This window comes from Melospiza melodia, chromosome 3 (assembly GCF_035770615.1).
Source record: "Melospiza melodia melodia isolate bMelMel2 chromosome 3, bMelMel2.pri, whole genome shotgun sequence".
NCBI lineage: Eukaryota > Metazoa > Chordata > Aves > Passeriformes > Passerellidae > Melospiza > Melospiza melodia.
The window spans coordinates 1073698-1145786 of NC_086196.1; the positions used below are offsets into that span (position 1 = coordinate 1073698).

The 72089-nt window shown below is 41.1% G+C and overlaps 1 long non-coding RNA gene across 1 annotated transcript; it reads right to left on the reverse strand.

Annotated features, from left to right (window-relative positions):
• Positions 1–2755: 2755 nt before the first annotated feature.
• LOC134416647 (uncharacterized) lies at positions 2756–48130 on the reverse strand. The gene is made up of 3 exons (XR_010027307.1): positions 47916–48130; positions 11179–11889; positions 2756–4071 (listed from the first exon to the last, which is right to left on the reverse strand). It is a non-coding gene; the product is annotated as an uncharacterized LOC134416647 (long non-coding RNA).
• Between the last annotated feature and the right edge of the window lie 23959 nt (positions 48131–72089).

The window sequence follows — 72089 nt, forward strand, 5'->3', positions numbered from 1 at the left end:
GTGTGGCTGTCTTTGCAGGACCACCTTGTGCTCTTCTGGCCCTTGATAAATGGGTGTGGAGAATGGAGAAGATCGGATGTTGCAGAAAAAAGTGGGAGAGAAAATGGCACTCTAGTTGTTCACAAAAATCTCGGATCCCAGTGCAGAATGGCGATTCTCCCTGCAACATGAGAAAAAATTGAGGAGGAAAAATTGCTGCCATTCCACTAGCACAAACCCAGCCCAGTTAAATTATCAATAATTCAAATGCTTAAAATACACTGAGTCAATTTTATGGTGCTTTCTCATCCATAAATAAATTCCACGTCTCAGGAACGGCCACAATATATTTTTGGTGTTGTGGTGGTTTTCCCCCTCTTGCTTTTTTCAAACAAATTTCTTATGGGAACATAATATGAGATCCTTCTGTCATCTCTGTAAAAGCAAAATTTCCACTAAGCACACCTGGACATCAGCCATAGCTTTATCCATATCCTGACAGCTGTCTGCTGCTTGCTGCCTTTTTCAGGAGTGTTGGCTGAGGGGAGCACTGACCTTCCTGCTGGTCATCCCCTCGGAGGCAAGCTACCTCAGCAGCAGGTGCTGTCCAGGCTGCTGTGGACAGCGAGGGGCTGGAGTGCAGCCCTGCCTTGCCTGGCTCTGTCAGAAGCTGGGATCTCTTGGAAGAGACAGGGAGCATGCATTGAGTGCTGGGGGATCCTTGGGCACCCCCACATGCTCATGTCTGACTTCTGGGGAGGACAGACCTGTTGTTGATATCTTATTGTATTTCATGTTTCTCGAGTCCCATACTATTGTTATGATATTCTTAAAGTCCAGACCTTGTAGCTGGTTTTCTACCATGCAGCTCCTCTCTGCTGTGCAGTTCCTCATGGCTTCACAGGGGCTCCTCCTGGGCTCTCAACCCACCCCCTTTTATCCCAGTTATCTTTGCAAGCCACAGCTGCTGCCCAACTAAGGGCTTCACAGCTGCGGCTCATTTAGAGCAACTAGGACCCACTTATCCAATACATAGGACTCTCACTACACAGACCTGCTGCTCCTGATGCTCAGGAAAGCCAGGCAGGCTAGCTAAATGGAATGTAGATGTACAAATAGCAATCACCACTTATTTTCTCATGGCAGGAGACAAGCATTTGCCAGAAGTGCCTCTGCAGCTACTGAGCATTCCCCCTTACTCCCCCTGCAGGGTTGCAAACGACTGGAGGAGGGTGGTGGAGCAGAGAGGAAGTCCCATAATTGCACACTCTTCTCTCATGACTCTTATCTTCTTCCCTGGACTATTCTTTTGGGGAGTGTAGGAGGCAGACTGCTGGCTCAGATGGACCTTTGGTTCAGCTGGCTGATGTTCTCAAGGGAAGAGCACAGATAATATCCCCCCGTGGTGAACGCTGCTCCTGATAGATGTCAGTACATTTTTATGCTGCTTCTGGGCATAAGCTCTCCGTCTAGAACAGCAACAGATCTAAAAATGGGTTTACTTTGAACTGACATTTGTAGGTCCTCTCCTGCTGCAGAGATAGGGCATTGGGAATAAAAAAGTTACAAGACATTTTGAGTATTCATTCTTGATAGATAGATCTTTTTTCCTAAACTATGATTTAGTTTTCATATCTAAACTTGGTCAGTTGCTGTTTGTCATGAGAATGGTAAATATTTTGAGTCTAAATTAACAACTTTAGCTTTAATTAGTGAGAAAAGCTGCTCATTACTCCCAAGTAATTTACTAACAATATTATTATGTGACCAAAAAAAATTAATGTAATCTGGCATTTATGACTTCCACGTAACATCAGTTGCTAGGGTAAGAAAACAACAAAAATACCCCTTTTATTCAGAAAAATTCTTAAACTAATAAGCATGTTCCTAATATTAAAATCAAGTCAGCGATCCTATTGACTTTCATTACATAAAATTTATGACACTTGGATGTAGTTTAATAAGGTCATAAAAATGCCAGTTGTGGTATCTCATAATACTTTTTATAAACTGGTTTTACAGTCTACCCTTTGTTCCAAAGTTCAAAGTGACAATTGAAATGCACAGGTTGCCCAGGGGTTCAGACTTTTTGCTTGAAGTACTGACTGGCGAATACCTTAATTTCTAATATATCTATATTTTTTTTTCAAAATCTCAGTAATTGTGGAGAACATTCCTTTCCTCCAGATGTGCTAAAGTTGATATTTTTCATTTTAAAGAAAAATATCAATAATTCAGTACAACGAACACATTTTATTGCCATACACTTTTTTCTTTTTCCTTTTTCCATTTTTATATGAAATGAAAACTGTGCAACATTTATTCCTAAGCAGGTCAAATTCAAACAATACTTCTAAGTGCTGTTACAATAGTGGCATTATATTGTCCCTTGTCAGCTTTCAATTACTTCATCCACCTAGCTGATCACTGACTTATTTCCTGGCTTAGGTAAATAGGACTTTTGGTGCACTTCCCTTAAGTCATTTCAGAGAAGATAAATTAAATAATGATTGCAATTTAATATTGTGATAGTGCTAAAATATTTCCTTCAAGCTTCAAGTTTGACCACAAGTTTCCAATAATATACTTTTTTTCACTTGCTAGCTCAAACCTGAGGTTTTATTAAATTCTACAGCTGCAGTCAGTATTTATGTTTTCATCTAGCAAATTGGACATTTTAAATAATAAAGAGCATGAAGTTATATATATAAACAGATAACACTTGCAATTCATTTAAGGTGGAAACTTTATTTAAAATTAATAAAATTCCACACAATATGGCACAGAGGTCCAAATTCTTAGCTCATTATGCTGAAGTAAATCTGGGGAAAATCCATCGACTTCGTTGAGGTTATTCCAGGATCATAGCCAAATACTCAAAACCTCGTCTGGGTATACATTCCTCAGGGATGCAGAGCCCGGTGTGCACAGGGCCCTCAGCGTGCAGAGGCTGATCCATCCAAGGAAGGATGTCCCCTTGCTTCCAAAGAGAGGGACAAACTTCCTCAACACTTTGGGGAATCGAGACATTGGAGGAGACTTTGCAGTGAAGATCTTGGCCCTGCAAATTCCATGGCTTATCTTCTTCAGGGAAAACTGAAACTGGAGAAGGGGTAAAAGCCTGAAGTACAGCTTTAGAGCTTGGCCCTGTGGACAGGCACAGTCCTTGTTTCACTTTGCCCTTGCCCTTTGATGGTTCACCCGGTGTTCTCTCTTTAGGAGAAAAAAACTAATAAGCAATAAAGTGTATATTCTGTGCCATTTACAGATAAATTAAGTGTGGAGTTCTCATTTTTCAGTTTGCAGTCACTTTTAATACCCTCTGCTACTGATAGCTGTTTCTGCCCATGTCTACACTGAAGAACATCGGCTTCATAGGAGACAAATTCTGCATGTGGTATCTCCAAGTAGAGGAGCTGCTCAAGGGACAAGGATGCACCCGTGTTGAGAAATTCCTCCTGCTCTGCATCAAAGCCTCCACAGTGTCTTGTCTTGGATGTGATGATAGCTGTGTGTACTTGTTCTGCCCTCGTGTGTGACAGCTTGTGTGCCAGGTTCATCTCAGATGTTAAACTGCAATTTTCCAAGAGGGCAATTCCCAAATAGATATTTCAAGCCAGTGCCCAAAGAAACACTTTAGTATAAGTATGTTGGGTTAACTAGCTTAGATAGAAAAAATTTTTTTTGCAGGTAAAGTTCCTAGGGAGACAAATTGCTCTTGCTCCTGTTTCATATAGGAACTTAGAGGTTGATGCTTGAGGACAAAACTTCATCCAACTGTGCTGACCCAATGCCAGCCCAGCTGCAGGCTCTCCCCGCTCTCAGGAGTCTGCAATACTCATGAACCAGTCAGAGGTGAGTAAGGACAGGGTTATCCCAGTGACAGGACAGCAGCAGCTGCTCACTGGCACGTTGGGCAAGAAAAGAACAGCTTAGGTCTTCCATTTCCAGATGTTTTTTTTTTCCTATGGAAGGATCCATGCTGTAAGAACATCACTAAGCACAGGGAGATTCACCCTAGAGATGGTTTTTTGGCAATTTGTACTCCGCTATATCTGAAACCCAGAAAATCTTCCAGTTTTGTCCAAGAGCCTGCAGGTGATTTTAAAAAGAGTGAATAAATAAATAAATAAAAAGGAAAACAAGGAAAAAAACAACTGAAAAAGAAGCATATCCTGGGAAAATAGCACCAACATCTTACAGCTGATCTGATCTCTCCCCTTCCCACTGTCCTGCAGGAAATCCTGACTTTATGTTTATTTTCCTTTCTTTAAGATACTAACTTTAAAAACAAAAAGTAAAGGAAACCCAGTTACAGCCAAGCTCAAGTCTCACAGAAACAGTTCAATGATACATAATGCAAAGGATTCCAGCAGATTTGCAAGTAGGAGGCTAAAATAAGACAGAAAGTAGCAGGGAGAATGCTGGTATTTACATGGGTATGGGCCTTCTACTAATGCTACTGTAGAAGTAGGAACATAAACTAATATTTAGGTGTGTTGGGCCAAGCTCACCCCTGCATAAATTACATCCTGTCAAATAGGGGAGCAAATCTTGGAGATATTTGACACACGAGTAAGGAAGCGCCATGAACGAAGGATGTCTTCACCAGGCTGACAAAGTTGGAGGTAGGTCAGGCAGCAGCAAAGGAGGGGACTTGGACTTCAGCTCTGTGAACGCGGTCACACCTTGTGTGTGGAAAGTTCAGGGCGCCCTCCCTCCCCTCCCCTCCCGAGTTTGAGAATCCTGCCTCATCCCCCTGCTCTGCATGGAGGTCAGGGACACCTGCAGACAAGTGGTAGAGGCAGAGAAGAAGCAAAGACAGTAGATTTCCTCTTCATAAGAAAATAAAATTATTTTTGTGGGTAAAGGAGTCGAAACTTTCCCGTTGACATTGATGAGCTGGGTTTTCTGTCTTGATGGCCAAAGCACATATCCTAACCCCTCCTCCAGGTCACAGGCACCCTTTCAGTTTGTTGTTCATAAAAGTTCATAAAAGCCTGTGAAAAAAAGACTGTGAGAGAAACAAGAAAGACAGTTGAACTTCTAGAGAGCTTTCCCTTCACTGAACAAACTCCAGGAGGAGTCATGCATGCATAAAATACCTCTCCACTATCATTTCCACTGGCTCCTTTGGGAAGATTCAGCATTTTGCAGCCAAAGACCCATGATCAGCAAAGCATCTGGCCTCCTGACTCCCCATTTGAAGTCTAAATTCCAGCTGAAGTCAGTGGGGAGTTTGAACAGGAGTTGGGAGATTCAATATTTTGCTGAGCATTGGCTGTCAATATCAGTGCACTGCTTAACTCATAAACTATATTTACAATTATTGCTCATGTTCATCCACTGACACATTTCAGGTGCTTATAGAAGTTTCTAATAGTATGCCATAAATCACCCTAAAGAGCTGGGATACAATTTTTAGAGTTCAAATGGGAATACTTACTAGATGTGAGTGTTTGGAGGATAAGGACCTATTTTCCAGAACAGGTGCTTAAATGAAATGATGAAGTCATTATAGTTGAGCAACTTAATACAGAGAAAAAGCTCACATTATTCTAGTACCTATAGGGCTCTAGCAAAAATGTCTAAATTAAAAATTTGAGAACTTATTAGGCAGGAGGATTAGATTTGCCATTTCACTTGGAGAACATTTTGTGCATGTGGGAAAATAAAATAACTTATTTTTGTGCCTATATAGGATTTTTTTTTGCCACCTGGAGAAGTTGCATGGTTTTGACATCACTTCCACTTTTTTTTTTCTGCTTTTGAGTTTGCTTCTTTCCTATGCTGCAGACCTCTTCAGTGCTATGAAAATCAAGGTTTGCTCTTGAAACAGGCATGTGTTCAGGAAGGTACAAAACGTCTCTCGCAAAGGGAGTATAGTGCACTCTTTGTGGTCGAGAGTGTGGGAAACTCCATTCGGTTCATTTTCATGACAGAAGCACTGAACCACATTAACACAGAAGGAAGATGTAGAAAACGTTTAATGGTGCTGCAACGCATTGTTTATTCTCAGCTAAGCCCACAGGCTTCCAAATGAGCCCACTATGCAACGCGACTGCATAAGGTTAACTGCTGGGTACATTAAGCAAAATACTCTCTCTTAGATGCTTGTTTAAGTCATCATTTCTGATCATTTATCAGACTTAATGTGCTACAGCAGACTGCAGGTCGCAATGTGTCATTTCCAAAAGAACTTTGACTTTTCCCGTTCCAGGGTCAGGAGCTGGTAACGTTTAGCTGAAATGGCTGCATTGCACTTCATAGCTTCCAGTATATCCACCGAGGCTTTGGAGAGGCATTCTTGATAGACCCGGCTCCAGGTATTTGGGCATTAAAATCTAAGGGAATTGCTTAAGTACAGGGACTGAACCAAGAGTGAAGCTGGCTGCAAAAACAAACAAAAAAACCCTCCACTTCATTTGTTGGGAAAAGAAGAGATGTACAAGAAGGACAATTGTTTTTCCAAACTGATAGTAGGAGTTCTCTCTGGGGAAAAAACCCCTAACCAAGCACACAGACACCCCTACCGTATGAAGGTTATTCACATGGAATTTAAGAACAAATTGAAATAGCTTGGAGTATAATGTTGGACATGCCTTGGGAGCATTTCCCCAGTTCAAGGTAAAACAATAAGGCTATTTATCTGGTGAATTCTACAGCTAAGTGACTTATTTACAGCAAAAAAAGTTTCCTTGATGACTTTTGGTTGTTTTTTGTTTTATTTTTTTTATTTAGAAACTATGTGCTTTTTCAAGAGGTTTGATTTTTTTAACAGGCTGGGGTCACACTGATGGGGATTGGCCAAGGATAAGATGGGAATCAACAAACATCTTCTGTTTTCTCCCATTTCCTTTTTAAATGCTGGGCTAAAGCCTGTTTTCAGCTGCATTTGTGGCTCCATAATAGATAGAGTAAGAGGAGTGTCTGTATTAAAAACATAAATCACAGATCTAACATTATATGCTCCAAGTATCATGAGACACATTTTTCCTCTGTACTTATCCTGTATTCACATCCTACATGGATGCACAAATGTTTTAGGTAAAGATGGAACTACTGCATCTCTTCTCAAACCCTCCTCATTATAATGAGTTATTTAGTTTAAAAAATAAACTAAAAATATTACTTTAGTTTCTAATAATTTTACCAGATTTCAACCATTCAGAAATGACCATTTTTCTTTCCAGGGATATCTTTTTTGTATCCATTATTCTTTGGAAAATTTTCAGCAAAGATGTTCTGGTGTTTCTAAGAGATTTGGGGAGATTACATTACTTTTTGAAGGCTAAAAGAAGTTCTTCTCACAATTAATTGACAAGAACCGCACGGCAGTGCCTTGGGGAATTAAAAAGCAGCCATCATGTAATTCTGAAGGTCTAAGAGAATTTTTAAATTTATAAGGAATCTAATTTGTGAGCAATCTAAATCAGAATCTTTTTGAGAACTATGAAAGAAGCAAACAAAAGACCTCATTGATGTTATTAGAATAATTTGATTCTATTTTAAAGTGCTTATTACCCTTAAATTGGTAGATTTCAAAAGAACATGAGGAGATCCTCTGTAAAGATTTTCTAGATCAGTACTGTTAGAAAAAGTTGCCTCCCTCTCAGGATGTTCAGAAATATAAATTGTAATTTGCAAAGTTAAATCTTGAGAACATAACTGCATTTTAAAAGCAAGTTGCTTCTAAATGCCTCATTAGTAAAGATGAGTTTTCTGTCTGTGAATGAAAAACTTGGTGAAGAAGGCCATAAGTGAATAAAAAATTTATCTAATACACAAAGGGGAAAAAAGTCAGAATAACTAAAAAATCCTAGAAATCTCCCACCCACAGTCTTTCTTGTCTCCCCACAAGAGTAATAAACAGTACAAGAGAGGGTTGAGTTTTTCTTTTAAATTAAATATTTACTATAAGCACAGAAGACCTATTCTTTCTTCAAAGAGGATTCACTCATTGGTAAATTTATCATCTTATTGTTTGAACAGTGTGTGCACACCATACAGCAAGAACTTGTGAGATTGCTGGTTTACAAGAGTCTAAATTCAGTATCCAGAGAGCGAGAAGGAAGAGGGAGGATCAAGGACAAGGAGAGAAAGAAATTAAGTGAGTTAGTTAGGCACAAACTCTTTCTACCTTAAAAAAACCCCTCAACATTATTTTTAATACGGGTGCTTTTCATCAGGTAGAAAGGGGCACATGAGACACAGGCTTACAGAGGCTTGAAAGAGTCCTTCAGGTTCAAAACACTCTGAGACGTCTGCAAATGCCAAGAATATTCACACATTCCTAGTTGCACCAGTGAACACTTGTGTGCCACACGGTGTTATCCCAACAGGCTGAGAAAGGGTCGTGACATGCCTGCGTGTTCAGTATTGTTTGTTCATTCCCAATTTCCACCCTGAGAAACACAAGAGGAGCTTTATTACAGCTGCATTTACAGAGTGGAGGGCTGAGCTCTCTCTGTGGCTGAGAGGAAACTGAGGGGATAATAATTTTTCAGCTGGTAATTACACTGACTCTAAAATTCTGTACCTGGACATTTCAAGGTGAAGAGAAAAAGTGTGTTGCATTATTCCTGTTTCTTTATTAAAATGTTATCCCATACTTACCAGCTGCTGGAACATATTTTAAGAGTTAAAAATGCCATATGAAAATTAAATGAAATAGAAAATCTAGCATAAATCAGTTCCAATCCGCATGTTTATATGAGGGAATTTTGTAAAAATTTCTCTCTTCTCTCATTAAAAAAAAAAAAATGGACATACTACTTTTTCCTCAAACTTTCAACAAAAGCAAAAAACAAAAAACAAAAAAAAAAAAAAGAAAAAAAGCCACAGTTTGGCAGAAAGCAGGACCAGGACTGTAAAAGTTCAGCCTTATAGGTGAAAGTTTTGGAAAGTTATGAGCAAATGAAAACAGGGGGCTTAGCATGGAAATGCATAGGCATCCTTAATTACAGCTGTTGGTGGCTCTCCAGCTCTATTGCAAACGACGTATGTTTTTCCTACTTAGAGCCCCGATCCTGTTAGTGGATGTGCCAGCGCGGAGCCCTGCAGTCCCCACGGTGCTTCTGCCTCCCCCCCAGACCTCAGCTGTGCATGGCTGCAAACACTGGGAAGTGGTAAGAACAGGAATCTGTGAATGGTGCTAACGTCTAATGTGATTCGTGAAATTCCAGTGGTGTTAAAGCAGTCAAAACTGAACGTGGAAGCAGCTAATTAATTCCACGGGTTTAGGAACGCAGCGCTGGTGAGGATTTGGGATCATGTATTACATGTACAGTGCATTAATAAAAGATGAAGATTGAATGATACGCCACCCAAGCTGTGCAGTAATCCCACAAGAAAGTATTATCTGGAGCATCTTACTGAAATTAGTTTTGCTGAGAAAATTGGATTAAGTCTGAACTATATGTTTACTGGCTATTGTTAAAGTCAGTATGAAATCACTGACAGTTAGGAACTTCCAGTTATGTTTATGGCCGTGTTATTTCCAGAACACATGCAAGAGTCATGCTTTTAAATTATTGCAACATCATTATTGTGGGTCCAGAAGCCCAGTAAAGTCAGGGACCCTTGCGGGAAGCGTTGCAGAGGGGGCTGCTGGGCAGCCACGTTGGATATGGCTGAATAAGGTAATCTTTTGGTCCTGATTTACAGGAAACCCCATCTGTCATAAAGATTACTCAATCAACTTTTTAATATATTGAAACCAAATGTATGCTAGAAAGCATCTCTCATGCAAAGCTAAGGTCCAAGTCCCGATGAGTCAGTGGAGGAGAAGGCTTGAGCCTGGCTGTGAGAAAGGGAAGAAAGGAAAGGTGGGAGGAGAACAGCACACAAGGACACCACACTCTGTGGGCCTCGTGCCCCTTGCCATGACAAAATGACCCAGAGGGTACTTGGAAAAAATTGCTTCCTGTGCTGCTGAAAAGTTGTGTGTACTCAAAAATGGAAAGATGGAAGGCTTTTTCCCATTGTCAGCACATGCTGTTGGGTACCAAAGCAGGCAAACAAGCACTTCCTCATTTTCTCCTTTGATACAACTGAAAAGTAATCTACAAGTTTGAGATTGCCAATAATTTGGCCAAAATCAATAGCAGGTGGGTTATTTCAAACTGTGCCTCATTTTTGAGTTTGTGCAACATCAACACCTTTAATCTTGTTAGTAGTGACAGAGAAAATGTTCCTTTCATTCACTGCAGCCTCTTTATATGGCCAATCTGGGTTGAACAAACATTAATTAGTTAATAGTTGGGTAACACTTTGGAAACCTAAAGTCCTATGTAAGTGCTAAAAATTATTATTGTTTTTGTGAGCTAAACAAGAATTTATTGGGCTACACTGAAAAGAGTTGCTATAATAAAAATGCTGGAAATACGGTTTAAACAAAGTAACATAAAGCGTAAATTAAATAGGCTTTAAAAAAATTCAAGCTCTTTCTTTGTGTACAAACTACCACAAGAGTGACTCAAGTAACATTTTGAAAAAATTTGCAGAGTATGAACTGCATTCCAGTACTCATTCTGCATTTTAAGAATGATCGCTAACAGTCTCAGCAACAACATAGGAAGTGTGTATTTGAAAGATGACTACTGTATAATTGCCAATAAGTTCTGTATCCAAGCATATGCTGAGGATTTTTTTTTTTTTTTTAGAAAGAATATTCTGAGAGCCCCATGAACTTTTATATAGCATAGTAATGAAACAGAAACACTTTTTCTGGTGCCAAGTTTCTATTAAATCAGTCTTTTGGAAAAAGAAAAAAAAATTCATCCCACTACAGTAAGAAGGATTTTAATAGAAAGCTTTACAATGGTTCTGGCAGGGGACATTCTGAAATAATGAAAATGAATAGAAAAAGTTCCAACCTTAAACAACAGTGGCAGTTGATTAGCAAAGCTGAATAAAGATTTTAAAGAGATTTCTATCTCTGTTTAATAGTCTTCTAGGAAATGTGTTGTATTATAGCTGCTTGTTAAAAGGCCACAGCTTTCAGGGATTATTATTGACTATTGCTATGGAAAGGGGACAGTCAGTGTTCCTCACATCTTCCCTGTAATCTGTAACATCAACAGTTAGCCTGGATCTTTCACATGACTTAATAAGGATTACATTTAAGGAAAAAAATTCTATTGAAACAAAGATAAAATAAAACTGATGGAAATCCAGAACTTGACATAAGATATTTACTGTCTGAATATCTTCACAGCTGAAAGTTGTACAATACTGTTTTTCTTCCTCCCACACTAGGAATTTACTGTATCCTCTGAGTTGTTTGGATTCAGTTTCTCTAGTTTATCTCATTCCTGTTCAAGGCTCTGGATCCTACTCATGTCCCCAGACTTGTCTCTGTATTTTATCCATGGACTGTTTCATGCTGAGCACAGAAACCTCCCAAGAGCATTCCAACACACACACTAAGAAATTCCCTTTGTGAAAGCTCCACATTGTGGCTTGCCTTGCCCTTCCTGTGATGCTCACTCGGTATTGCCTCCACAAGACACAGTCTGAGCCAGAGGGGGGCAGATGCTGAATCTTTTGAGCAATGCTGGGCTCAGTTCTGCGACCCTGTGTGCTTGGTCAGACTCTGAAATGAGAAGGTGACAGCAAACATGGGCACTGTGACCAGCACCTCCTTCTCCTCCTGTCATCTCCCTCCTTCATGGCCACAGCACTGCGCTCTCAGACCATCCAGGCATGGACATTTTAGGCTGACACAGTGATGATGCTGGAGATGACACTGAGAAAAGCCTTCAGATGGCAGCCAGAGGCCTCCAGATTCACAGGGCATGTGATGTCCTTCTGAGGATCTGGTCCCTGCCGCCTTGTAACCTGTCTCTTCCAGCTGGAAACTGCAATCACATGCTTTTACACATGACTGCAATAAGTTGTTACTGTCACCTGGGGAAAGTAAGAAGAAGGGAAGAAGGGAAAAATGTAAGAGATGCAAAGCCATCACATCACATATGACCTCATTAGTTATTTTTGCAAGTTACTGGTCTGAAGATGAAAAGGAAGTGACTTGCATCAGGTTTCTAAAAGACTAAATAGAAGGCAGATTTTATCATATGATCTATAGCAGAGTGTACTGAGAGTGGCCAAGCTGTACCAGAGTCTCAAGATCCCTACACCAGCCACTGGTGGGAAGAAATCATCTGCCCCACTGCAGCCCTTAACACAGGTTCTCTTTGAAATGGTACTCAGAAAAGTTGCTTACAATGTTTGAAAATGTGCTCAGGAGGTGTGCAGCCATGCAAAGGTGCTACATCCAGAAATGCCAAGTACCCAAGGCCCTTTGTGACACTGGTGGAGCAGCAGGCTCTTTACCACTCTAAAATCAGATCATTTCTTTGGGTACTTTGGCTAAGGATGGAGGCAACAGAGGTGATCACCTGTGTCTGAAAATGATTAAGTGCTTAAAAGCAAATATAGAATCTGCTTTGACTAGAGATTATTCCAGACCTGTATTTCTGACTTCTTGATATGTACATGAAAAAAGTAGATATGCTTATGGAAGTCTATGGGGGAAAGTAAACAATGGCTCCATGTGTTCATATTGAAATGCAACTAAAATTACTGTTTTCTAGCAGTTAAGGCCAACCCTGAACTCTCACACCTAAGAAATGCTTAGTTCACATTTTAAAATGGGGATTTTAATACTCTGTGGTATTATTCTTACATTTTTACTAATGTATAATTCTTTCTCTGCTGTTGAGCATTTTATCAGAGACATTACACTGTGCAACAGCTTAAGCACCTCTGCAGTTATCAAGGTTTCTGTTTTAATATGCCTTGTTTTAAGAACACAAAGCACTCAGCTCCTCCCTTCTCTGTCCTTTTTGTGAGCTACCAGCCCCCAAAAATCTTAGAAAAGTTTTTATGCAGTGTGGTTTGGGAAAAACTAATGTGAAGGAGGTTGGAGGCCACCGGGAAACATTAATAGTTCTCTTCAGTTGTGTTTTCTTTCAACTGTTAGAGCCTAATGAGAGTACTGCTGTGAAATTTTGGATACAGTTTTGACAAGGCTGAGCTGATCCATCAACGAGGCCTCCTTGCTGAAATGAACACCTCCAGTAAGCTTTTAATGGCCTTTGTAAACAAACAGAATAATTCCCACTCACTGCAGAAATGAGTTCCATATTTATTTGTTTTACTTCACAGCTCCTATTAAGTTGATTTAATAAAATTCAGCACATAATGTTTTTTTAAAACAAGCCTTAAGTAAACTGAAACTGGGTACTGAACTCTGCGTGGTGCTGCCAGTATTAATGGGTTCAAAAGAGGCCATAATGCTCCAGCAGTGACGGTGACACTGAGGCTGACACTCCATGAGAAAGTAAAGATGGTTTTAGGGTGTCTGACACCAGCTGAAGTGCAGCAATCATACAGCGGCCAGTGGAGGAGCTGAGTAGCTGATGTCTCAAGGCCTTTGGCTCAGCTAGGCGTCCTGCATCTCCCCAGATCTACGTGTACCTTCATCAGTTGGCCCCCAGCTTCTTGTCCCTTCTTGCTCTCTGCTTTAGCACCACAATGCCACATTTATGGACACACAGGCCCTTCATCAGCCCCAGCCTTGTGTTGGCTTACAGCCGAAGGTGTGACAAACAGGCTGCATCTAAAATTAGGATATGAGCATAATTTCTGAGAATAGTCGATATTCTCAAGGGGAGGCCAGGACCTTCCTCATTCCTTAAGATGTCTTCCAAGGGAAAGAAGAAATGTGAAGATTGTAATGCAACTATTCACAGTGAAAAATGAAGACAATGGGAAAAACCCTATGAATTTCATGTACTCTGAGAAGTCTTTCAGGATACAGAAACAGAGCTGGGGCCAGCTTTGCCAGCAAAATCCAGGCTTATTGCTGCACTGGATTTTATAGTTTTTTATTTGTTTACTTCTTATTCCTTTGCCAAGTCTGAACTCTTCTTTATGGGAACTTAACCAAATTATCTGGCTTTAGAAGAAGTTATGGAACAAATTGCCAAAACACTCAACCAGAAATCATCAAGACTGGGCCATATTTAAATGAAGTCAGAGGTAAAATAGCTGAATTACTAAGGGTTCTCTGTAACCTCTTGCTTAAAATGTTACTGGTCCTTGAAGATTGAAATGAAGCATAAGTGATGCTGACTTGAAGAAATACAGGCCTGGAAGCATCATGGCCATGCCAAGCAACCTGAGACAAAGTTTAACAAAAGGCAAAGCTAGAGGACACCTTGCAACATATGAGTTTCTGAGGAAGAGTTAATAACAATTTTACACGAAGAAGTCCTGCCTGAAAAACCAGTTAGTGACTTCTGAAGGTGTCAGCAAGCATATGATGATTTGCCTGATGAAATTGATGTATTTTCAAAAGGTTTTCAGCAAAAATATTCCCCACTTTGGAGCTTTAGGGCAAATAAGTGCCGTTGTGTAAAAGTAAGGTTGATTAATGGCTGAATAACTGGTTACAAGGCAGGAAAAGAAAGTTAAGAGCAAATGTCCAATTCTTTTTTGTGAGATTCTCTCGGTTTGTCTTATGTCCTTGCTCTGTTTGGATACATGAGTTATATTAGTTTGTTCCTCTTCTTCTTATCCCTTCACATGTTTCAAAGAGCAGCTAATATGTGATACTGCAGCATGAGGAGCAGTGATGATGGACCATTCATAAAACTACTCCCCACATGGTGCCTGAATGGCTTGGACTGTTTTCAGTGGGGCTGGCCATGGATCCAGTTGAGATTTTGACACTCATTGTTCAGTTATTTTGTCCCTCTTTCTCTCATAAATACCATGCAAGGCACAGAAAATAAATGGCATCCAGATTTAAAAAGTAACAGCCAAACCTTGTCTTGGCCTCCTAGATGCCCACTCCCTTTGCAGAGGGGGTCACCTGCTCAATGGTCCTCCTGTCTCATAGGAAAGGTGTTGGCTACAGAGCAAAGAAAGTCATCACGAGCAGCTTTCAAATGATTACAGCAACTGACTTTCCACCATGTAATGGCTGCTGGCCTCCCTTCACCAACCATTGCCTAGATTTTTGTGAAATTTTTTCTTTTCTCTGTCTGTTCATTGTCCCACACTGTAGAGCACAAGCTTCTGTACGTAAAACTTGTTTCTCTGTGACCTTTGGAAGGGATAATGTCTAGCAAATAATTCAGTCCTATTTATTTTATTTCTTTATTTAAAGACATACAGAAAGCCTATTGGACTGCACTTGATGTGTATTGACATGGAAACAATGCTGCCTGCACACTGAAGCCACTTGCAGGGCCAGTACCATGCCATGGTACTCTATTAGTCTAGACACTTCAAGGAAAGTGAGTGTCACAGTGTGAGCCAAATATTTTCCTCAGGAAGAGCTTAGGACAACGAAGATTTTAAGGTTAAGGCAAAATGAGAAGGTGAGGACAAATGTTTACTAAGAGCTTCCACACATGATCTGTACAGTATGAGAAGAGGTTTTAAAGGTATGATCATACTGATCTGGTACATTTAGATTGCTACAGCACAAAGTCATCAAATATTCATGTTGACAATGGGAGAAGAGTGGGAAGCAGGTCTCCCAGAAGGGGCAGCTCCAGCCACTGTGCCCAAATGCTGACCTACCCAACTGGTCACACGGCATTGTGTGGCTGTGTGACCAGGCCAGTGACAGCTAAACTGTGGAAATATGTTGTGTTTCTTTCAGGGAGCTCTGCAAATTATGGCAAAAGTGGCTTTGTGGTGGCGGCAAGGCCTAGGTTGTAACTCCTGTGTTACCCACACAGAGGGACACAGATGAGCTCTTCTGGGCGAAGACCCGAGGCAGAGGGATAGTATGTTTTTTCTCACTTCTTCCCCTGGCTTTTTCAGTTATATTTAAGCAAGCTTCTTCATTATTCCCTCTGTAAAATAGGAGTAATAATGCCAGGCTGCCTCACAGAGAAAAAAACCCAGGTATTTTTTAACTGCTGAAAACCCCCTTATAACAAATGCTGAAAGGCAAGCCGTGAATATCAGCTGACTCTGGTTCAACACTTACAGATGTCCCTTAATTTTTGCATGATGGGGACCATCCATGAGGATCACTGCCACATTGCAGGGCCAGTGCTGGCACCAGGGAGAAGGACCATAGTGTCACCGAGGGTGCTGTGGCCACCTAGGAGCTCAGGACACCCAGGAAGCTTTCCCAATTGAATTTTAAGAGGCAATTCTCATTCTGCTTACTTTAGGTTTATGCACGGTTTATTTATATACCCCTGTCCTTCCACAGACTGCCCTGTGATTCTGATTTTCTGACCCATGCCAGAAACCCCCTCCTCCTCCTCCTCCTCCTCAGAAAGGCATTGAAGCCTTTCCTCAAAGCCGAGGAGGGTTCAAAGCGCTTTCCTGAGCAGGGATGATCTTCTAGCAAAGCAGATTCATGCACTGGGGCCAGGATGCCACGTTTCTCAAGGGTGACAGTCACAAAGAGGCGTTTCAGGGCTTGAAGGGAAGATTTACGAGCACGGTCCTGAAAAGGGAGCACAGGCAGTTCACTGCAGGCTCCACAAGAAAAGCCAGCCCCACTTGTGTTTAAACTGGACCGCTCAAAATGAAGGCATTGTGCGCGCCGCCAGTAAACAAAGAAAGAGATATCTGGAAGTGATAAAGCTTGGATTGATAAAAACTTCCCTTCTTCTAGATGGAGGCCACACATACTCTAAATAAAATGTGCCACTTAGGAGATGATTTGTGTTGATAAACCTCGAGTGCATTGTTTTTCCAAATGTTCTCTCCCAGTTGGGAATTTCACACTTGGGCAGGCTCCAGCCGTGGCCTCATGAAGTGCCAGCCTCCTTCCCTGACCTGACCTGCTGTTGTTTACACTGCTGTTTACACATTTCCAAACAACCCTTGCAAATGGTCCCTAATTACTTTCGCTCATGGCAGCAGCGGCGGCCGTGCGGAGGTTTGGGCAGGCTCTGAAGCATTGCCAATGTTGTGCAGTTTGTTGACACAGAGCTTTCCCTGCTGCAGCAGCAGGTCAGAGGGAGGGTTAAACAATGGCTAAAGGTAGCTGGGGACGCAGCCCCACAAGGCTGGAATCACCCTGTAAACAGCCAAGAGAATAAATAACCCGGGTAAGAATCGGCTTTCTAGGTGTTCCAACCATGAGACAAACCCTGGAGGCATGGCTGATCTGTCATGGTGCTTGGGTTTGGAGCCATGCATGTGCATCTCCATGGAGTCAGAGCTGTTTTGAGGAGCTTAACTTGGATGCAATCTGGATGCAATGCCACATATCCCTCCCCTTTGTGACCAGAGCTCAAAAGAGTTAAATGGCAGTACGCTTTAGATTGTGATACCACTCTACATATACACCCTTCCTAAACACATGATTGAGGAGAATCCAGATGGTCTTTGTGCTCCAGACATATTTGACTTTAACAGACAACTCATACAGTTGTTCTGAAGATGGGGCACAAAGCCTCTGGAATGAGTATTATTTCTGGTTTATTGAAAAAGAAATTTTGTTTGAGACCAAGTGGTTTAATTAGTACCTTGGAAAGCTATGTAAACTTGATATAAATTATGAGGGTGTTGCCCTCTCTGATTTACTCTGTTTGAAAACATTGAGGGCCTCCAGCCTGCCCAGACTTAAAAATACTAGCATTTGTTTCCATTAAAGTCATATTTTTAAAGCTTGGACAGGGTGTGGGAGTGCTGATTTCCCTTGATTAGCCACAGATATTCCACAAGAAAAGTAAAGTTCCTCAAACTTTTTTTTCCCACGGATTTCATTGAAAAAAGCTCACCCCATTGCTTCCTTTTTGATCCACCCCCTGATGTCCTCAATAACAATGCCGCAATACAGTATTATGGATCTGAAAGTTTGTGAAGGGCTGTGTACCTCAAAGAGTGTCCAAAGCACCAAGGGCTTGCTTAGCATGTTGCTAATTTTCAGACCACTGAGGCCCATCAGTTAGGTCTCCAACCCTCCTCATGAAAGCCAATATATCACACATTGGTTGATGAAACTGACTGCACCAGATGTTTGGTTTGCATTTATTTACTAATGCTTTTGAGACTGCAAAAGCAAACAATGGATGGTTCATGATGGTGTTTCCAGAATGCAAAACTATATCACTTAATATCAACAAACAAAAACTATAGCCAGAAAATTGGCCGCTTCAGCAAAGCTGAAGCATTTTCATGCTATTTTCATAATCTTTGAGAGAAACACCACACATAGCCTGCTCTCTGTGCCAGACACTATACAGGAATCGGAGAAATAACAAGTCTATTAGTCTGGGATAGCCAGCAGCATAGCCCTTGCTTGGGGAGGAGGTCAGGAGATCAACTCAGGCTACTTAATATCCCAGACCCTGAGCCAAGCTGTCTATTCCTGGACATGTTCATCTTGGCATTAGATAATGCATGCAATGTGTTTTAAAGAAAGTGCGATATATGGGCTGTTTATTAAGCAAACTGCACTCAGAGCAAAGCAAACCTGCTCACTGCTGCTGAGGTGCAGACATGCACAGATGCTGCAAGTGTGGCAGCATGCTTGCAGGTGTGTCAGTGCAAATGAAGAAGAGCTTAACTCTGGTGATGACAGCTCAGGTGCTCCATTAGTGATGGCAAGGACACTTGGAGAAAGGAGAATGGGCTTGGTCTTCACAGGTCGCACAGGACAAGCATGGCAGACAGCTAGAAAAGTGGGTTTTGCAGTCTGGATTTGTCACTCTACTTCTGAGCTGAGATATTCTCTGAAGAGGAGCTGGGACATGGGCATGAGAACCCCGCAGTGACGTATTTGGTTCCCTTCTGAAGGGCTCCCAGCCTGCCAGGGAGAAGGTTCCTGCTGTGCCACGAGGATGCCCCTGCCCTCCCTGCTGGAGGAGCTCCTGCTGGAGCACCTCCACCTGCCAGACAGCTGCTGCTGGCGAGCTCGAATCCATCACAGGCAGCTCCTCTCTCTGCTCGGGATCCCCCTTCCCTCCTGGGCACAGAGGCTCCCTGCAGCAGCCAGCTGGCCTCTCCCACCAAGGGAAGGTGTTATCAGCCCCGTGGGGAGCGGGCTTCCTGGGATATGGGGCTCATCCCACTGATTCAAGCAGGCAGATTTATCTTAACGCTTATCTCCCTCTTAAAGCCTCCTCCCTCTCTGACAGTTGTTTCTAGGCCTGTACTTTATACTCATCACCAGCACCAGGAGTGAACCTTTCCACAGGCAGATAAGTGGCACCAAATTAAAGAGCATTAAATGGATGTCTTTCCATATATAAAGAGCCAGTAGCAATTTGTACATCCCCGGCATGCCAGACATGGTAAAATCTAATCACTTTCCATGCTTTAAATGCTGTGTAAACATGAGGTAATTGTTCTTATATGTGAAAAATGATGTGTCTCGTGTCAAGAATGTATCAAGACTGAATTTTTAGCTTTGTGAAATATTATCGAGCCCAGCCCCTGCTCAGCAAATCTTTCCAGACTCAAATAAGTCACTAAAGCAAATAAGTATGTTCTTATTTATGAGACTGAGAGTTTATCTTGATTAGATATAAAGGATGTAAATAATGGCTCTCTTGTAGACAACTTCTAACATAAAAGAAATAAACTATATATCTATGTGTTTTCAGTATATCTAAAATACACTCATCATTCACTGCAAAACACTTAACGATCTTGATAAATGAAATGCACATAATTAATCTCATCAATTTGGCCCCTAAAAACTAAAAATCCATCTTTTCTGCCTTTTTTTAGAAAGGAAATAACAGCAAAATTTACCATTAGTTGCAGAGTATAATCTGTTAACATCAAAGCTAATGGCTTACTGAATGGTTTTTCAAACCACTGTTTCAATGTCTGCAAGCATTTCTTCAGCAATTATTAAGATAAAGTAATAGGGAAACAGAGTTTTAGTATTTCATCAGTGCTAAGGGAATAACTAATAAGACCAGAGCCAGACCCCAGGCATGATGTGGGCATGGCTGTTGGGTTTCCCTACCTCAGCACTCAACCTTCAGGGACCAGATGTCTAGAAAAAGGCCTCAAATGAAACAATAGTAAGGGTGAAGAGCTTTTGAGTTCTTTCACTGGAGGACATTTATCTCCAGCTTGTTTCATCATGCATCTTTCTTGATGAAAATTTCCAGCCTTGGATACTGAGATAGCATCTACTCTGGGTCACATGGATAAAAATTTGCCCTAAAGATAAACCGTCTTCTAATCAGAAACAGGATAAAAGAAACCAATGCATTCACAGTCTTATCATTGGCTGTGTGGCCTTTACACCATTTCAGCAGTGAGGTGAAGGCTCATGTGCAGGCCAGGTGAATGCAACAAGGCTCTCTTTCCTCTGAACTGTAATCTTGTTTGTTCCTTCTAAGTATTTTTCTCTCCCCATGACATCAGTGCGAGGTTCTGTGACAGTTTTACTGTCAGGGATCATCATCTCTGAAACATTTCAGTGTCCTCAGTAAAAGGGACAGATCTAAAAAAAACCCACCAAAACAACCAAACCATTGCTGGAAGTATTATTGGAAAGGCTACCGTCCTCCACCTGCAATGCAAGAGACCCTTACCTTCAGTACCAGACTATTTGGTATGTAATAATCCATTACCTGCAATATTCCATATTTACCTTACACAAAGCTTTGAATTTGGCCCTTCCCTCAGCAAGGTTTTCTTCAGCAAGTCCATAACTGACAGGCTGACAAAAATCTTTCAGGCAACATCCATTGTTTACATCAGGGATACTAGGAGAACCCCAAATAAATAATTTCAGTGCAAACCTCCAAATCAATAATTTCAGTGGTTAATGAACATCACTGTGAAATATCACAGGATGTCTTCTGGGGCCTGCCAGTTACTAGAACCTGGTAAGCTTTTACAGACTTAAAAAAAAAAAAATCCTGCCATCATAGACTTCCCATGCAGAAGAAGAATTGAACCTCTTCATACTTTTCTTTGTTAAAATAAGGTTCACAAATTTATCTAGATGCTCTCACAAAACTCTTTTTCCAGATTCTTTCTCTTCTCTTCATTGAGCCCTACGAATTTTGTCAAAATCCTCTTATAAGACTGAAAATTTTGATCTGAGGTCATATGCACAGCTTTTTTAACAGCCCACTTTAAAAACCTGGTTGCAGGAGAGCCCAGAATTGCCTGTTTTGTATAAGCTTGGAAGATGTGAAAAAAAAAAAAACCCAGAAATTCAGCCTTGCAGCAGAGCCAGGTGTTAGTCAGTAAACATAAAAAATTAATTTCCTCTGGTGGCATTTCCAAGCTCTTATGTGGCCAGAAGGAATTTTCTTCCTCTTATTTCCTTCCTCCTCTTCTCTCCTTTTCTGCCTCTGTGCTGAAAGGCTTCAAGCCCTCCGGTTTCCTGGATCTTCTGCAAACTGAGGGAAAACACGTTGGATCTCAAAACATGATCTCAGAGGTACAGGCTCCTGCAGGCACCTCACAGAGGCGTCTCATCCTCTCTGTGGGACTGCTCAAGAGCTTCAGCCACTCACAACGCTGCCTTCCATCCAAAACCGTCCTGTAATGTGTCCTTCTGACCTGTCCTACAATGGGAGCAAGGGGGAACATGCCACTGGAACTTCTGAGGAGCTAGGTCCTTCTGGTTGTTTCCCATTTATGAATACAGAATATCCTCAGATACAGGTTTTTGTCAACATTTTGAGCATTAGTAGTCTCAAATCCAATATATATTTACTTTTTTCCTAAGATTAGATATAGAACCGACTGTTTATGCTCTCTGAGTTGTACTCAGCATGTAAGAAACATATTACCTTTGGCCTGAACCATTTTTAAGTGTGGAGAGTGAGTAGAGGAGCCACAGGAATTACATTTGTGTGTAGTGTTTAAGATATATAAATGGGGTGGAGCTTAAATCCCTGAGCTCTTGGAGATTATGCTCAGGAAACCATACTTTATGTGGTCATAAATAAAGCAAGAAAAATATCAACTTAACTGCGACATATACCTTTATGTGGGTATATTATGGAATTTTAATTATAATGAATGCAGTAATAAACCAATCCACCCTTAACAGCAAAGCAAAGCAACCCCCCCACCCCCTTTTCTGCTACTTTTATGGCATTCTGAATCCCACAAATAAAACTGGTGAGAATACACATCCTGTTCTTACACTGTTAAAAACTCTAGTTGTGGATTATTGCAGTTTCTTATTGTTTCAGGACTCTTTCCAAGCCACAGTTTATCACACTGAATACCAGGTAGTTCAGAACTTTTGGGATACCAAAAGATGTTGCAGCCAATGATCAGCATAGGTGAAGAAGAGCCATCAACCAGCACTCCACAGCAACACCAGGTCTGTGCTGGCTCTTCCCTGCGCTCCCGCATTGCAGGATCAGGCACAGAGACACTTCTGTCGTGAGACCTTGCTTCATAGCTCTGCTCACACAGGGGAAGTCACAGCTGCACACAAGTGCTCCATGCCCAAATGCAGAATAGATGCTCTGTGCCAGTAGCCACACAGAAAATGATGATGTTTGCTGTCTAGTACAGGTGGTAGGACACACGGCTGAAGCCTGCTGAGACCTCCCTTTCCAAAAGTGGAAAAAATAACCAAGCAGGTATCAGCAGGATCAAAATACATCACAATTAGAATAGAAACACCACTGGGATTGCCTGTCTGGCAGGTGCTAATGTGGATCACTTCTGACAGGTATACCAGCGTTGACTCTGAAAGTCTAAAAGCTCAGAACTCTTTATATAAGTGTCTTACTACAATCTATTTTCTTCAAACTCCTGACCTCTGGGAATGTTTCAATGTCACTATTTATTTTGACATTCGGCTTTTTGGGAGGAGCAATAAGAACACAGGAGTTACCACCAACAAAAGAATGGTGTCTTCCAACTTTGGCCCTTTTCCCAGCAGTGTGTTTCAGTAGATTCAGCAGTGGATTTCTATCGATTCAGTTCAATGATCGCTTATATTTAAAGCAAAACTTTTGATTCCATTTCCTAAATATTTTAGAAGTGTAAATCTTCCTAAATACAATACTATTGAGTGGTAATTTATTTTCCAGCTGGATGCAAACTTTCTAAAACTTGCAAGATTAATTAAGTTCAAAGGAGAATCATAAGCTATGGAAAGGGAGGCTCAGTAATACTGATATATACTTCTGACAGATCTTGATCTAATGTGTTCTTAAAGGCTACTAGGCACAGAGAATACAACCTCCCCAGGCAATCTCTTCTGTACTTCTTGGCATTACTGTTGGAAAGGTTTTCTCGATGTCTGATCTGATTCTTTCTTCCTGCAATACAAGCCCACTGCTTCTTGCTTTGTAAAGCATGGGCATGGAGAACAGATTGTACTCTTCCTCTTTGTAGCAGCCCTTTCTATACTTGACATATAATTTGGTGTGATTTTATGGGGCTGTATGTTCACCAGGGACTTAGAGTTAAAATGATGCTCATTTGAAGTCACTGGGTAAAAAACAAACGGAGAACAAATGCACGTTTGTTTGCAAACAAAGATAGTGAAGATAAAACTGAGAATCTGCCATATGTTTTCACCAGCTGGAATTCATTCAACATTTTGTTAGTTCTGCACTTAAATGTCTTGTGAAGCTTACTTTTGAGGTCCTTCTCATGGGTTATGTCACTGGCAAGAAGTCCTCAATCTGTGGATGGCAAAATGCAAGACAGTCTCCTGCAGTTGTCTTAGAGGAGAATATCGCTGATGTGTTTCCCATTCCCTGTGCTGAAACTTCCAACACAGTGTTTTTCTTCCTCCCTTGTAAGTATTCTCCTGTGATGGACTGAGAGAATCCCAGCGAGAGAACTGGATGCTTGCAGCAGGTTTTGGAAGTGCTTCTTTCCAAGCATCAGGCTTCTTCAAGAATTGCAGAAAGCCCAAAGTCGGTAGGGGACTAATTAAGACTAGTCAAACAGGATGTGGAGAATAGCATGAAAGGGCTCACAGGGCTCTGGTCTAAGGCTGTGTCTGCACTGTGTTACTTGGTGTGGTGCAGATTTATTCCTGTAATTCTTTTCATCACTGGGTAAAAAACAGGACAAGGAAAGAAACAGTCGAAATGGAGCCAGAACTGTTCTTTGAGCAAATTGAGAAAAAACTGTCTTTGTATACATGCAATTAATATCAAACCCAAACTGTTTACATAAAATTTATGGAACTGGGGTTCCATGAAAGAGTGAATTCCTGCTGTGAATCAAACTGAATTCACTTTTGGGGATTTTGGCTCAGGACTGCAAAAGTTAAATTATAGCATATAACACTACATCTGCGAGGTTACTGCTGTTTAGAAATGAGAGCATAACATGTACAGACACTGTATGTGTGAGAGAAAGATAATCCCTGCCTTGCTTGGGCCAGACTTAAATATTCAGCAATGTTACAGCAAAGTAACTCAGTACTTTGTATAAGATGGTGGTGCTCTGAGTTTGCTGATTGAGAAGTTTGTACAGAGGGACAGCTTTCGTTGCTTGTGCACTTCTCTGAATTAGAAGATGTGTCATATAACACTTATCTTAGATAGTGTGGGGGCAGTCAGTGAATGGTAACTGTGTTCTCCTGAAACAACAAGGATGTCATGTAGCACTTCTGGAGAGATAAGTGAACGTTTGGACTGGGAAGGGTATGCAAGGGATACCAAAGTTCAGCAGCTAATTAGAGTGTTATCACTTGAAAAGTAACATAACTGAATGAATGAAGTCATGGCATCTAGGGAAAAAGCTTGTCATTTGTTAAATCATATTGTGCTGTACATAAACCATACAATGGTGACATTCTCAGGAATGCAATATAGCAGAATTGGGACAAGCAGAGGTTTGGTTTAACTCCTGAATTTAGGGCATCTGTAAATGTCTTTTTAACTGGTAACATGTACATCATCATGTTATCAGTAGGAAATCAAAGCTCCAAAATCTTCCAGGAGATTAAGCTTGTAATTTGGGAACATGAAGTCATCCTGGTACACTATTTGCCCAACAATTATTTGAACACATACTATTAATTTTACTGAGTGAAACTATAATTTTTCTTTAGAAAGAAACAAAAAGTGAATATGCAGTGTGACACACAGTTTTCCATTCAGAGCTAGGTCACATCTTACCCCATCCCAGCTGGGCCTCACTCTGGTAGCCCACAGGTTATGCAGGTGAGCTAAGTGGGTAAAAGATTTCCTTTTCAGTCTGAGTTAGCTTGACAGAAATGAAAGGCTCTGCACAGAGGAAGGCAAGCTCATCTGAAGCCAGGCTGTGTGTGGGAGTGAGGCCCACTGCAGCAGGATCTGCCAGCTCTCTGTGAAAGGCTAGGAGAGCAGAGACACTTAATTTCTCAAAAAAATAAGTAGGATTACCCAGTAAATCACATAACCTTGAGCTGTCCAGAACTGTAACATGAACGTGGTGATAGGATAATCACGGCCGCCCTTTGACGCAAACAGGACGACGCACAGGGACGCACCAATGCGGGACGCGGAAAATCGGCTCCGCGCGAGGGGAAAACGAATGCCTGGAGTCTTATCTGGTGCGATAAGAACCATTTACTTCTGAAGAAACCATTAAAGGGCCAATTCTCTAGCATGCACTTAGTTAGGGAGTACTAATTTGGCAATTATTTGTGGTCAAGAATGCAGCCACTAATGGGCCAGTCTTGGTGCCCCTGGAGAAATCTAATAATGGCTGGAAAGGAGATGCAAAGGAAGACGTGGAGAGATGCAGAGAGTCATGTGAGCTTGCAGGACAACTTTGCAAATCACACAGGAAACGTACAAAACAATCAAGTCATCTCCCTGCTGCTGTTATGAAAGAGGCATTTTTCAAATATGTCTTAGGAACCTAAAGCAAGCTTCCCTCAGCCCTAAGTATTTTCCTTACCCTCCATGTGTAAGAACACTTATTCTTTAGGGAAGCTTTCTCTTCAAGTGCAGAGGCTTTCTGTGGGATGTTTGCCCAGTGCAATGGTCATTCCCTATCCTGCTCTTTTATTTTTTCAGTCTCCAGGCAGAAAAATGCTGCATCCAAACGCGGATGCATCCCCAGGCAGTTGTGAAGCAGATATTGCACCAATTCCCCAAAGGCACAAACAAGAGGTGTGCTTCAAGCTAACAGGCAAAAATGCCCTCACTTGCTGACTGTGTCCACGACCACTGAAGTGAAAGGAAGATGTCTGCTGCTATTGATGTTGTCTGCCTCACATGATGAAAAATTGCAAATAAGTTTGTGCAAAATACTGATCAGACAGAATACAGGACAGCCAATAGATTGTTCATGACAATTAGAAAGAAAAGGCTAGGCCACCTTTAAGTCATGCCATGGTGTAGTGGATATTTGCTGGGAGCAATAGAGAAATGAAAGTAAAGATGAATGTTGAAAAATAGAAATTAAAGGAATAAGAAAAAAATAAAAACCAAGGGGGTGTAATTTATACACACTTTTCTAGGCTTCATTTAGTTATCTATTCCTGCTTACTTATACAAAGAAATAGGAAGTCATTGACTTAAGATGTGCAGAATTCTTCAGGCAGCCTTTTAACATAATATGTGACTGTTGGGTCTGAATTGTAGTCCAAAAAATTCTTGGATAATAAAAACATGGAATGCAAACTAAGGCAATAAACACGTAAAGATACAGTGTGTGGCTTAAATCTTTCCACATTATTAAAAATCCAACTCATCCAACAGTACATTTTCAAACTCTTTTCCTCTGTGATTTATTAGAGAGGCTATCATAATCAATTACTTTTAATTAATAGAAGATGGAAACATTAATCGGTCCTATTTAAAATTTGATTGTATTAAATGATTCTACCCATGATCAAAAATGTATTTTGAAAGGGAGTTTAGGCTAATATATCAGCAAATGAGGCGCTATAAACATGATTAATATGCACATTAGACTTTCCTTATCACTTTTTGTTGGCAGTTTTTATCCGGTCACAGCTGAAATTCCATTGAGTTCTTTCTCCTTTTGTATAAAATACAGATTATGTGGAGACAGCCGTCTGAGTAACTGGAGTTTCATCTCATATGGCCATTAATTATTATTGCTCCTTTAGTATTTCTTATCTATCACAGAGACGTAGGACTGTATTTTTATAGACATTTGCTGTTTGGAAAAAAATAAGCTTTCGTGTGATGGCGCCTCAGCATTCTTTTATTGCAGAAAGGATTGACAACACATTTTGCACATCTAGGAAAGGGTGGAGTAAGATGTTTATAGCTGTCATCATTGTAGAGGTGTGTATATTTGGTAATACCAGGGAAGTTTTTGGACAGTGTAGCCAGCCTTTGTTGCGATATTTTGACTTGTGTCTTTTAAAAATGCATCCACGATCATGTTGTATTTATTTCAAGGGAATCACACGCACTGTGAAATTTTTCACTGAATTATCCCTGCAGTTGGGGAAACTTAAGAGTACATTGCTTTCCTGGTAGTTTGTTAATGTTCAAGTGTTATTTTGCACTATACTCAGAATTATTTTCTTGTCTTGATTACTTCTCATTGCTCACAGGGGAAAAACTTGCACTGACTCATGGTTCAAAAACAGAAGTGATGTGCCAAATACCTGCTGCTACCAGAGCCCTTTCAAACAGCCTTTACCACTGCTGCCATGAGAGAATCAGATGCAGAACGCAGGGGATTTCAGACACCGAAGTTTGGCTGCAGTGCTCCCAGGAGGATCCCTCCCAGACATCACTGCTCCAACAGACTCAAACCTTCTCGCTTCCCACCCAAAACTGCCTGTCACCACTGTAATGCCCTCCTCGTCCTGGGACCAACATTTAGCCACTCAGGGGATATCCTTCTCAGTGTCTTTTACCAAAGGGTGTTCAGTGCAGTGTAGGCTTCTCTAACCCAGCCTGGGCTGCAAGCAGCAGCACATGCAGCACACAAAGGTAGACCTGGACTCCTGTACACACTGCTTCTGTCTGAGCTCACAGCTGACATATGCTAGTAGCTGTTTGAACTTAATTCAGAGTTTTGGCACAACCATCTCATACTCATCTGGTGTCCTTCTAATAGTCAGGCATCCCTCTTCCTCAATTGCTCCCTGCTGAGGAACACCCTGCTTATATTAGAAATTATTATTAGTCTGAACATGATTTCCTTACTGTTTAATTTCTTTCTGCTCTAAAGGCCACCCTGTTTGCCTTATGTGATATTCTTACAGAATCACAGAATGAGCTAGTTTGGAAAAGACCTTTGAGATCATTGAGTCCAACCTACAATCTAGTACCTCCTCATCAACTAAGTGCCACAGCCAGATTTTTTTTAAAAAATCCAGGGACAGTGACTCCGCCACCTCCCTGGGCAGACAGTTCTAATGACCAATCACTCTTTCAGTGAAGAATTTTTTCCTGGTGTCTAACCTAAACTTCCCCTGGCACAGCTTAAGGCTGTCCTCTCGTTCCGTCGGTCGCTCCTCTGTGTGTTCCACTCATCTCATTGGCATGCGCTGCATTTTCTTGCCCAGTTTCACTGTTGAACACAATTGAGCAAGAACATCTCAAAACTGACAGAAGCTTATCGGCAGCTTCCTCCAGCTTGCTGCACCTTCCTCCTTAGTTCCTCACACATCCCATAGTTTTTACTGAGCTCTTCCTTAGGGTTAACTGCGTGTTTCTGTTGTTCTGTGGAAAAAAAATGTAGTGAAGTCTGGATAGTTATGGAGGGATTGCTCCAGTTTTAAATCAGCTTAGATGATTTCCTTACCTTCCAGGTGTATTTCCTCTGAATAGACGATCATTTTCTGTAATGTTCATTCATCTTTGTTAACATTTGTTCCTTTTGAAAGAAAAGAACAGCTTTTTTTGTGGAATCTGGCAAAGAGAATACATTTTCCTGGTCTGTTCTGTAGTCAATATTTACAGTAAATATCAGCTCTTTTCTTAATTTAATTTCTTGAAGCAATATGTGGGCTGCAATTTCCCGCTGCTCTGGGGAAGCCTTTGGGTGAGGATGGAGAGGGCACGAGGGCCTGGAGGCTGATGGCATCACACCCAGGGGATGGTGTGGTGGCGCCCAACACATCTGAGGGTGCGTGAGAGAGCAAGTGAGGGCCTCCAGGAGCCAGTGCTGGATGCTGCGCAGAGAAGAGGCCTGTCCCCCCAGAAAGAGACCAGGCAGGATCCCGTCCCCAGCAGCCAGGCTCTGTGCCAGCCCCAGCACGGGCACCTCCACCCTGCTGCTCACAGCCTGCTTAAATCCACCTCTTACTGCATGGGTGCCGACAGTTACTTACTCATGAAACTGTTTTGGAATAGTTGTTCTACCACAAATTTATCTTATGTCTTTTTCAGGAAAAAGTCCTTCATAGACAAGCTGTAATGAAATACAGTTGGCTTGCTGCATGTCTAGGGGCCTGATTTGCAGCAATGTAAAACAGACACCCCAAACTAGTAGATACGTTTTCTTTTAGTCTTTCTGTGCCTCCATTTCATAGTTGTGGAATGGATTTGAGTTTTATTTATTTATTTTTGTCTTTCTGTCCTTTGGGATCAGGGTGAAAATCAGATTATATTTGTAATGGTTTCACATTTCCAGAAAATGTTTGAACACTAAGGAGGAAAAATGGCCTAAGATTTCACATAGAAAAGATATTTTGAAAACTCAAAATGTTGATTAATGAAGTGAGCAGTTTACAGTCATGTGGGCGTTTAGAAAGAATAAATATCTCCTGATCTTGATGTCTTTTTAACATCATCTGCTGGATGTCATTCAATGCACATTGCAACACTGCTGGAGGAGACATGCAGTGAACTGCCAAGGGAATTTCAGTCAGAAGTTTAGGCCAAACATTTAATATTTCCATTATTGCCTCAAAAGTTACAGGTGATAATAATTGAAAGATGTAATATTTGCCAACATCTTTTTTATGGGTTTGATTGAGCACAGTGCCAAGGGACACTACACATATAAATAAAGTCCAAACAAATTTGGGTCAAAATAAATAACTTTTAAAAACCTCTGAGCAATCCAAACTCAGCTTTAAACATATTTATTACAACATCCATTACAACAGAGTTACCCCTGATTGCTAGACTGCTAATATTAATTTCTAGATTACTTTTCCCTGAAGTAAACTGCAGGAAGAGTTCAGGCACAGGCTCAGAAACTCACAGACAGGCTATGTCCACACTAGTAAATTAAACAACATTAGAGCATGAGCCCAAGCTTTAGCTCACAGTCACTATTACGTGCCTAACTTGTCTTGATCCTCAGATAGGTTTGAGGGCTTCTTGTCACAGAAATTTGGCTCAGAAGAAGCAAAGGGCAGGGAAAAAACCTTAGCTCTAGAGAAAGATTGCTGAAGAATTACACTAATACTAAATAATGAAGAAGAATGTAAACAGATTATAGATACAGAGAGTCTGAGACCAGCTAATGGCTGAAAAAATAGATGACAGAGATAAAAAATTGTAAGACTTGTCAGAAAGAACAAAGCCTCTGTGTGCATCATGCAGATTAAGGAATTAGAGTCAAAAGGTTAAGTATGAGCAACAATGAATATGAAAAATGAGTAAAAAAAGAAGAAAAAGGCAAGTTTGTTTCATAAATCAGTTCTAGTTTTCAATTGCTGTAGGAAAAAAAGCATATTGAAATCTCTTATGTCAGCAGGCTGGACACTGGGAAAGGTATTGGCATTTTCAGCAGCAGATGAAAATTGTCTTGTTCTAATTGCTGCAAATATTGGCCTCAGGTTACCTATCATCATGTGCTTTGTTTCATGGTGCAAGCCATGAAAGTTCATGAGCCTGGAGCATTTTTAAACTGACCTCATGCACATCCAACCCTATGCATCTTAAGACTTTGGTTACTTTATAGAACAGGAATGTGGACAAGAGGTTCTATCAAGTGTATAGTAGGTGCTGCCCATGAAATCTATGTTCACAACAGATAATCATTTTGGGTGTAGCATGTGTTCTCTTTACTGCAGGAAATTCTTCTGAGAGAAGCTCAAAGTGGGTAGCAGATATCTAAAAGCACTTCTAGTTTACTGAATAAATATGGAATTTTATCTGCCATTTTTAGAATGAACAAAAATATATTCTGGATAATTACCAGCAACAATAGCTAAATTTACAATGCTTTCCTCCTCTAAGTTAAATATGTTGTTGAAATCTCCTCCTGCTGGTGAAGACAAATCCAATCGGTTTTCATTACATACATAATGGAGCAGGAGCTCTGCATCTGCAGTATCTCCACTTCAGGAACAAGAGTAGGGAACAGTCTGCACTGCAAGTGGATTGGTCCTGTCTATTCAAATGAAGCTGCTTTCATGCCATTTGAAAGGAGTAGCTATTCACATCCTGTTCATCATGTCAGTAGGGCATAGCAAAAATCCAAGCCTATTTATTCTAAAATGGAAATGAGCTCTGCTCGTAAAATCTCCCTCAAGAACTACATGATGACTTGTGCACAGGGGCTATAAAGATGCCTTTGCTGTGACTAACATGGAAAAAAAAAGTGCTATTCCTTTTCCAAGCACCCCAGAATCCACTGAGATGCACTTGTAATGCTATTAACAGTTCCTAGGAACTGTTGGGCCACAACAGCCCCATGCAGAGCTATGGGCTGGAGGGGCAGTGGAGGGAAACCTGCCAAAAGAAAAGGAAAGCTGGCTTGGGGTGTTGACCGGCAGTGGCTGAACAGGAGCCAGAGTGCATCCAGGCAGCCAAGAAGGCCAATGGCATCCTGGTGTGGCCAGCAGGGCCAGGACAGTGATCATCCCCCCGTGCCTCGAGTGCTGTGTCCAGTTCTGGGCTCCTTCACTACAAGATGCGCACTGAGGTGCTGCAGTGAGTCCAGAGAAGGGCAACAAAGCTGTTGAAGTGTCTGGAGTACAAGTCTTAAGGAAAATGGGATCTTGGGGGAAGCTTGGAGAAAAGGAGACTCAGAGCCCTATTGCTCTCTACAACTACCTGAAAGGAGATTGTAGCCAGGGGGAGGTTGGTCTCTTCTCCCAGGTAACCAGTGATTCAGCAAGAGCAAATGGCCTCAAGTTGCACTAGGGGAGGTGTAGAATGGATATCAGGAACAGGCTGCCCAGGGAAGTGGCTGAGTCACTGTTCCTGGAGGCGTTTAAAAGATGTTCACTTGTCTCTCAGGGCCATGGTTTAGTGGTGCACTTGGCAGTGCCGGGCTAACAGCTGGAATCAATGATCTTAGTGGTCTTTTACAGCCTAAATGATTCTATGTAACCAAGAATGGTCCAAACATTTGGATAGAGCTCCCCCTGTCCCAGCTTCTTTTTTCTGGTGGTGACCATGGGTAGATACACAAAACAGGATGTACCAACATGATGGGTGTGTGTAATGATGTTTTCACCAGTTCTCCTGATTTCAGCCAAAGAGTGAATTTCTTCTCAGTGGCTGTTTCAGTACTATGTGTTGGATCTGAAAAAGAATGGTGATGATGCTTTGGTTTTCTTTCTAGGTTGTATTTATCCAAAGTCAAGGACTTTGTCTCATGTTCTGCTAGTGAAAAGGTACTCAGAACAACCCTAAAACTGGGAGGGAGCACAGATGGGGGAGGTGACCTGAGCTGACCAGATGGATATTCCACACTCCAGAATATCATACCCAGTATATAAACTGGAGGGAGTTACCCAGAAGGAAAATTTCATCATCATCATCATCATCATCATCATCATCATCATCATCATCATCATCATCATCATCATCATCATCATCATCATCTTCTTCTTCTTCTTCTTCTTCTTCTTCTTCTTCTTCTTCTTCTTCTTCTTATTATTATTATTATTATTACTATTATTATTATTATTATTATTATTATTATTATTATTATTATTATTATTGCTATTATATTTACCATTAATATGGTATTTTACTTTAAATTATTAAACTGGTCTTATTTCAACATATATAATATTATTATTATATATAATAATCATTATAATATTACATATATTATATATAATATCATAGTAATTTTATAGTATATTATATATGTTATATATAATATATTTTATGTAATATATATTATATTATATTATATTATAGTACATATTCTATATTATATTATAATAATAGAATATTATTATGATATTATTATTTACCATTAATACCGTATTTTACTTTAAATTATTAAACCGGTCTTATCTCAACATATAAACTTTACTTTGATTCTCCTCCCTGTTCCACTAGGGTTAAGGAGAATAAAGGGGAGATTGAGCAAGTGGCTGTGTGGTGTTTCATTACCAGCTGGGATTAAAACCACAACAGCAGTACACCAGCTTCCAGTTCTCTGTGATTTTGATGTTTCATGGGGATTCTTTTACCATTAACAAGTCTAATTTCTTTTTCAACCCAGGAAAATTTTTATATCTACAGTGTGCTATGACAATGAGTTGTATATTGTAATGATATTCTATATAATGAGACACTCCCTGGCTGGGTGCATGGAGTTTAACTTCAGTTCCTCTGTGGTGGAAGCTCAGGAAGGACTGAAATCCTGCATGTTGTTTGATGTCCCAAGTTCCCTTCTCCTCTCTGCTTCACTCTTACCTCATCTCTTTGCTGTTTGGTGGGTGCTACATAGTCCTGTTCCACCCTAACAGTTATAAAAATTAAATTAATTAGGTCTGCATTTTGGATTTAGCTACACAACATGATGTGCAGTTTGATGACAATTAATGTTCTATGCTTGGCATGGGATACAGCATTATTCATTTCTTCATGGGCTTTTTTGTGACATTGCCTTCCTTCACATCCTCATTAACACAGAATAGTTTTTCTTAACAGCGAATCTCTGAAATGAACATGCATGGCCTTTAATTAGTTGCATTTTACAGCAGAAAAGCTGAGGCACAGGGTGAAACGTTCACATTTGCAAAATGCCTAGCTTGGGTTGGCCAGTTCAAGTCATGCAACACATGATTTTTCCAAAATGCTCTTGTGACTAAAGACTGTGCTTGAATAGGGGCAACAGCAAAACTGCACGACTGTGACTGGCAGCCGACAATCAATTACAAATGGTTTCAGACACCAATACATAACGGATGTTCTCTCTCTTCTGGGGGCAAGAATCAAAGGTGAATCAAGAGCACTAACCTAATAAATATGGCACTCAGCTTTTTAGTGCCTGCTCACAGTGGCTACCTGCATTTAAGCATAGGGCTTCAGTTGTCTCGAGTGCAGGGCAAGAGGCAGTGCAGCATGTCTGGTTGCCATATATGAGCAGGATGCATCTATAAACAACAGCAGCAAGTGAAGTATCATCTAATCACCCACCCTGTATTCAAGAAGAGAAGGTTTTGTTTCAAATTCTAAGTGATAGAAAATGATATTTGTTCAATACACACACATTTAGACACAAAATTTAAATCAAGAGCGTAAGTGGGTGGAGTGATTTATCTAACTCTGGAGGGGCAGAAGCAGAATTGGTATGCACACCATGGGCATCACACCATGGTATGCACACCATGGGCATCTTTGCTGGCTTTGGAAGCTGGTTTTGAGTGTTCCCAAAGCACTGGGCAACCTTGCAGGACTGGAGGTTGGCAGAGGACTGGAAGGAGACTTGTATGCCTGAACAAGTTTCTCTTCAAGTATTGTTAGGATCAATCTGTATGATGTGTAAACAAGTTACTGGGCTCCAAACCTGAGTGAAGATTCCCCAAGGGAGTAATCAATCATTATAATTAAAAGATATTTTGCGAGTTGGCATCAATTGAGAGAGGCCATGTTCATAAAATCAGGCAGATTTCCATTCTTTTCCCACCACCACTGAAATCTGTCCAGGTCTTGGAGCAATGGCCCACCCTTTGTCAGCTATAGACAGAGAAAATATGCCCAAAATATGACTGAGGAAGTGGCTTTCCTTTGCTTTGCTTTGGGCAGTTTTGTTGTGACTACCTGGTATGAGTTCAAGTGATTGCAGAGCTCAGGAGTGATGGATAATGCACATAAAGCACATTAAATGACCCCTCCTGTGGGGGATCACTCCCCTGGGGATCAAAGGAGAACACTGTCATGGATGTATTTAATACCTGTGAGTATTTAATAAGAAAGTATCTGTTAGATTTTCTTGTAGCTTTTAACACTTTTTTGTTATCTACTAATTCAGGTACTCAAAATTAACTGCATTCCTCCAGTTTTCAGGTATTAGGTTGCTCTTATTATGTAGAATTGAAATGAAAGTTGGTGCAACTGGTTCTTGTTGCTGTGCATGCTTTGAACATTTCATCACTTTCTTCCAACATAAATTGGGAAGAATTTGTGGTAAGCAAATTACCACAGAGAACTAACAGAAAAACTGGTCCCTGTTACTGAAACAAGCAGATTAGGGTTTATTTTTAAGTACTGCTACTATACAAACAGACTCATATATGCATACACACAAACACAAATAGGTATTTATATCCTGCCTTTAATTATCTGACAGATTTTATCAAAGACTGATTTTATTAATAAATTATGTTACTAGGTGGAGTCAAATTTTTGCTTTCAGCTGAAAGTATGAGCAACAGAAAATGGCTAGATACATATTTTTTTAAACAAAAGATTCTGCCTTAAGCATTCTGAAGGCCAATAATTTTCATCATCATTAAAGGTCATTTTGGGGCTCATTATTTGATACCAATTGGGCACCTGTGGGCTCCCACTCTGAGTATCCTTGGGTGGGTTGGGATCTCCAGTCTCTGACACTGCTGACAGACTGAAAGATCATAGCTGCACGGCATGGGAGTAGGGAAGAAAGCAAAGGGGCTGACCAGAGGACTAGGAAAAACATGACCCCTAAAGAAAGATGAATGAATGGAGTTGTTTAGTCCTGTGAAGACAGGACATGCTAATGATTTTCAAATATGTAAAGCACCACTGCAAAGAGGAAGAAGGCTTCTGATTTTCATGTCCATGATAGATGAGACATAAAAATAAAAGGATTCACTACTTCCCAGGAAAGGTTGAGGTGAAACGTTTTTAAAATTCCTTTGCTACCCGCAGGTAGTAGTAAAGACCTGATATAGAAGGATTTTAAGCAAATATTTACATCTGATTACCTAGATATGGACAGAACAATGGTTTAGATGATTTCTTAAATTTCTTTCCTAATTTAGCGGCCTATTAAATTTTCATTTCCATTGTTTTTTGCTTTAGGTGACACACACTTAAACTAGTTATGCCGGCCAAATAACTCCTCTGAACACAGGGGGGAAAAAAATGGACTCTTACCCCAGAAATGAACTTGGCCTAACTCAGAATCCCTCTCTCTCCTCCCTCCTGTGTCAATCTGCAGCCATTTCCTCTCAGGTAAAAACATTTTCTCTGTACAGGCTTTGTTTGTATGAGGCAGGTACAGGCTGCCTCTCTCCTCTCTGAACTTACTGGACTCTGGTAGGGAGGCCAAGGCTGCCCTTGTCTTCCGTGGAGGGAGCTGGATGGCAGCTTGTCCACTGCAACATGTACTGATGTTCTGGCGCTCTTTTCACCTCTCTTACACAACAGGTTTATGTGAAAGGACAACACCTGTCCTTAAAATTTAGTGAGAGAGGGAGAGAGAGAGGTGGGGCAAGAGGAAAAGCAGACAGCTAAAAAATGCAGGTAGGGTTTCAGAGCAAGAGAGCTACTGCACTCATCTGAAACTTCCATCATTTTGCACAATATCTCTTCCATCTTTTTCTGGAAGCTTCAGATTTTCTAGAGCAGCTTTCCCATCAGCAGCAATCCACAAATTATCACTCAAGGAATGCTAAACAAAGAGCTTTGCAAACTCAGCAGCTCTAGCCCCTCTCTTATTTATGTGATACACAAGTCGAGGAAATAAATTTCCTTCAAACCAGTAGAGCGCATGAGTACTGTGACCAGAAGGGGTTGTGCAGGCCACAAGAGCTCTTCCAGGCCTTCGGGCCAACAAAACATGCAGCTGCCTCCTGCACCTCCCCACCAAGTCCTCTGTTCAGGCCCTGCCTTTCCCCCCAGTGTTTGGGGTCGGCAGAGCCAGCCAGCTTGTGTGTCCAGGGCAGGCCTCACCGAGGAGGGTAAATTGGGGCAACAGGGCAGGGCAGGGGGTCCCGGCTGCATCTCCCCTGACTGCTCTCCAGCACGGGGCTAAAAGCCCTCAGCTGCTTGCAGGATGGGGATTATGTGTGTGGGAAGCTTTGCCCCCATAGCAGGCACCACAAGAACACGACCAGGACCACAGACAGGAGGCTGCAGGGATATTGTGCTGGATAAGGGGAGTCACCTTTCAGAATTACCAGGAGGTATAGAGGTGAGAAGGCTGTGGTAATGGTTAAATAAAGATGAAAAAACCCCAATAATCTTGGGGTGCTGGATTTCTCAGAACCTGTTTATAAAACATCCAGTGATCCCACATAAAACTGGGGGCGTTAGCAGGTATGGGTGAAACCATCTAATCCTATTCCCCAAATCCCACTGTTTTTGTGCTTATTTTCAAGATGATACCTTGTTTTATAGGAAACAATTAAAAAGCAACATGCATAACCAGGCATCCTCACAGCACCAGTGCCACGTTTTAGTAGGAAACGGTTTAGCACTATGATCTTCATTTCTTTAAGGTGGCTGAGATCTTTAAGAATCTACCAAGAAAATAAAAACAGAAGGAAGGAATGTGGAAAGGATGGAGGGGAGGAGGTTAGGAGAAAAGAAAAAGAAAAAGAAAAGAAAAGAAAAGAAGAGAAGAGAAGAGAAGAGAAGAGAAGAGAAGAGAAGAGAAGAGAAGAGAAGAGAAGAGAAGAGAAGAGAAGAGAAGAGAAGAGAAGAGAAGAGAAGAGAAAAGAAAAGAAAAGAAAAGAAAAGAAAAGAAAAGAAAAGAAAAGAAAAGAAAAGAAAAGAAAAGAAAAGAAAAGAAAAGAAAAGAAAAGAAAAGAAAAGAAAAGAAAAGAAAAGAAAAGAAAAGAAAAGAAAAGAAAAGAAAAGAAAAAAGAGCCAGGCATGGAAAGAAATAAGGAAGAGAAGGAAGAAAAGAAAGCATCCTGTTGCATGCAAAAACCAGACCCAGCAGTGGCAAGAGCTGGGCAGAGTGGAGCCTTTCCTGATAATATCAGTTTACTTTTTAATTAGATGCTGAGCTTTTAAAGACAATGGAGTAGACATGATAAAGAGCAGGCTATTAAGTTTCCCAATTACGGAGCACAAAGAATCCAATAATTTATGTGCTGATAATCTCCTGGTAATCCTCCGGGTGCTGCCGGAGCGTAAGCGTCCTGATTACTCCTCTGCTCTTACATGGATTTGTTCTCCTACCATAGCTGAATTTCCCCGTTATGTTTGGCACAGCTCATTTAAAACAACCACAGTTACCTCACAGCCAAACCGCTGGCCCAAGTTTAGCTAAGATGAATAGGCAGCCGTTCATCTGCGACAGAGCCTTTGGTGTAAGTGTGGCCAATTAGTCACACGTTTGGTGTTCTAATTAGGCAACGCTGGGCCTTTCAGAAAATGTGCTGTTGATTTAGGTACTTCCTCAAACAATGCTAAATTGTGTTATGTGAAATTCAATTAGTTCTTTTCTAAATGTTTCCACATCTGTTATTCTTTAAGCATAAAGTGATGAGGAGAGAAGGAGAAGTGAAAAGCCAGAGTCTCCACTGGTGAAATATGTTAGGCCTCTGGGACCAGCCCTTTTTCCAGCTTTTGACCCTGAACAGTGATATACAGGAAGGAACAAAGTTGGAGAGCTATCATGGTGAAGCCCTTTAAAATAAATCATTATAGAAGAAATACTGCAACTGTAAGGGAACATAATCTCTTATGATAGCCATAAACTAAGCTTTGTTTGGAAACGGATGGCATGGGGAAAGCACCATTAAGCAAATGATTATAAATTCTTTTTTAAGAACTCCATTTTTTTACGATAATAGTGATATGTTTAAATCCCAAGATTAACCAAAAATAAGTACAGAGCCAGTTTACTGTTTTGTGGAATCTTTTTGAGTAGTTGTATTTTTGTTTCACATTTTTCCTCTGAGGGCTAAAAAAGGTGGCAAGACCTCCTGTAGGAGGTTTTCAGGGGGAAGGAATGGGATGCATTTATTATTTCTGTTGTGGCATTTTGCAATTTTTCTCCACGTCTAGAAGAACAAAGCACCACAATCCTTTTGATCCCTCGAACAAAGCGCCAGGCCTTCAGTGGGGCTTTTCGGCGCTCCTCGTGACGCATGAGGTTTGCATTTGCTCAGGGCTTCTCCCAAACCGTGGGCCACCTCTGGCCCTTGTCGCGGCCATGCTGTGTGTCCGACCCGCAGCACGCAGATGTCGGGGTATGGGCAAAGGCACAGCAAAGATTTCTCCAGCGTCGTGACTCAGCCAAAAACCACAGCTGTCTAAAGGTGAAGTTGTACATGCATTTGATCCTTGTTGCTGTTATCACCTTTTCACTGACCAACATTTCAAGCCTTATCTGTGGCTGGCAGGCCATGTTTCAGGTTTGTCAGAGCCCGGATATAGCCTGTGTGGTTTTCTGATGATATATCTTGATAAGATTGGTGGAATGCAAGAGATGAAGTTGTCAGCACTGCTTTGTGGCACCTCCGGACATGTCAGAAAATTAAAATATTTTCAGAAGCGATGGCATTATTTTGACTGGTGACACAAACTTCTAAGACAACACATGTCCTTGAAAAGAAGAAAAAGGAATGTAGAATATTTATAATAAAAGACAAAAAAATGGTCTGTCCTGGAAAGGCATCAAGTTTGAAGGGGGAACCAGATGAGAAAGAGGAGGAAAATCAAGTGTTTCTGGAGCTAAGCTGATAAATTACTTTTTCCAGCTGTAATTACTGCTATTACATATTCCTGTCATCCTTGTAAATCAGGACCTTGAAGTCTTCCTTTTAACAAAAGAATCTTAAAATAAGGTAGAACCAAACAAATGCACAGAACCCTCTTTTCAGCTGCCATGTTTGCCTCCAGGTTCAATCGTCACATTATAAGGCAGCTCGATCATGCCACAGCTTCCCAAACAGAACTATTTTGTTTCCCCAGATGATGATGAAATAAAAGACGTGCAAAGCTTAGCAGAAATCTAGAAAGCCCCAGCTCCATGTCACTTCACATGCCTCTCTGCAGGACTCGCTGAGGTGCTCAGCTTGAGTAAGAGCACGCTGCCAGTTTTAGCAATGGCACTAATCTGTACCAGCCACAATCTGAGCATTATGATCTTACAAATAATACGATATTCACGCATTATTTCTTAAAAACAAACAGCAGGAGGAGGCCAGCTGTGAACTCATTCTGCATTCAAAAAGTCTTGAAAGCTTTTTGTTCAAGAGATGAAGGAGAATTGGAGGCAAATAAATATCCTTAATAGTTGTTGGAATAATTCAGGTATTTTTATTGAAAAATCCTGCTGCATGAAAGCCAAACTATTAGTAGCAATGCATATGTTTTTGGAAAAAATATCTGGCCTCTTCCAGAAAAATAATAAAAAAGAGCTATCCAAGTCAAACCTTTAGACTGTTGATACAAAAAAAAGGGGGTGAAGATTTGGCAGAATCCCTTTCCTTTAGAATAGAAGAGTTTAGTTTCTGTTTTCAAACTGCAGAAGTTGTCAGAAAATAGGATAGTTCTCCGAAGAGATGAACAAAAGTTTTCTTCCTAAATTCAGGCTAAAGGTATTAAGACAGAAGAATATTTTCAAAGTTTGATAGAAAGCATTAAAATAAAAACCTTTCAAAAAAGAAAAACCGTTTTGAATACGTCTAGAGGTTATGAATTTTTGACAGAGTAATGTTCTACCTACCTCCCATGGGGTCTTTGAATTTTGTTTCTAAATCAGATCAGGCGCATGAAAAGCCTCTCAATCTATCTTCTTCTGAAATATGATGCAACAAAACTTAACAAATTGACTAATTCCCTAAGCAATATGGCTTTTTAAAGTCCATCCAGAAAAAGATTAAGTCTAAACAACTCCCTAAAAGAGAAGCAACCTAGATTTGGATGAGAACTTCTGTTATCTAAAACAAATGAGGTTGTTTGTAACAACCATTGTTTAGTTGCATGAAGTTTTGCTCCAAATTCCCCCACTCAACAAGCATCTTTGAGACTTCACAAGGCACACCAATTCCAAAAACCTAAAAGCTGCCCTGTGCAAGGCCTCTACCTCATTTATTAGGTGATAGCCATAGCAGAGACAGATCCCTCTTCACCTGAATGAAGAATGAGGGGAGCTGCTAAAATGACTCGTTGCCAATGGCCGCAGGTCTCGCCTACAGATGTGCTTTTGTTTGTATGTGTCACAAATAAAATTAAAACCCCACCATCATTCACAGGCAAGAGTTCAAACATCCTGCACCAAGACCTTCCTTGTGGCTCACTTTAAGGAACTAAGTCCCATACTGTCATTCAATACTCTTACACTTTTCTATACCAGGAAAGTAGAAATCTTCAGGAATGTGTTTAGATGTAACAAGCATGTACAAGGAAATATCTGAGGGGAAAATAAATTGTTAACTAAGGAGGACTGGACAAAAGCAGCAGATTGTCTGGGAGTGCACTGAGGGAGAAACTCCATCTGTAATGATCCTGCAGTGGAAAAGCACAGCAGAGGCAGAGCTGTTCCTGAGCTCCCTCTCATTCAGTGTCGACCGAGCATCTGGCTTGCCCACAGAAATTGCCCTCATATTAAACCCGGCATCTAGGATCAGAAGCACATCAATCTTCATCTCATGAGCTGATAGTTGCATTCCTAATCCAGGCAGGTTGAGTCCAAGCCCTCCCAGTGAGGGGGAGTGCTTGGGTTTCCTGAAACTGGCTTTTAATGGGGGATAGATTGACCAGATGAGATTCTGGTTTTCATCTCTTATGTTAATAGAGGCCTCCACGTCCAAAAAAGTTTGGTCTTGGCTTTGGGCTGGTTTTATCACAGTTTGTGGTTGCATTTTAAGGCACACTCTTGCCTACTGTATATTTTTGAGTCAGAGGAAAGGAGCATCTTCCTTCTTTTACCCCTAGAGTTGGCATGCAGTGGATGCAAGTCAGCTTCACTCCTCAGAGCCACAGACTTCAGGCTGTCAGGGTGGGCAGACATGCTCCTCCCTTAAATATTTTTAGCAAGAAACACTAACACAGCAGCCCACTGCTGCCTCAGGCCTCTCCAGCTCTTGGAGGGCACCTTTCTATGTTTAAGCTCCCTGCTCTTCCTTTTGCCCCACCATGTCTATACATGTCCTTTTTTTCTCCTTCAATTATTCCTAGAGTGAGTCTGCTCTCCTCGGACTCCTGACACTTATCAGCATAATCAGAACCGCTATTTGCGCTGCTGTGAGAGTCTAAAGCACTTTTTGCCTTGCTTCATTTCCTTGTCTCCTTTCAGGGCCCTGTCCTGCATCTCCAAATTCAGCCCAGTGTCTGCAGCAGCAGGTGGGGCAGATGAGGCCTGAGGAGCCGCTGTCATTAGAGGTGCGGCTCTTCCTTGGCTGCTGTGCCATGGACATCCCAAGAGGGATGGGCACAGCAACAACCCAAGGCCATCGCTGCCCCAGCACCCTGGTAAAGGGACCTGCTCTCCAGGCACCTTGTTCATCTCTAACTGTGCTGTTTAGAACCAGTCTTTTTCACATGTTTTTTCTGACAGCCCTGTGAACTGTTCTCTCACATATGGGTTGTATTGTTCTCTCACATACGGGTTGTACCTTTTATAAAGAATAGCTGCTATCATTTCTTCCCCCTTTTTGGTTTTTTTTCTTTTTTTTGAAGCTGCAGCTATATGAAAAAACTAAAGGCTATTCTAGCAATGAAAGGCATGGCAGGATTTCTTTGAAATAGGCACTTATGTCATCCTGCTCTGTTCAATAAGTGAATGTGTAGTCTGAACCTAGAGAGTCACAAATCCTTTTATGCAAGCCTTCTACCAACAAAAAAATCTAACAAAATCAGGGAGTTCCACTCACGTTATGCAGTTTTGTAAGAGTTTTGCCAGATGCTGTCAGCAGCAATAAACCTGGCATCCTTTTAAAGAGAAATAAGCTTATTCACCCAACATTTCTAGGCTCACTAAATAGCTTTCCTTAAATTTTCTTTTTCTAAATACCTTCTACACGAAATACCTTAACAGATTATAGTCTCTGCCCTCGGTATTAGGACAGAAAACCTCTTAAGAACCTCCTCATACCCTTCTGCCAGGCAGGAACTTGCTCTCCCTATGCTCTGCCCAAAAACTGTGTCACCAGGTTAGCCTGGAGCGGAGCCCAAGCTAATAGGAGCAGCCTCTAGCCAGGCTTGTGAACCAGAGCATATTTCTGTGCTCACTGAGTCAGACCTGGCTCAAACCTGGCTGGGTTTGAGACAGCCCATAGCTGGCTGCGTCACACTGAAGGCAGGGCACATTTGCCCCTGCTTGCCACAGGTCGTGCAGATCAGCCTCCTGTCTGTGAGGGAATGGCAAAGATTTTACTCGAGGTAAAAGGGAACTCAGTGCAGGCTTCAGAAAATAGACCAACAAATTTATCTGCAGCCTATTAATCAGATACTCCAGCACCATACAGGCTGCTGATGTTCACATTAGAAAAAAGGATATTGAAAAACTGGAGAAGGTGCAGAAGAGAGCCGTAAAAATGATTCAGAGACTGAAGAAAGCACCCCACACTGAAGCACTCAAAGAATTCAATCTGTTTAAGTTATCAAGAAGAAGACTGAGAAGCCACTTGATTACTGGGTAATACATTCACCAGGAGAAACTGGTGGTTTACTTACACTCCACTTACTAAAGAACCAAAGAAAGGCATGGCCAGAACAAATTGCTGGAAGCTTGAAAGACAGGCAAATTAAAACTGGAAAAACAATTGCTTTTTCACAATTATTGTTCAGAAAATATTTACTACGATCAGGGAGAGTCTGGCTTTTCATATCTTTAAATCAAGACTGAATATTCTAGAAATTGTATCAATTCCTTGTGTTGAAAAAGAAGTAACTCAATAAATGACAAAATGTCATGACTATCAATGCCTTTTCTTTACCCAGTAAGATTCACTGTAGCTACTCTCAGTGGCTAGTGAAGGCCAAAACCCTGATGTGAGCTCTGGCAGACATAATCTTCATGCCTAGGGAATGCTTCCTAAGTTTGCCTGAGAATAATCCTGGCATACTGATTTTGTCTGTGTTTGGTGGATAATTAGGAGGAAGTTATCTGGCAGATGGAGATTTTTGCAACATGACATTTATTGAAAATTAGTGGGAACATGAAGGACAATATGGACACTTAGAATATCCAAAGACCCCTGAACTGACTATTCTGCTGTAACAAATAGCCCTGTGATTAGATAAAGACTATGCTTCCATCCCAAAGGCAAGTTCCCCACAGAAATTAGAGTTTGTAGAGTGAGGGCAAGATGGGAGAGGGAAAGAGGAACGTGAATCCTGGAGCCACCCTTTCGAGAAGAAAGTGAGAATAGTACTCAGGGTGGATTGTGGCCTATGGGAACAGAGATGAAAACCTGAGACAAGGAGGCAATTCCTGATGTCTGGTTTTAGGGAAACCATGAGAAAAGGCAGCAAGGCATGTCAAAGTGAAACACCATGGCAGGGAGAGACTGGGTTCATATTGGGACACTAGGAAGTTTTGCTGGGTGCACAGGATCCCTTGGGGAGGCACACCTGAAGCCGAACACTGCTCTGGGCGTCTTTCCTTTAACTCTTTCCTGTTCCTTTCACCGAGGGGCTGACACAGTTTGTACTGGTGTAAGACAATCCTCTCAAACACACAGCGGGGTTCTGAGTAGGGATGCATGCAGGTGCAGTCTCTGTGTTGCCACATTGCCTTTGTGATAGCGCAGCTAAAAGGAGAAAAGTTTTTTCTGGGGAGCATCTGTGTAGCTGGGGTGTGGGCAGGTCTCTGAGACGACAACATCCAACACACTTTCTTCCCCCTGTTCACCAACAGATGGTGGCAGAGAGAGGCCCTTTCCTGCCCAAAGCCTTCAGGTCAGAGCAATTGTATTTCCTTTTAATTACCTGTACATGAAAGACCGCTGTATTCTGCTGCTTTTGTCCTTCCTGAGGCATTTTGTAACAGAAGAAATGAGGAGCTCTGGGAAGGCATTGTGTGCAGCTACAGCACAACAGTGTGACTTGGGACAAAGATCTGATTTCCGCCTTGTACAGGAGTTATGTTCAGTGAAAATTATATAAATGTAGTATACCAGCTCATATGTCATTTCCACAGAACGTTACAACCATTCTGTTATGTAATAGTAAGCTAATAAAGTCAACCCAAAACTCACTATATCACATTCTACATGATGTCACCTCATTCATCCTTTTCCCCTTTTAATTTCAATCTCATCTCTATTTCTACATTTACCTTCTGAAGTATTTCTAGCACAGCATATTCCCAACACCCTTCTTATTTTACTGCGTGATCAAAATAATGCAGAGTAAGAAGGCCTGAAAATCTGGACTGGAAATATCATGAGAACAGGCTCTGTCAAGAGCTTTCCACTATTTCCTGCTTCTGGTTGAGCTGGAAATACTCAAAAGGTGAAATCCTGGCCCAGCTGAAGTAAATGGGAATTTTGCCATTAACTTCAATGGGGCTAGAATTTCACTCTTGGTATTTACTCCATGTATCCAGTCTCAACTAGATCTGGTGTGGTGTGAAAAGGAAAACTTTTCTTTTCTTTTCCTTCCTCTTGCAAGATTTAATGCTTAAAAAAAATCTTGCACATTCAGGTTAGATGTAAATGTTGAGCCATGCCAAAAGGGTTCCCATATTACTCGAATGAACCATTTCCTCTCTCTAAGCAGTTGCACAGCAGAAACTGCAGTATTGCAAATATAAAATGATATAAAAATTCAGAAATGAAAGCTGCCTGCATAAAATAATTTAAAATATATACTGCTTCTCTTTTGTCAACCCCTATAATGTAGATACCTGCCCCCATTTCAGGACCTTGATGCTAAAACCTTTTGCTGCTGGCAGTACAGAGATTTTTAGCTGTGCAAAATGGATTTTTGCTTTCAGACAGAGACCTTCATTATCAGTGAAGGAAGATTGCCTTGTTTTAAAGCTGATACATTGTGATCTCTGCTTTAGATGATGCAAAATCTTAAACCTGAGAAAGGCATGGCCAGAACAAATTGCTGGAAGTTTGAAAGGCAAATTTTGGGGAGCAGGTGGGCTTCACCCTGTTTTACTTGTGTTTGCCACTGCCATCCAGGAGTTGCTTTGTAATTCCCCGCTCACCAAAGACAATCCATTACAGCAAGTCTTTTCCCTTCAAAACATGAAGTCAGTTCTCTTTTTGCTAAAACATCCATCTCAGTAGTATGTTCATGTTTTACATTAAAGAAACATTTTAATTATAGGCTATATAATTATGACAGTCTCCAAAAGCAAACTGGCCAGTCTGATATTTGGCATTGTACTGATGAGAATTCAATGGCAAAGGACATTTCTGGAAATCTCCATACATTTTTGTATAGCCCCAGAAGACCTGCTGATTGTCTAACCGAGAAAAATGTGTGCTTGAGCTGAAACACCATCCCCAGCTCTTTCCTAGAAGCAAGACGTTTTCTACTAGAAAAACAATAGTAGAAGCTCTCAGTTAATCCACAGCTATTCATTTTGTCTTCAGTGACAATTAGCAGGCTCCTAACGCACTGCCGCCTCACTCTGGCAGTCAGAGAAGCCCTGCCAAGCGGACTCGGGCTGACACACTCATTCTTCAGCCCGTATTTCCTGGTGCAAATAGTTTCTAGCTCCTTTCCAACAGCCAAATCCAAAGGAAAAAAAAAAAAAAAAAAAAAAAAAAAGAAAGAAAGAAAGAAATAAAAAGGGCTTTGTTCCCCATGAAAAAAAGCCGCGGCTGTGGTCAGGAGCCCTGAGCACCAGGCCGGGCCATGAGGAAGGGAGGGAAGTGCAGCGCGCTGTGTCCTGCCAGGCAGGCCCACAGCAGCCCCAAGGCCGCCAGCCCTGCCGGGGTGCCCCGACCACCCAGCTCCTCCCTCCCCACTGGCCCACAGTGAAAATCTGCCCCTTCTCCAGGCTGTGCAGAAGCCAAGTTCTGTTTTCTTCAAGACAAACGAGGAGGAAGTCTGCAGCGAGGGAAAGGGAGGGAGAGCAGATCTGAAGTGCAGATCTGCTCTCCCTCACACTCCACCATGTGAGTGTGGCTGGGCCAACACACCACGGGGTCAGACCCTCTGAGACCAGGCAGCACCCTGTCGTGGTCACTCTCTAAAATACAGTTGTAGAGTTGAGATGGCTTTTCTGGCTGCAGGAAGGTAAAATGGCTTTAATCATCTCTTTAGACCCTGCTTGCCCATACTACCAAAAGAGCAGTGCTGGAGATATGCAGACCAGTGCCACAATCTCTGTTTGACCTGTTGCCTTCTTACACAATTTCGTAGACAAAGTATCCCCAACAGGCCAATGCCAGCCTTGGACCAGCACCATTCCTAGTTGCCTCCTGTATAACCACTTAGTGCTTGCTTTGACGAGTTCAGCTGTAAATATTTTCTCACATTTGCTCTTTTCAACTTACATTGAAGCCAAAGCCCATGTCATCTGACCCTCCCACCATCCTGCTATGGATCTTCTCATCAAACCCATTCAGTGTGTGGCAGTATCAGGTTAGCTCTCTAGGGTCTGCCAACTGCAATAAATCAAATTTTACCCAGCAGACTGCAACAGGGCCTTTGTTACTCTCTATGGTTTAAAATACAGGTTTCTGCACAACAGCTAGCTGGTTATTGATGTATATAATTTTTTAATTGGCCTTCAAGAAACTTCCCACGCATCTGCCAAACCATGTGCAGTTTTCCATGTGGTAACATCAGGAAGGATTTCCCCCCGCCTCTCCCCTCCAACAGTTCAACTCCTGATTCCCTCTCCACACAGCTTCCACTGGATAATCACTGATGGGCACATGGAGCTCCCACCACTGCTGATGTGCCTTGTCTGCAAGCCCAAGCCTGCATGATGATTTTTCAGCTGATGAAGAATTTCTCTTCTAGACCAGATTTACTGTGTCTTGGCAGATTTCTACTTACCCCTGTGGCCTGGGGCATAATGTTTGTCCGGCAGGATTGTCTGAGATTGGTAAACGTTCTTTGTACCCCACCAGCACAAGGCCCTCTCACCCAGGAGGCACCAGGTCCAGGATCTCTTCTGCCGCTGACACCAAGATAATGTCTTTAACGTTGAAATGTTTGCCTTAACTGGTAGTGGTACAAGATATTTGCATGGACCCTAGCAGCCTGCAGTGTTTAGGAGGACTGGGTATACGATCTGCCAGCCCCTTCTGTCTTTAATTTCTAGGAAGCTATTATAGCGCCTTCCAAAAAGGCTCCTGTCTGCCTGCCAGCACCACATTGACATGACTACTGCTTTGAAACACAATAGCTGCAGCAGCTCAGGATCTGAAATGCATCCCGCGCCGCACCGCGCTGCTCTGCGCACGCCCGTGTGCCATTAATGGGTCATCACGTGGGAAGGGTTTTCATTATCCCTCGCTTTTCCAGCCCCGGAGTTTCTTGGCAAATGTGTAGCCCAGGCCGCAGCAGCTGTCTGTCTTGCTCTCCTGCCTTTAGATTAAAAACATTTTCTTCTTGTTGTTGTTTTGAAGTGCCTATTGAAGTGACAGGACAGAGAAGAATGGCTAAACCCAAGTCTCAATATCTTTATTTCAAGACTACACTAATAGCCTCTAAGAATTTTTCTCTGCTGCACTTCAGATAAGAGCGGTGAGCCTATAAATTCATTAGCGAGTAATGGAGCAGCCTCACTTTATCTATGTCTTTTCACAGGACTAGGGTTTCATTCTGTGCCAGGAGTCATACATCACACTCAACATGTACGTCTCCAGAGCCAACTGAGAGAAAGTGCAGAAAAACTACTGTTAACAAGGGAGTAATTACATTCAGCATAAATTAATTATTGGTCACTCAGGACGGGTGGGAAAGGGCCACACAGACCGTGTCCGACTGAGTTCCCACCTTGGAGGGAAGAAATATTTAAATATGAATCATAAGACAATACGAGGTGGGTCTTTTCTGGTCTGCTGGTCTTTAACTGCACATACTTGCTAATATGACATGTGGCTTATTTGCTTTAACACTATAGGTACATTGTATTTTTTTAGGGCAAACATGAGTGATAGTCATTCGGGACAAGGGTCATTTCATAGCAGACAGCATCAGACCCGACTGAGGGAAGCCAGGAGGGACTTTAAAATAAAATTCAGCCAAAAGAACAGGACACGGATCAGCAAGCGAGTGATGGAAGGTGTTCATGAGGAATTTAGATTATCACACACTGCAAATAAACCCTGAGAGGCTGCAGCAGCCAGGGGCCAGGGAAACCTGCCTGGCCAGTAGAGAGGAGCCCTCCTGCGGGGAAAAGAAGGTGCACAGTGCACCCAGCTCTCCTTGCCAAAGTGTTAATGCCAGCTCAGGAAAGTCTAGATGTGCTTCCACCTTGAAAATCCTGTCTTGGAATTGTGTAGGGGTGTGTAAAATAATGTTAGGCTAGTCTCCAATAACCAACCAAGAGATTAAAACTGCTCATTACATGTAGAGCATTAATATATTCCACATCCTGACAAAAATCAGGAAATTCAAAGTTAAACAGAATCCTCATAAATGGAAATTCTTATTGTCATGAGAAATATCAAACATATCAAGATGAAAATGACATATGTACTGTCAACTGGGAACCTCAGCTTGTAATTTCCTGGCTTTTTCTTTAATTTTTTTAATTTTTTGCTCTTAAAACAATGTGTAGTTAGGTCAGAATTCATTCCCTCTCTTGTTTCCTTTATTCACAGATATTTATTCATATAAATAAACAGTTGCACAGAAACAAAATGCAAATTAAACTTTTTTTTTTTTTTTTTTTTTTTTTTTTTGTTACAGAATGTTTTTCCAGATTTTCATTAGAGAATTGGGTAGGAGAGCTTTGCAATTTGTGGAGCCCTAGGTTTATTGAATCCTAATGACTGCAACACTCAGACCCACTAGCTCTGTTTTCCCATAAAAAAGAAGCTAACATATGTCTTCCAAGCTTGGTGCTTGGAAATTCACCTGTAATATGAAAAATACAGTTTCCAGGCTCAACTCCATCCAGTTCCAGTTGGAGTGCCCTGAAAAGCAAGTTATTTTGCCACTTGCTCTCTTGTTTTGCTCAAAATTTTCATGTCAGTCTTCAGAAACCTTTCTTTTAATGAAAATACTGGGGCCAATGACCTGGCATTTTATAACAACAGTGTTTTGTTGGAAAATTCCCAACCAATGCTAACTGCCCACATCCCACTGGAGAAGACAGTGGAAAGCTTTGTGTCTGTGGATCTGGTCTATGGACCCCTGTGAGTTACAGCTGCTGGAGAATTTCAAAAAGTGCTGCTGTGACCTCTGGGGCTTGTTTCAGTTTAAAGATATACCTGGAAAAATAATGTAGCTTATCCAATGACTGCACTGTACTGCACCGTCAATGTTTCTCTCTCCCTGCATTTCTGACGCTGTCTCTAAATCCTTTCACTGTCAATGCAAAAATACAAAGTGGGATTTTGCATGTGCAGTTTGAAGTAGACCCCAGCACTGCCCTCCACCTCCAGACTGGCAGGGAGGTGATGCCCATGCCCTGTGGCCAGGACTGAAGCCGAGAGGTTCTGCCTCACAGGCAGCAGCGTCTGCAGGGTGATGAAAGGCAGTGGGCAGTGACAGCTTGAGCAATCTGATTTAAATACATGGCTTGCACGCCTCCTCAAATTCAGATGTCTAGTTCCTTTTATCATTTATTTTTCTGACAGGAGCCGTCATTATTTCCAGAAGAAGTCCAGCATGGTGACTGAGCTGCAGTGCCTCCAAGAAAGTGAGTGTGGCAGCCTGAAGCTCAGATGTCTTGCTTACAAAGAAGCACTCACTATTACTCAACACTCACCACAGCTGAGTCACTTGCAGCTTTTGTAAGGGAAAGCCTCACCTTTTGCTGCCCAGAAGAGGCCTTTTTATTCTGAAATGAGGCTGCTTCAGCATCAAGCTAGATTTAAAAGTAGTTTAGAAAGAGGATCCTGCAGCTTGAATAAAGTGAGCCTGCTGGCTTCCCCCAATGACTGGCACTAGAGCAGATCATTCTGGAAGAAAGACATTCTCAAACATCATGGCTTCAATTTCTCCAGCCAAAAAGCAGAGAGAAATCCCACAGTTATTAAAGCCAATAAATCAGAGCTTGAGAGATCTTGTGCATGGAATTGGAGAGCGCTTGCATTTTTCTGCCCTCAGAGCTTTAAGGAAGGTTTTTTTCCTCCTTTACCTCATCCACCTTGGGTATCTTAAAAGCAGAAAGGCACCCCTGGGACCTGGAGGGCTCTATGAGATGTAATTACGGAACCTTACTTTTAAAGGTTTAAAAGTGCATCTTTATGGGCTCATGCAGTCCCAGTAACAGTAACAGTGGTTTATGTGTTTGATTGACATAAAACATGCCTCGACATTAAACGTTTGCTTGACATCCAGGAACACGGGACCCCGTTCATGGTCTCTGCCTTGCTTTTGCATCCCCGGCCAAGGACCACCCCGCAGCTGTCCCGCACCCCTGTGGATGCCACCACAGACCCCCCCCCTAAAGGCAGGCACTCCCAAAAAAGTGGGAACTGACCCTTCCCACATCCTCTGCTCTCACCATCAGATCAAGAGAAAATGTAAACATCCAAAGAAGCCACAGTGGTTTAGAGGCCATCTTTATGAGTGATGCTGTAACTCTGTGTTAGTAAACAGGAACTTTCTGCAGCTTCTCTTCTGACACCTGTCCCTGAGATTTAATCACAACAAATATCAGCATCAATTGTTTTTTGCAGACCCTAAATCTGTGACAATTTAGAAAAAACAAAAAAATCTGTATTTCTACAAAACATAAACTCCTTTTTAAACCTGAGTACAAGTTTTGATTAGCCTGTGTTGTGCTTTTTGTCTTTTCTTAGATGAAAGCAAATTTTGTGGCATATAAAAAGCTAGTATCTAAATTATGACGAGGCTGTGTCCCCCAGAAATACAAACCTAGGCAACTTATCTCATCCAACCAGACGATGAAAAGAAACCAAACAACCAGCTGAAAGACTCCGCTTCAAATGTTTATTATCAGAATTTCAAATCTAAAAGATGGCAGTGGCAAAAAAGTGCAGATCAAAAATTACCAGTGGAAATTGGAAACAAACTGCAAATAATAAATCAGATTAGGGGGAAAAAAAAGTCAGTCTGTCTGCAGATAATTCACAAGCGAAAAAAGTTCATTACAAATGACTTGCCCTGCTGCAAATTTTTAGTAGCACGTGTATACAGTACATCATAAAACTTCTACACTTGACATTTTTTAAAAGAATGCCATTACTGACTGGAACTTCAGTTGGCAGCTGGAAACTTGCCAGAAAGCAGACTCTGAGTCTGTATCAGATGGGGGGAATTCAGAAATTTCAGGAGGCAGGGAGGATATGCTCCTGCAAGAGCAACAGTTTTAGCAAAAAAAAAAAAACACTCAAAAAGTTCACAAAATTAAAATGTAGTGCCTACATTGGACTTTTTTTTTGAAAAGAAACCTAAACCCATGATTCTAGAGCATACATAAGTACAAGTCCTAGTATTTAGAAATGGGAAAAATGTGTCAACTTTTAAAAAATTTAATTTAGCATAGTTTTCAGCATTGCCTCAACACCTTTCCTCAGAAAGATTTGACTTTTTATTTCATAGGTGAAGGGGGCATACTGGAAAATTTCAGACCAAAGTGCCCAAACTGAAAGAAAATCTTCACAAATTAAAGCAGGGAATTGCAATGGAAATGCAGTCATTATATCAGCAAACTGTCTTGTACTTCAGCTAAGCAGAAGCCTAAGAAAATGGAAGGGAAATAATAGTCTGGTTTTGTAGTGCTTTGATTTCCCTTATTTCTCTCCTCCTCCATTTGTTTGCATGGTGGACTGGGGGCAAGGGAGGTTTGGGTTTTTTTCTTTATGGTAACATCTAAACATACGGGTCTATGTACCAGCCCAAAGCAATGTCTTCCTGAAACACTTATCAGCAATCTTTTCCTGTGTTTCTTTGCATGTAGCACAGAAGGGTAGTTTTATTATATACCCCAAAGTTTCTCTGTTCATTCTTCTGCTTTATTGAATTTTTTTTTCCAGGTAGCTAGTTTAATAATTACTTACTCCACAACTATTTTTTCTCTCTGCTCCCTATGCCAATATGAAGACCTCTGGGCAAACAATTTGCCTCTGGACTTTGTTGTCCTTTTTCTTGTGCTTTTCCTGCTGCAGCGGACTGGCTAGAAGGGATGAAAGCTGTCTGGGCAATATCTTTAAGCAGCCAAGAGCTGTCTATCACAACTAGGCTCCATTTACCACAGCCATGTGTGCTTGTGCACAGTTTACAGTTGTGGTTTTTTGGAGGGGATTGTGGCACACTTTTATAGGCTGCTCAAGATGTCCATTTGTGTGCAAGTGCATCTATCTATACAGAAGTGTATATATTGCATAGAAAATTCTTGTGTGCCTTTTAATTTAATTTTACATCCTGGAATTAAGCTTACTTTAAAAGATAAAAAAAGGGCACATCAATTTACAATTTACTGCTTTACACTATTTTTTCCCCTTTTCTATTTTTTTCTCAAATTACTCTTCTATTATCCTCTTACTCAGACCCCCAGCCTCAGGATGTTTTTTCTTCTTCCCTTTTCACTTTCTTCTTGCCTTACGTTATCTTCCTCTGCTTTCTCTTTCTCTTTCTCTTTCTCTTTCTCTTTCTCTTTCTCTTTCTCTTTCTCTTTCTCTTTCTCTTTCTCTTTCTCTTTCTCTTTTTCTCTTTCTCTCTTTCTCTTTCTCTTTCTCTTTCTCTTTCTCTTTCTCTTTCTCTTTCTCTTTCTCTTTCTCTTTCTCTTTCTCTTTCTCTTTCTCTTTCTCTTTCTCTTTCTCTTTCTCTTTCTCTTTCTCTTTCTTTCTCTTTCTCTTTTTCTCTCTTTTTCCTTTTCACCTTGCCTTTTCTGTATTATACAATTTTTCCTTTGGCTCCTTTAGTGCTCAGCCCTCTTACTGTCAGTTCCTTATATATCCATCTTTTCTCTGCTGTTCCTGCACCTACTCCTTTCTATCTAACACATGACTGCTGAGGTATCTCCTCTTCACATGGAGACACTGTTTGCTCCCTTCCTTGAGATTTTATGCTTATATGTACCTAGATGCTCACATTGTCAGTAAGAACACACATTAAGATATTGTTTTAGGAGAACACTAACATCATGATCAGAAAAGGACACTTAACTAATTATTTTCAAAATCTGATTTGTTTAGCTTTTTTAAATGTCCCCAGAATTTTGGTACGTACCATTTTTACAAATGTGCATGAAGGCTTTGTTTAAATTCCAGCATAGGAATTTTGAGGATTTTTTTTTTTGGTAAATATTTATTGCGAAAAAACTAAAAAATAAAAACAAACCCCAAAACCAAAACAAAACCAACCAACAAACAAAAACCTCACACACAAAAAAAAACCCCCAAACCAAAACAACCAACCAACAAAACTCAAAAAACCCCAACCAAACCGAAAAACTCCCAAAAACCAAAAAAACCCCAAACCCTGAGTCTCAGTCTAGTAGCAAAACTACCTGAGCATGGCTTCTTGGTTGTACCAAGCCAAATGCAGCAGCTCTTCATGGAAAAATTCTGTATGCCCTTCCTAGGAACATGCACTAAGGTCTAAGTAAATCAGCTGCAATGTCCATTGGAAAATCTGCCAAGAACTTGCAAACAGACGATCAGACACACTCTTAGTGTGGTTTCTGGGTACCAGGTTACCTTTGATTTCAGTATACTTAAGGTTATGTCACCTCAGTGAACCCCTTGGGAACTTTTCACCAGAAAAGCCAGTCTTGGCGCAGGCAGATTTGTTCTGATCTTCTTATCAGGGCAGAGGGAAGATCTCAGAGCAGCAAACTGCAGCATTGGCTTACTGCAGCCCAAACATCCACAGCTCTTCCACCCTAGAAGAAGCCTGAATGTCCCCAGGAGGCCAGTGAATGTAGGAAGAGCAGTGCAACTATTCAAAATCAGAATTTAGCTCCAAGGAGCTGATTCTGCAAACGCTTTAGCACATGTACAGCTTTTCTTTTCGAGAAACCTCAAAGAGAGCCGGCAAGTGTTGCTCCATGCAAGTCAAGTCAGTCATATGGCAAAGTGTTTATGGGATTTGGATCTAAATTTTGAAATCATTTCAGGACCCTAAAAAGCAGTCGCTAGATAATTGTAAATTCCCTGGGTTTTTTTTTCTTTTCCAGCAGGAAACAAATGCACCGCACTGTTGTGCTGCAGTTGAATCCACTGCCTGGAGTCCCAGAGCAGTCTGGGTTCCCCTCCAGTGTTTGAGGTCAGGGAATGCCAGGCAGCCCTCAAGTGCAGGACAGCCATGGGCTCACAAATGATGCAGGAGAGGCCACTGTCCCCTTCCCTGGCAGCCTGTGTTCATTCCCAGAAGATCACAAAGCAAAGCCAAGGTGGGTCAGATTTTTCTGAGGCAAGCTGAGGAGTGGAGAGCTTGGCTCAGGAAGTGGGATGGTCAGAGACTGAGCTGTTTGGGCCACCAACAAGGACAGAGGCTGCGGGAGGTCAGAGCTGGTGCCTGCTGATCAACAAAGGGAAGGGGTTATGATTATGATCATGGGGATCACCAGGACAGTAATGCCGGGCTGGGCTGCCACACCAGCCAGATAAAATGGCACAGAGACATCAGGAATGCGGCCAGCAGCAGTTTTAGTTCATTTACAGTAATTGCAAAGGGTGTAATAAGGTTGCCTCCGTGCATATATCCCACACAAGGCAGCTCTCCCTAGATAATTGTAAAAGGGAAAGCAAACTTAATGGCAATTAGCTTTTCTCCACTTTGTTTTGCACAAAAATTAGCGAGCATTTTGAAGCTTTTGATTTTTTGTCTGCTCCATGGCAGCAAGCTGGGAGAGTCAGGTGAGTTTCCAGGTGGCTCACCCCAGAAGGTGTACTTCTCTCTGCTTGTTTTAGGACACAGCAACTTTTAAAGCTCTCCTGAGACAATTTACTTCTGCCTTGACTTTATGTGCATGTCGTTTCATCATCTGAGGCCTCGTTTCATACATACGTTTATAATATGGGTTTCATTTCAATAAGCTGGGAAAGCAATAAATTTAAAGCTGACTAACAGTTGTTTTATGTGGCTGCCAACCTGCCAAGTAGCATTCTTAATTATTGCCAGGAAACTAAGTGTTTTGCAGCCATGTGTTTTACATTTGAGTGTAGTATGTCTTGTCAGCCCTCTCCACTGGACTGATGGATAGGCCAGTAATTTTTGTATGCAGAGAGGCCTGGGATGGTGGGTGGTTTCTTTGTCATCAGGTAGGGATATCAACAAAGCATGATGGACGGGAATATCCCAAGTGGTCTCCTAAAAAACTTGTCGCAGCAAAGCTGGAAGGATGGGGTTAAATCTGAGCCCAGAACTGTAGCATTTTTTCTGTACAAGACTATAGGGCAACTACTTATTAAAGTTGTCAGCAAAAAAAAAAAAAAGGCATAAGCATATTATAAATTATAGATGTTAGAATAAGATGGATGACTGTTTTGTTCCTTCTGTGCAGGATAGGGTGAGATGCTGCTACAAGCAGGCTCCCCTTTTCTTTTCCCCAGACTAAATTCATTATTTTTGCACCAAAACAAGCAATGGTTGCATGGCTTGTTTTCTGCAGTCTGTGTTTAGGCTCCAAGATGTTGGCCCATGTTTTGGAAATTAGCCAGTAAAAGGAGGACAGAAAATGAATACTAAAAAAGGAAGCACTGACCCAAACAGCCTTGTTGCATTTATTCTGCTCTCCAGAATGCTTTGAAGTCTAAAGACAAACTTGACTGAGTAAGTTCAGTGCCTCCAGACCCTCAATTTGCACAACCAACACTAGTTTTTGTTGATTGTCATCATTGACCCTAGAAGGACTGCAAAGGCTGTATTTTTTGTTTTGTTGATAATGTAAGTCTTGAGCAATTTTTTAATAATGGGATAAACATAAACACACTGTTAGGAAACAATTTTTTGTGTTCAGTTCGTTTTTTATTCTTTAATAGGTCACATGCGTGAGACAAATCCCAATTAAAGAAAGGCTCATCTCATGAGCATCTTGGGCAATGCTGCAGGATATTGTTCCTCTTGCACACACGTACCTAATTTTAGAATGGTTCCCATTTTTCTCTGGTGTTGCAGAAAATCCTAACAGTGTTTACTGCTTTTTCTTTTCTTCAAGTATTCTGTTGTTTTGTTAAGGAGGGATTAATTAGTGAATCATTATTCCCACTTTGGCATGTGAAAATCTGGAGTGTGCTTTTATCCATTTCCCAAGAGTGCACATTGGCACTATAGCAGAGGATGTGGAAGAAGTGTTTTTCAAAGAAGCAGATGTAGCAGTTTTGGGAGCATCTGTACTGGTGTGTTTGTCTGAGGGATTCCTACTAACAATTTCCCCTTTAGCCAGACAGTGCCGATGTGCTTCTCACAGGTGAGACCTGCCTTTTTGGAAAAAACACTCTCTAAGGAAAATTATCATTAAAGTCTTGTGGCATTTCTATTCATTATTGCCATTTTGGAGTCATTCTCTGTTGCTTCTCAAATAAATCAATTTCTTCTGGTTTCATATGCCTCTTTGGATCTCTGGGCTACATTTTTCCAAGGAGGTTTTGAGTAGGGCAGAAGCTGAACACAAACAGCATAAAATTACACTCACACTAAAGTCCATAGCAAACTCACACTGACTTCAGTCAGGTCAAATCTATTCATAGGAAGTGAAAGTTTACCTTGGCATTACTTAGAGAATCTGAGATACATCTTTTTGAAGTCCATCAGTTCTCCAAGGGTGCAGTTATGCAGTTAGCCTACTTACCCCAGATTTGCTCAGGGTACTTTGCAGAGAGACTCCATACTGAGGTGCAGACCCCAGAGGACACTGGGAGCCAGTGAAGAGTGACCAGAGGCTGTGGTGATGAGGTTGTTGGTGGCCAGAGGACAGGACCTCACACAGGACCCAAATAGCAAGGCATGTGCAAAGAGAAAATGTCCTCCTCTCGCTGATCAGCAAGGTGAAGTCTGAGTTTCATTTTGACCCTGTGCTGACCTAACTCTGCTGCTATTTATATCACTAACTAAATCTGGGACTCTGAAAATGTCACCTTAACCTTTCAAAACTGGCACACAGGTTTTTATATCACTATTTGCCCCCCATGGTCACTTACAAGAAAGTGCGGGCTGTGACCGCTGCAGAGCAGGCCAACATAGGGGAACTGCTGCCAGGGTTGCTTTACTCACTAAGCCAAATGAAAATCAGGTACAATATGACAGTAAACAAGAGGATGCTGACCATGCTCTGAAAGCATGGCCTAATTCTGATTCTGGAAGCTGCAATGGGGCAGCTCTGTGTTATTTAAAGTCATTTAAATATGCTCTGAATGACCAAGTCACTGGAGACACTGCTAGCATCCTGCCTTCTCCTCTCTTCTGTTTAGGGAGAACCATTCAATGAGCTCATGGTGTATCAAGGCATCTCAAGGAGGAAGAGTGAAGACAAGACCCTGTGTTGCTGTCTGCTGTCTGAAGACAGACCGGGTGCCCCAGCGGCCACCACAGAGCACAGACTCTGCTTGAAGGGAGTGGAGGGATTGACTTCTTCCTTAAGCAGCAGTTATCTTGGTATTTCAGAGTTACCCCAGATTATGACAAAGCAAACAGAAAATCCATTTCCACTTGCATAAAGAAAGCATATCTGAAATTATTCCCATGTGTGCGGTGCTGCTGCATGACATTAAGTGCAGCAGCCAAACCAGTAACAGTTAAATCCCGCAGATCCCCATAAAAATGCTCAGTACACAAATACACAGTAAATGAAATGACTGAATTAGAAGCAGAGATAAGTGAAGGACAACAATTTGCTGCTCTGTGTTTAATATCATTGCCAGAGAGCTGAGGCACTTTCAGATTAAGGGGATTTTTGCACATTTTCCCCAGTAAAATTTTTGGCAACTGCTGACTACCTTTTTCTGTCTTGCTGCGCCATTAACAGCACAGGCTCTTCTCTTCAGTGGCATGTCCCTTGGCTAACTTCCCAATTAAATATAGACATTCATTTATGTTTAAAGTTCAATTTTTACCACTTCTGCTCATAGAGAAATCCATCTGGCCTCAGTGGTGTGTGGGTGAAATCCAGTGGCAGTGAAATCTCCTGATGATGTCCTCACTGACTGAAGCTTTATAGCTATGGAGGGCAGAGCAGTCTGGCCCACCTGAGCGCCCTGAGATCAGCTTTGCTGCTCTGTCCCACCATGAACTGTAAAAACATGCAAGTGTGTTTAATAAAATGCCTTGTTATACTTCAACTTATTCCAGATTGAGCTGTTGAAGATATCAGCAAAAGAGCTAAATGATTTATTATCACTTCTCTTGTATTCTGGACAAAAAAATAACAGGTCGGTGCTTAAAACAAAGTTTCTGTTATTTTCCCTGCTCCACCCCACCTTCCCAAACTCTCCCTTCAGAATCTGAGCCTATGGTTTCTCTAAGATGGATAGATCTTAGAGTCACCTTCTTCTGACAGAGGCAAACCTGGACTATCCCTGAGCACCACCACACTTCAGTGGGCCAGTTCCATCCACGGGGCACATAATGCACCATATAGTGAAAGCAAATGTAGATTGTACCATACAAATGCCTATGAGGAACCATAGGCTTTTGAAGAAGTTACTTCTTTCATTATTATTGTGTGATTCAATTGTGGGTGTGAATTCTTAAAAGTAAAAGTAAAGATTAATTCTAAACCTGCATCTCTGCTTGGCCCTTCCCTTCCCTTCCCTTCCCTTCCCTTCCCTTCCCTTCCCTTCCCTTCCCTTCCCTTCCCTTCCCTTCCCTTCCCTTCCCTTCCCTTCCCTTCCCTTCCCTTCCCTTCCCTTCCCTTCCCTTCCCTTCCCTTCCCTTCCCTTCCCTTCCCTTCCCTTCCCTTCCCTTCCCTTCCCTTCCCTTCCCTTCCCTTCCCTTCCCTTCCCTTCCCTTCCCTTCCCTTCCCTTTTCCATGAGCCATTGCACATTCACCAGGGACTAGACCACGTAACCATGTCCACGCTGCCTTGTAACCTTATCTTTCCTCCCACCCTTTGAAAATAGCAACAGAAGAGGTGAAAGCCTTCAAAACGAGCACAGAAAAAAGCAGGAGAGGATATCTGAAGAGAGAAGCCTCTCCCCTGTGGAGACGGGGAACTGACGTGCCTGTGATGTGGCTTTCAACATGTCAGTGCCACAGGAGCACTAGACAGGTCTGCCGTGTTGCAGTCCTCACGTAGCAAAGGCAAACTTGTTTTTAATAGACAACACATTGGAAATATAGCCCTGATTAAATCTCTCTGTTCTCTTTCCTTTTCCCTTCCCCTGTGGCTACCTTGCAATCAGTTTGGCAAATCTTAAGGATTACAGATGTAGCGCTAGAGTAAACACAAATATGGCACATTAGCTGTATAGGCTGCTTTGAAGATAAAGACTGACTTTAAATTCCACAATCCTGAGGGCTCTTGTCACCTTGAAATCTGATTTCAAAGCTCAACACCACTGAAATGTCTTGTTGAGAGTGATGACAGCAGGCAGCGAAGTGTACACTGTATTGTCACCACCTGTGATTGGTGGCAAAGTGCATACTTTGGCTACCACATACTGATTCCCTAGCTGTGGGCTGCCTGTAATAATGCAAACAATAACTGCTGGCTAATTTCAGCCCTCTAAGTGTGGTGATGAAGTATTACATAAACTCAGAAACCAAGAGAGTTAAGTGGATGGTGTCCATTTTCACTGTTTTCAAGGGGCACAGGGAATCTTTCCTGTGTCAGTATGTGGGAGAGAGAAAGAGGTGAACACGTTCCTCCAATAATGAGAAGCCAGCAATTAAGGAAAGACCAAGAGGCCATGAGGCTGTAAACACTGACAGCTTGCGTGAGGAAGAGCTGTATCAGAGAAAATCTTCAGGACCCTGGGCTGCACAGCACCCTGCAGGGCACTGAGCAGGAGCACAAGTCACAAAAGGGTCCTTGCTGGGACCCCAGCCCTGTGGCTTGTCACCACCATGGGAGGGATATCCCATAACCTGCAAAGCATCACACCTTGGAGGGAAATAGGTAATGGGGGCCAGGTGGGCCCAGAGATGGTCAAGGACTAGTTTGCTGCTGCACTTCCACTGGTCAGCTCTCGAGGAGCAGTGGAAATGGCCATAGGAAGGCAGGAGCCTGGCAGCACTGGGTCTGTGAGCACATTCCTGAGTGTATCCTGCCTCTGTCTCTGCACCATGACTCCCATCCCAGCCTAGGGACCAGGGCTGCCTGGGAGTTGGGCTATTCACATAGCTAGCAATGGTGAATTGAGTGTCTGTAATGGTGAATTTAGTGTCTATCTCCTCTGACAGTGAAGTAGTGGAGGTTTTTTTTCTACTGACTTCAATGGAAACAGGCTTTTGCCCATTCACTTACCTCTGCATAAATGAATATTGATTACATAAAAGTTTGGCAGATGGTTAGCTGACAGATTCCTCAGAGGCTTCCTGAATAGTCCCAGAAATACAGGACAAGTGGCCTCTGACTGATGGGAAAATCCAAGAGCAATTCAGAAGACTTGCTGTTGGAAAAGCAGGCAGATAACCAGCCCAGGCTATCACTATTGACAAACTGGGACAACAAGGAGCTGGGAGTGACACCATGAGGCTAATGGACATCAGCCCATTTGGTTGTGATATCTGACATCTTGCTGATGAAATGAACTTGAACTCTTGTCATTAAGAGAATGCAAGATATCTGGGCCTAAATGAGGCAGCACCCACAAGATAGATCCCATTATAATGAAATATTTTTCTTCCAAGACTAAGGGAATTACTGCTTCCCAGAGCTCATTAGCTCTAAGGCACCAATGGAAATGCTATGCTTTTTCCATTCTTATTCTCCTTCTCTATATGAAAGCCACAAAACCAAAATACATATTCTGTAACTCCAGTGAAGCCCATAGTTGGTTGAAAAGTGTGTATTTCTGCTTTGTTAAAATCTCCGGAATGTTTTTATTCAGCACTCCTTTTGATTACAAATTCAGTCGTTTCATTTATTCCCTACCAATACAATGAATGTATTGGGTGATTTACAGTAGACGAAACTTGAGAACCAAAGAATTTGCCATCTAAACAGGTAAGGAGAAGGCAAAAGAAGAAATATTAAATATTACAAGAGGTGTGCACTGTTTTTCAGTGTTCTTGTTTTTGCCCTTAGGGTTCAATACTGCAGAGGGTTATGGGGGTTGGTAGGATCCTTGTGTGACTGGAGGTCCTATGGCCCAAGAAGAGAAGGGCTGTGAACAAGGAGGAGCATCCACCTGATATACCACACTCTAAAACTAAACTACTGATTAGGGTCAAAGTGTGAGGGAAAACAGAGCAGTGGCAGGGAACTGGGGGAATTTAGAGATAAAATGCTCTCTAATATAAATCTATTACTGGCAGTCAAAAGCCTTATGAGATGTATATAGTTAGGTAAAAGAATCCTGAAGGATAAAGCATGAGAGACTCTGATCAAACAAACAATTTAAACTGGGAGCCATGTAGAAAAAACAAAAATCAACTCTGTTAAAATGTCAGGAGAGGGATCTTGCCACTTTGGGAATGGCAGTCCAAGCAACACTGACCAATCCTTAGAGTATGACTCAGGAGAGCATGTCTCATCCAGGCTGAGGGAGGGTGCTCTGTTTTCATGCTGTGTGACGATTCAGCGGCCAGGAGTAAATGCTGGTGATAGCAGATCCTTTCCTTTTTGAGAAGCAAAGCCAAGCAGCAATGGCTTCTGTTTGCTACCAGCTCCAAGTTAAAAAACACTCGATGCTGAAAGCACAAGGCTCTGTCCTCCTCATTTGCTGGGCATTTTGTGAAAGCCTCCCAACAGAAATATGGCACTTCTGCAGCATCTTCACTCTGATACAAATAATTGTGACAAATATATACCCCTAAAGGGTCAGCATTTTTTAACTTTTCACACAAACACAAAAGGACTCCTGTGGTATCTGTACTTGTATCTCTTCCTGACTTTACAGTTTTAAACTATACCAATTAAGACAAGAAGAAAATCAGCAAATCCAAAAAAATCATTGTGCTTCCCCAAAGATATTACTTAAAATGGTCAAATTTGCTAATGTCATGTCTTAATAATAATAATAATAATACTAGCAATGATAATAGTAATAGTAATAATAATATTGAAAGTGGCTTGAAAATCAACAAGGTAAAAATGTTGTGAGCAACCTTGAAGTTTATTAACTACTTTATTTTTTCCAATAAATTATTAAATTCTTCAATAATCAGTAAGACTGAAAAACTTCAGGTTTTAATAAAATGCCAGAGGTTGTGACAGTTGTCAACTGTATGCAAGGAACTTCACCAGGGTCAAACAGAAAATCTCTGGGAGAGCAGGAAATGTCACACCAGTTTTCCTAGTGCTCAGGTTGTATTTTATAGCCCAAACTATTTTTCCTGTGAGAAAAAGTTGACATCTTCTCTAAAGAATCTGTTTCATTTTATTTTTCTCGCAACCTGAGATTTAATTATGTTTATTTTGCTTCATATTTTCTTATCTTTCTCTAATAACTAGTACAAATCTGGAAGGGAAAACAATTTTCCAGTCTCAGGGGTTGGGAACAGCAGAGTAGTTTTCTTAAATTCTAATCTATGACTGGTAATTATGGCCATATCAAGGTTCCCTGAGAGAATTATTGTCTTCTGAAATATTTTAAATAGCTAGCTGTCCACAACTTTTCTTTGCCTCAGAAAATGGATATATTATCATTTTAATGTCTACTGTTGCTGCTGCTGAGAGCAATAAAGCTAAGCTCATGTTCTCCCACGGTGTATGATTCAATGGGAAATAAATAATACTAAAATATGCTCTGGAATTCTTTTACGTGACAATCTGAAAACGAAGGTGGTGAACAAACACTGAAAATCCCAAACTGACTTAACAGCAAAGACGGAGTTCATCTCGCCCCATGTAAGTAACTCAGGCAAATGATGCAGAGCAGTCATTTAGACATGATGTGAAGGCAGAGAGGGAAATGCATCTCCAGAGACACTTTATCTCCTTACCTCAGGGTGGGGTCAAACCAGCCTCGGGAGGCCTTGCATCTCTAGAGAGATGTTGCTTTCTATGCTAAGGCAGGCGACTTGGTTCTGAGGTACAGCTCGACAGCTCTCTCTCTAGGGCTGTTCAGGCCAATGACATACGCAGACACTAATGTGGTGGACGGTTAAAAGGCTTTTATTACTTCTTCTCATGGGGTCTTATAGTCTTAGGGGTCTCTACGTCAAAAAGGGGTTTGTCTTTCTTACTTATGGTTAGTAGGGAATGGAAAAGTACTGGGTAAGGGATGGAAAGTTACTGGCTTCTGTGGGGCAACATTCCTATTGTTAGTGGGACCACATTCTTATGTTAATTTCTTATCTATGAGTACTTGAGGGTCTTATTTATGGGGAACCGAGGGTCTTGGCTTTCCGTGACATCACGAAATCTTCCGCAGCGCCTCTTCCCTAGCTACCACAGAGAGACTTCTGTGAAGGCTCTTGCTCTGCTGCGTTCGCCTGCCCCATACAGCAGATGGTGATTTGCACTCATTTCTTTTCAAGGGGAAGGAGGTCTCAGAGGGCCAAGAGGGTGCAAAAGGGGCAGTGTGTGTCGCTTTGCCACACTGTGCCTCAGTTACACATTTTTGTCCCTTGCCTGCTGTGAATCGGAGCGCCTTTGTCCTTTGCTGCTGCAGCCGGGAGCCGCTGGGCAGGTGGGGACAGAACCATGCTTGCATTTGCTGCCTGGTATTCCTCTGAATGGAGGGAGATGTGCAAAGCAGCATTTGAAGTTGGGAGTTCTCAGCCAGAACAAGAGTAAGGTACCATTCGCTCTTCCAAAGTAGAGATTATTTTCATTCTATGCAGATCTGAAGTGAAAACTACCAAGAGTGTGAGAGAGGATGGAATGTTTGTCTGCCTCTTTCCAGAGACATGCTCATAGTTCTAGCAATTCTCTCTTGCCTATTTTCTCAATAGCTTTTTAAATTCGGGTGCTCCATCTTAGGAAAACTCTGAATCAAGGATCAAGTATTCATGACCACAAGGGCTTAGTGACTACAGGATTGTCACAGCAAAAACAATGAGCTGCCCCCACTGCTGTGAGCATTTGCAGGATTGGAGAGTTTAATGACTGCCTGCATAATTATGTGTATATAAGGAATAACCTGAGAGAAAATTTGTCCTCCTTCTTGACTCACATATTGAGTTTCTTTTACTTCTGGAGATGTCTATAAGGGAGACTAACTATGTCAATTGTACTTAACAGAAGCACTAAGTGAGCACTTAAAAAATATTGATTCTCCGAAGGCCTTTGACTTCACTGATGGTGAAAGCAGTGACTCAGAAAGCAATTTGCATCCCTCCAGTTAGCAGCTCTTAATGTCCCAAGGGGAAAACATTCCAGAATTCCCACCGTGTAACAGAAGTTATTTTCCACACATCACATTTACCCTTCTACCAGGTAAAAAATTAGCACTAAGCAAAATCTGACTGTGTAACCACTGTGGAAAAGGTACTCCTAAAAATGCCGACCCCACTTTTGTCAGCTCACAATTGCTGCATCACTTAAACATACTTGCACCCTTCATGAGTCTCTGGACTGCACATAGTACCAAATCTGACTGTTATTTATGCCATGGTTTTGTGCTGCCTCTTCCCCCCAGTTCTATCTGTTCAAAGACCGCAAGTGGGGAAAAAAATTACCAGGGATAATTAATAATTTGGGATATGTAAGTTGTGTAAAAATGATTAATTTTTGATCCACTTTAAATCCTTTTGTTTTGTTTTGGTTTGGTTTTGAAATCACAATTCCTTTGGGAAATGTTTAAAATTGGTGGGGTATATAAAAAGACTACTAAACAGTGCTGTTTAAACATATTTTTCTATAGAAGAGATTCCTTTCAGAGGACTCATGGCACTTCATGCTATAGAAGCAGCTTACTGCAGTGAATCAATTTATGCACCTCTTTAGTTGTAAATTTAAACTAACACTACTATTTGATCAGCAGAGACAGGCAATATTACATTTAGAAAAAGAAAATATCAATCTCTTACAGGTTTGTCCTCAGACGTTTTAAATACTGAGTATATTCCACCAGGAAGAAAAGCTTCATTTTGGTCCAGGACTCTGAGATTCAGATATTATTTGGAGGCTTTTGGTGGCTTTTTATTTGGTTTCTTGGTTTTCCTTGGGAATTCTTTCTGCAAATAACATTTTCTGAAAGAATAGTAATTTTCGTACACATTGTTCATTTAAGTCAACACTTTAATTATCTCTAGCTCCTTTGTTTAACAATAAAGTACTTGTCATACACCCAAATGGCAAAGTAAATGTTTTAATAAATTTGCTTAGAAGTATAAACATAGTGATAGCTCTTTTAGAAATATAAGTGGTGACCCAACTTTAGAAATTCAGTTTCAAATAGAAAAAGTAAAATAGACCTCAGTGCATTAAATTTATCATGTTCCATATGGACACAAATTGATGAAATTTTCACCTACAGGTCAGTTAAGAGTAGGAGGAAGACACATAGCAAAATTGTGAATGCTTAGAGGTTGTGCTTTTTGTCGGGAAACATTGCTGAGTCTGCCAGCGGATAAGCTCTGCATTACACAGAAAGTGATAAATGCTTGCCAATGAATGAACAGATATTTTTTGAAGGTGCTCTTCTGTCATTAAGGTTTTTTAACATTGATAAACTCCTAATTTTTAGGCATTTGAAGAAAGTTTCATAATCTGAAGAAATATTATCACTGGCTGCTAAAAATTCCATTGGTCATATATATTTGTCTGGCTCTGTGAACCTTTCCAGCTGCATAAATATCTGCATAGATGTCTACAGGGTTGTATCTATATAATATATACGTGCACATACATTATTATATGTGTAACTCTACCTAGATGTATGTATATGTGTTTGTATGCCATAATAACTGTTCTTTCTTCTTTTTCCAAATAATTTTCATCCTCACGTAATCCCATTTAAAGACCTAAAGACCTACTGTGCTATGAAGTTAGTATGGAAAAGGAATTTCATATTAGATAAAATTGGCAGATGGTGGATATGTACAGCCAAAAGATATATTTTTACTTCATGATGATACACCGTCATTGCATAGAACAGTATTTATTAAAAAACAGGTTTTTGTTTGGAAAAAACTTGTGTTATTATGAGGGGGACCATTAAGCGAAACTGATCAGTGGGGATTTACATTCTTGCTTTGCTAAGGCTAACAGGCTTCACTTTATCATTTTGATTTTCAAATTGAAGTTGATTTGTTTAGAGTCACGTGCTCCAAAAAAAGTTACAAGCAACCAATCTTCAATTTAGGTGATGGAGAGATCTTCCAGAGGCTTTCAAAACACCTACATAATTGCCTTGTTCACTTTCTATAGAAATTGCATTGAACGCTTAAAATCAAGAGACAAATTGGAAGAGTTAGGAGGGACATCATCCCAGGGAAGAATGTTGAAAAGAATGACAAAGTACAGTGTCTTCCATTCACTGCTCAATAAAGTCAGATGCTGGCCTGTTCTACAGTGAAATTATACTCTGTACATGTGATTTTACAGTTAACTAAATAAATTTTTTTTTTTGTTTAATTCTACTTCTACTATGTGTTGCAGCCATTTCTTTGATTTATCAAGGTATGGGCAGGGGCAGCATTACATAGTCAAAAGCTTAAACCAGTGTTAAGCATGTCAAGCAAACACTTGCTTCCTCAATGTTTCAGTATTAGTTTCATATTTTACAAAAGTAAGCTGGAAGAACTTTCCAGGACCATTTTTGAATTACAAAATGCTGTTATAAATGAGCATGTAACTTCTTGTGCATCTGACATGACTGTTTTCAGATAATCTATACCTATATTTGTTATTGTCATCATCCTTTACATCCATTTCCAAGAAAACGTGGAAACACAGGACATCTTGATCTACTGTTATGGTTATTGACCTTGATCTAAACACTTTTGACAATGCCTACAGATATTCCATGTTACCAGTGACAACATTTTTACCTGCCAGAATAAGTTGGATGAGGTGCATAAATTAATATCAGCATTCAGTTTGGCAAAGTGGACCAGACGGCCTGTTTGTCCATTTGTCCAGGACAAACAGGTTACGAACACTTGACCAGAGGTTGTGGCTCCTCAGATGGAAGATGGGTGAGCAAGACTGAGATATAACAAGTGGTTTTCAATATGCCTGAGAGGTAGAGACACAAGCTATCTAGCCTGGGAAATTCTGGGAGCGAATCAGAAGGGAGATGATGGCAATTTCCTGGAGTGCCTTTACTTCACTGTGGAGGTGAGGAGCTGGGTGTGCAGCAGAAGGATGGATCAACCTGGTGAAATCAGCCCCAGGAGACCTTCAGGATTTGGGATCATGCAGTCTTAAAGTTGGGCTGGTTACATGGCATCCTTATTAGAAATTCCTTCCAACTGTTCATGGCGTGCATGTAATGCCAAGGGCATGGGTTGATTGCCAAGGGTAAAACATTAAAAAGTTTGGTTACTGGGGAAACAGGCTGTGTTTTTCCAGAAAAAGTGAAAATGAAAGGAAAAAAAGAAAATTAAAATATTTGAGAAAAAATATATCTCAAAAGCTAAATATTACTTACCTACTTGTACATGACTAGATAGGAGATGAATAAATTTTATTATTTAATGTTTTGTTCAGAGTGGGTTTTTTACTAATTTAAAGTAACTTCTGACTGGTAATTGAACATTTCTCCTAAGAAAATGCTGGAGGTGTGGAGGACATAGAAGTAATAATCACTGAATAGAAACTTCAGTTCCCAGTAGGAAAATCTTTCTTATATACAATATGTGTGAGACAAAGAACAGTAAAGATACCTCAATTGCAGTACCTACATATAGGAAAGAATATAATTTATTTTTCTACTTAGAGTATATTTTTAACTATGACAAGAGCTTAAGTATTGTTGTCATAAACTTTCCTGAACACAATTGTTCAAATTTACATAAAAAGGAACATTTATATGGCTCTTGTAAGTTTATAGAAAGTTTTTGCAACAAATTTCCTCTCATTTGCTGTGTTCACCTTAGCTTAGTATCAAAGTGAATGGAATTTTCTCATCCTGCAATGGCTGCTTAGATCTACACAAAATTCATTGTTCTGCTCCATAAACTGATGTATTACTTGATGCTTATATGGGTTGCCACTCGCGCAGGGAAAAAAAAGCAGTTGTGTTCTGCTGTTTATTTTTGAGGAATGTCTTTTCTAACTCGGCACCACCAGAAAGATTGCTGTTATCAGTGCTCGAATACCAGTCACTCCCTTATGAAGCAAGAAAAGATACACTGAGAGGTCCCAGGGACTAAGGAAACTTTGGCATTTCATCAGTTTCAGGGCTAGAATTTCACTGTCAAGCTCACTATCTGCTGGGCCCTCACAGATAAACAATAGATAGGAACTCGCAACACATTCCTTTCATGTTCACTAATTTCAGAAAGAGACTCTGCAGTCTAACACCAGCACATCCCTTGAAGTCCTATCTCTCTGCTTGTATCTTTGGCAGACGTGTAGTAATTAGTAAAACAGAGCGAAGATATTTTACACCGCTCCGTCCACTTGGCTCTGCCATCATGAACAAATGCTCCAAGTTTGGGCTGGGAATGGCATCTCACACTCTGTGCTTGTGTTACAAATCCCTATTTAAATCTGGAATTCTTTTAAATTATTTAGGATGTAAACTTGAACTTCAAACGATAAAGGACTCTGGCTACTGTAATTTATAGCTTTAGGAACTAAGGAAGTTTATCTCCTCCATATTTAATGGAAGTTTAGGCACCATATTAAAAATGAAATTAAGATAAATAAAATCATGTTATCACTACGGTGTCTTACAGAAATTAAATAAAATAGTGTGTAAAAGTAAAGTTTCTTTATAGCTAAAATAGGAGAGTTTTTTCTTTAAAAAATATTTATCCTTTTTTTCTTTTTAAACTTCAGAAAACACCTTCTCCTTCTGGAGTAGATTTTGTCACCCTCAATCAGAATAATAGACATGTCACAGAAGGTCTTGCTGTTTTCAGTTGGTCCATGCCTAAAATAAAGTGCTCCTCAACAAGAGCAGAATTGCAGCCAAAGGACCTATGTCCTCTCTGTTAATAAGGCACTGTTGGTTATGATAGATAGATAGATAGATAGATAGATAGATAGATAGATAGATAGATAGATAGATAGATAGATAGATATTGTAATATTTCTCCTATATTGTATGTAACACATGTTTACATCTCTAACGGTATTGCTTGGCTACAGTGGCTGAGCATTTGTGCATTACTAAGTTGGAAAATCTTCCTGCTTTGTTGAATCTGTGAGACAAATACTGTCGCAGCTTTGTATTTTTTCACAAGGTAGAAGATACCAAGGATCAAATCCAAAACTTAAATAAGTAGCCTCTGTTTTCCCTGATGATTCTGGCCTGAAACATGAATGAGTCAATGGTACTGCTCAAGGTGTATTAAAGCCATGAAGGGGTTATTATTGGAGAAATGGGTTCATTTCTACCAAATATCTAATTTGTAAATGTGATGAAGGTATCATCCTGACTTTTCATGGCAAATCTAGCCAAGCTGCAAAGGTCAAAAGAAGGAACTAAAATCAGAATGTAAAAAAAAATCTCCAAAGCTGTTACAAAGGGAATATTAAGAAGGGCAGTAGAGGAGGCTTTGTGCTGCTTTAAACTTCCTTTTATGCAGCTAGTGGCTCCAAGTTAATTTCAGATATCTTCTGGAGAAAAGCTGCATTTTGCTTAGACTACAGATTTCCATTAGTACAGAACGTTAGAAAAGTTAAGAATCCCATTGCTACTGAAAGCCAAGTCATTATGGGTTACCCGCTACTGCCACTCTAAAAGTTGCAGGGCTACTTTGTCACCCTCAAATTTCTGAAGTGGGAGAGATAAGAGCACTGTGGAACCATTCCTTCTAGGTCATTGGGAAGAGCATTCCCCTGGCAAGATGCCAGTTCCAAGGTCTTGTCACACCTCTGACTTCTCTGTGTAAATAGCACAGGAATCTGTGTGCTTCCCTTTTATTCTGTGAGACAGGAGGGCAGCAGTGTTTGCTGGTGTAAATGAGGAGATGGATGAAGTTCAGTGGCAGCCTGAGTCACTCTGTCCAGTGCTCATCTAAAAATGCTTAACAATCTTGTACCAAACACCCTGCATTAAAAAAAGAAAAAAAACCCCCAACCCTCAACCAGCAGATAATTCTTTCAGCTCCTTCTGATGACTGTAGTCTATAATGGATTGCTCTTTTAAAGCATTACAAATCAAGTCACAAGTCTGGCAGAGGCAATTCTTTTTCTTCTCTGATCCAGTCCATCCGAGCAGGGAATAGTACATTCAGATCTTCAGGAAAACCTTTTAAATTGAAAATACAAAATGAGATTCAGTGACTACTTCATATGTCACCTTGCCCCTCACTACCATTAGGTAGAAGGTAAGGAGTCACCTACAATGAGTGAGCCTGACATGATCTTGTTGCCTTTTATTTACTGTCCATTTTAAAGTATGGATTAAAACTGGACAATAAAAACCTCTGCTGAAATTTAGAAGCCCTGTTTCCCATCTGGTTTGAGTCATTAGTAGTCTTCAACGATGCTGCAACCCTCTCCACCTAAGCTTCTCCACGGGAGAGAAGAGACATGTTGCTCAGGAAGGCATCATGCCATTTTCTTCTGTATGTTCTGAACATAACATCGCTGGTGGTCTGGTAGGATAAATGCAGAACATTTTTCATATTAAATCACAGACTGTGAGGGTCTGATCAAGCTGCTCGTGACATGTAAAGGATCCCCTCTTCAGTCAGATGATGGATTACAGCTTCTACAAAAACTTGCTCATCTGAGGAAAAATAATCAAAGACTTTTACAGTAGATAGTAAATAAATGTTCTTTTCATGCTGTTACTACAAGCTGGTCAACCTCATTATCCAGATCAGGAATGCATAATGGAGAGTGTTTTCCAAAATAAAACCCCTCAGCTGAGCCAGTTATGTATTTCACAGTTGACAAAAGTGAATTGTGG